This window comes from Thamnophis elegans, chromosome 4, assembly GCF_009769535.1.
Source record: "Thamnophis elegans isolate rThaEle1 chromosome 4, rThaEle1.pri, whole genome shotgun sequence".
NCBI lineage: Eukaryota > Metazoa > Chordata > Lepidosauria > Squamata > Colubridae > Thamnophis > Thamnophis elegans.
This window is the reverse complement of record NC_045544.1, coordinates 118234947-118292954: the sequence shown is the minus strand read 5'-3', so window position 1 is coordinate 118292954 and position 58008 is coordinate 118234947. Positions and strand designations below refer to the sequence as shown.

At 42.5% G+C, this 58008-nt stretch overlaps 2 protein-coding genes across 5 annotated transcripts; both read right to left on the bottom strand.

Annotated features, from left to right (window-relative positions):
- Positions 1-18310: 18310 nt before the first annotated feature.
- On the bottom strand, positions 18311-41238 carry ABHD11 (abhydrolase domain containing 11). Of its 4 annotated transcripts, none has more exons than XM_032216451.1 (8): positions 41031-41238; positions 31669-31792; positions 27184-31481; positions 24949-25084; positions 23380-23553; positions 21557-21727; positions 21068-21249; positions 18311-19351 (listed from the first exon to the last, which is right to left on the bottom strand). In XM_032216451.1, the coding sequence occupies exons 3-8, from the start codon at positions 27303-27305 to the stop codon at positions 19207-19209; spliced, it is 930 nt and encodes a 309-aa protein (XP_032072342.1). In that variant the 5' UTR covers positions 27306-31481; positions 31669-31792; positions 41031-41238; the 3' UTR covers positions 18311-19206. The 4 variants fall into 4 exon arrangements, with proteins under 4 accessions (XP_032072342.1, XP_032072344.1, XP_032072343.1 ...); XM_032216453.1 differs by having other exon boundaries at positions 23380-23557; positions 31378-31481; XM_032216452.1 differs by having other exon boundaries at positions 31378-31481.
- A 623-nt stretch (positions 41239-41861) lies between these two features.
- Positions 41862-43737, bottom strand: LOC116508446 (claudin-3-like). Its single transcript, XM_032217076.1, has one exon. The coding sequence runs from the start codon at positions 43659-43661 to the stop codon at positions 43017-43019; it is 645 nt and encodes a 214-aa protein (XP_032072967.1). The 5' UTR covers positions 43662-43737; the 3' UTR covers positions 41862-43016.
- Positions 43738-58008: the final 14271 nt, after the last annotated feature.

The following is a 58008-nucleotide window of genomic DNA, read 5'->3' as shown; positions in this document are numbered from 1 at the left end:
CACTTTTTTCAATGCCATTGTAACTTTGGTCACTAAATGAACTGTTTGAAAGCTAAGGCTAGCTTGCATTATAATGCCTTATGCTAGCTTACATTTTCAAGAGAGAGAAGCTAAACTCCTTGTTAGAATTGAAATAGAAATGAATAGAGTAGAGTAAAATAGAATAGAATAGTTTATTAGCCAAGTGTGATTGGACAGACAAGGAATTTGTCTTTGGTGAATATGCTCTCAGTGTACATAAAGAAAAATAAAATAGTAAGATAGTGGGATCCTTGCTGCACCAAGCTCAGAAACCAGCGATCCCACGATCTGCCCCACACCTCCTCTTTCCGAAACTTTCATCAAAAACAGTAAAAATCAATCATGCTTTTTTATTTCTATTTATTATTTTGCTATGGCCACATATGAATATATATGCACATTCCAAACAGTTTTTCTTACTAAACAGCCACCATTCTCATCCATAGGCCACTAAATGCCTCACCAACCTTTTCTGTATTCTTTCATTTCCATCCATCCATTTTATTTATTTAACATAGAGTAGATTAGGCTGTCAGTCTTAGTCATTCTTCTAACATGACAACAATTCTTACCAACAAGGACGGTATTGGCACATTTTAGCTAATGCAATCTAAATATAACCAAAGCCTATTTCACTTCAAGTATGCTAACTTTATTCTATGCAAGCTGCAATCTCTAATCTAAAGACCACTTTTCAAGCCAACATGCTGTTAACTACAATTTACTAACCAAACTGCTGATAATATTTATTCCCTTTTGAAAGGGGATCCAAATGGTTACCTCTGATCTTCTACTCCCCCCCCCCCCTAATAGAGGTCGAGTTCACCTTTTTAAAATCTTCACATAAGGAGCCTTTCTAAAATTTTGCAAGTAAATTTTGCAAGAATCTTGCCAGGAAAATATGGTCCTGTTGTTTTTTTTATGTTAGGTCTTGAGCCTCACACTTTCTTCACCAGCCCAACCACACATCTTGGAAATAACCTACTCCCAAATCTCATTCAATTATACCATTAAAATGAAGAACAAAATGGTTTAGTTTATTAAGGCTCAAATGCAGGCAGTAGTTGTGGCTGGGTGGGCTTTTGCACCGCTTCATGTTTACACCGGTTGCGCCTGTATTGGGCCTGTGAGACCCTCCTGCGCATAGTCACTCCTGCCTTGATAGCCTCTCAGTTAGATTGCTGCAATGTGCTCTGCATGAGGCTATGCTTGAAGATTATTCAGAAGCTACAGCCAGTGCAGAATGCAGCAGCGCAGAGAGTTCTGGGGGCGCCCTAGGGTGGCACATTTAAGATTGCTGTTACATTAGGTGCATATGTGCCAGTTTGCTTCTGGGTCCAATTCAAGGTATTACATTTAAGACCCTATAATGGCATACATCCAAGGTGTCTGTGGAATTATCTCATCCTAGTGGACCTAGCTTGCCCCACTAGCTCCAGTGGAAGGGGCCATTGGCAGATGCCATCTGCTAAGGAATTCTGATGGGTGGGATCAAGAAGAGCCTTTTCCACTGTGATCCAGAGGTGCAACTACTCCCACCCTTCTGGCTCCCTGCTAGAGGATGGGGTTAGAAGAATTAAAATCAGTACAATATCTGAAAACACAAGGAACAAATATGGTGGCCCTATCTACATATTACGTTGGGTAAGAATTTGACAAAATGAAATTAATTATATAGTGTCAACTCTTAACCCTATACGACAGGGCATAATTAGAGTAAGAATCCTCCCTCATACCATAATGGATTAATGCCATTAGGTAGACACTAATTAATTTTATTGTTTTAGAAAAAGAATGAGAAAATATAATATAATAATGGCTTTTTAATATTAATCACATGCAAAGCAATCAGGGGACAGAGAACTATCAAAATCACATTATCTCAAATGAATATCCAATGGGAAAAATGAAGAATGTGCCAGCAATATATAGATAGTGTAGTAATTAGGAGCTGTTTCCTTTAAGAACCTATCTCCTGGGAAATGTAGGCAGAGATTGCCTTATGGGAAATGTAGTTCCATGACATGTGATCATATCTGATGTGATCATATCTGTGTTTCTGATTGGCCACTGGGGCATTCTGCCTGTGTGCAGAATGAGCCAGTCATTTTAAATGCTATTGTGAAACAGAGAAGCAACGCATGTACTTCCTCTCAACAGGGGAGCCAATTCATCATCTTTTTACACCACACAATGGGACAAATTTAAGGTGACCAGATTTTCATATTGGTAAAGAGGGACACCTGTTCTGCCCCCCCCCTTGCACGGCTCGTTAACAAACGCAGGCAAAACTTAAAAAGGCTTTTCTTTATCAGTTTTCAGTTCAAACTGGCTTCGAGCCCAGAAAATAACATAAACACAACACTCCAATAAGAATTCCAAAACAAAAGCTCTTACAAACTCGGCAGTTCTTTCGCAGTCTTCACAGATCAGATTTACATGAAAACACCAAAGCATTTATCCAAATGTAACAGGCATAATCACGAATAACAAGCAATATTGTACCAGACATGGAACACACAAAGAAACGAAGGAACATATGTTGACTCCAGCAACTGGGGCATGGCAGCCTCTCTCCTTTTATCTCCAAACTTGCTTCTAACCACTCCCAGCTGCCTAATAAATTTTGATCCGAAAGAACTTGCAGCAAAACTGCTGAGTCACAACACTATCCCCCACCGCAGGGCCCTTTCCCTGGGTTCCGATGGTCGGGATGACGTGTCCCCAAGATCCCCGCAGTAAAAACACAACCCCTCTGCACGTCTTCTGTCCATCTCAGTCCGTGACACCCAAGGTCGGACAGCACCCAACTCCATGGGCTCCTCACAGTCCACTGCAGTCTCTTGCTGAACTGGCATGCTGGTGGTTTCCTGGAATACCTGGCGAGGCCTTCGCCTCTGCAGCTGGGCGTCTATCTGGAGACACAGGTGGACCAACGCGTCCAATGTCGGTGGCCTGTCCACCCTTGACAGTTCATCCTGCAAGGCCTCAGACAATCCATCCTGGAACGTGTCCATTAAAGCAGGTTCATTCCATGTGGAATTTTGGCTACGTAGCCTGAATTCAGACACAAATTCTTGCAATGACCCAGTATCCTGCTGCAAGGATTTCAAACTTCTAGCAGCTGTTTCCCCTTTGATCGGATCTTAACACTGAATCCGATGCGGCTTCAGAGAAAGAAGGCATGCGAGAAAGCCCCCCCCCCCCATCCCTGCTGCCTGAACGTTTGAATGAAGGAGGCTGCAGGTTCCTTTGTCCTTGGCTATGCAATTTTCTTTCTTTCTCTGCTGCCCGAACGAGTGAATGAGGCAGAGGGAGAATGAAAGGAGATTGTGTCCCTTCTGTCTCCCCGTTGCTCAGAAAAGCAACTCTGGGAAGGTCCTTTGGTGATGGCAGGCGTCCTAGAACCTGCCTGCTAGCAAAGGATCTTCCCAGAGTTGCTTTTCTGAGCAGCAAGGAGACAGAAGGGACAAAATACCAGCTGGCTGGGACGGGTATACAGGGCTGGGGGCGGGGCAGGCTTACTTCCAGGTCCGGTCACAAAAATCGGGACTTTTTAAGAACACCCCGAGACATGGGACAAATTGTGTGAAAGGGTGACTGTCCCGTGAAAATCGGGATGTCTGGTCACCTTAGACAAATTATGGAAAGTCAGAAGTATCTTAACACTGAACACTGAATAACAAAGTTTTGTTATTAAGTGCACAATTCCAAAGTCATCACAGGACCTGACCTCACCAACAGTCTGCTCAGCACGCTCATCTGCTTCAGAAAGGAAGCCATAACCATCATAGGCATCATCCAGCAATGTTCTACTCATTCGTTGTCAAGGAAGATCATTGCAACTACCTACGCTTCTTGTGGTTCAGCAATGAACAGCACAACCAACAGATAACGGAATACAGAATGCAAGTGCATGTCTTTGGAAACGGCTCTTTCCCATCCATTGGCAACTATGGCCTGCAACACACTGCTCATGTGGGCGAAGCAAAATACAGTGCAGATGCCAAACAATTTGTAAAATGGGACTTCTATGTTGACGATGGCATAAAATCCATGCCCACCCCAGCAGTAGTCCACAGACCTATTAAAAAGGACATGCCAGATGCTAGGGACAGCCAAACATAAGATGCATAAAATCACATCTAACAGTGAGGAAATGCAAGCAACGGTCAATCCTGAAGACCACGCTAAGGAATTACAGGAACTTGACTTTGGCATGGACATCGCTTTCATCCAACATGGTCTCTGTTGGGACTTGAAGAAGGACATCTTCACCGTCAGAGCCCCAGCCCAGAAGACCACTTTCACAAGAAGAGGAGTCCTGTCTATGGTGAACAGCTTGTTCGACCCACCTAGGTTTTGCCATACCTGCAGGGGAGGCTCATTCTGCGCATCTCTCCGAAACACAAAAGTTTGGGACAAGCTGCTTCCGCCAGAGCAGAAACAAGAATGGGAGACATGGCGAGCCTCCCTGAGTCATCTCCAAAGTGTTCATGTGCAGCACATGTACATTCCCATCTCACCCACCGACGCACTGAAGAAAGAACTGCATGACTTCTCAGATGCGTCAACAAAGGCAATAGCAGCCATAGGACACATCAGGGTCTACAGTGGGGAGAACGACATTCACGTTGGTTTCATCATGAGAAACACGAAACTAGCACCACAACAAGGTCATACCGTGCCACGTTTGGAACTCTGTGGCTCCATATTGGCCATGGAGCTCGCAGACCTGAAAACAAAGATGATAGACCTTGGGGGTGGGACCAGCTGTCAGACCGAGTGGGTGTGTGAATGGGCAGCTCCGCAGCACACAGCCAATTTCCGGCGGTCTGGTGGGCTTTCGTAGCCGAAAGCAGGTTTTGGAGGGACAACTGAAAAGTGGATGTTCTGCTGATTGTGTACGGACGGCAGAAAGTGGAGACTCGGAGCTTGAAGCAAGAGAAAACTCCTAGAGATCAGTCAGGGAGAAGATGACCAGTAATGACCAACATGAGGGGCTGACAACTGGACAAAGTAAGTGAGAAATAAGCAGAACAACGGTGGACTGTTTCTGACCTTAATTAGTTCCAATCATTGAAGTTAAAAGAGGTCCTTTGGTGGAGTTTCCCTAATGGAAAAAATAATCATAACTGAGAGGAGGGGTGGAGGCAACTTCACTTGCTCAAGGATAGAATAGCAAGAGATGGTGGTGTAAAGATAAGAGAACAAGGGAGGATAAAATGGATTGGCTTGAACAACAAGAACACTCTGGGGGGATTTCTCTTCTTTTTCTTCTTCATTTTACCAATTTGATTAGGCAAATGGATATTATCTGATTTAATGTAAGATTAGAGAAGAAGATTGGAGCAACACCAACAGGAGAGCTCAACAATGTGAAAGTTTGGTGATTAATGGCTTCTTTCTGAAACTGTGAGAGTGCTTCTTTCAGAACAGAAACAGGAAATATAGGAAAGGAGAAGATGGAAGAAGGGACTACTTTTGAGTTTTGAAGTACTATTGACTATTAATTGATAAAAAATTGAACATCTAAGCCACGCAGAGAGACTTACTCACCGTAACAGACTTTAGCTGAACCTGTTGGCAATAACATTGTGAGAAATTGGAATGATTACTGAATGATTCTATGTACATAATATGTTTACTAAGTACCAAGTATTAAGTTATAATTATTAATATTAGCAGTAAATATCATAACTATTAAGAATATTAAGATTATCAATGATAATATGGTGGTAGTAATTAGTGAAATAGAAAGAGCATGATTGACACAAGTTTTATGGTTGTTTCCAATATTGACTTAAAATTGTGATACTTAACCCTGATATATCCCAATATACCCACCATAGTCTCATATAAGAGATAATTGTTTATGTTTTATAATTGCCTATATAGGATAACAAAATAGAATATTAAGAGCTTACAATAGCTGGAGAGGTGGAGGCTTATATTGGTGGGAAGAAAAAGTGGGAGAACTTAATAAAAGCTGATTTTGTGACGTTGTTAAAAATGATGAGTGTTACAAATTTAAAGAAGATAGGGAGAGGGAGAAAACAAGGTACTCAACTAAGAGGGGTAGCCCTGAGCCCTTCCAGCCAATGATCTATGGAGGAAATAGTTCAGAGGGAGAGGTCAAATTCATTTAAAGATCTACAGGTCATCTACAGTCGATGAAAAGAAATCATGAGGAACTGCGAAAAGAGATTGGAGAAGTAAGAAATGATACAGGAGAACTAAAGGAGAAAATGTAGACAATGGATGAGACATTTGAATCCTTTCAACAACAAATCATGAAAAATGAGCAAAAATTACAAGAAATGTATGTGAGGATGAAGAAAGAAGAAAAAAGAATAGATGTAATTAGCAAAAAATTAATACCGGTCAACAGGGAGCTCAAAAATACAGTCATTTCTCAGAATTCAAAAAAATTGGTGCATTATCTATGCTTCCAAAATGTAAGAGAGGAAAGAGGAGAAGACCTCATGGTCCTCTCCTGCTCCCTGGCTGCCAAAGTGGGGTTGGAACCAGCAGGCTCTGGGGCTTCGACCTCCCCTCCAGGGGCTGTGCTAGTGCGAATGCGTAGCCACCCCTCCCTCCAGTTAATGCGAGGGTTCCATTTAAGAAGCCAGGGGAGTCCTAAAATAAGGGGCCAGTCCATCTCAGGTGCCACAATAAAAGAGATTAACTCCTGATGGGTTCCCATCTCCATTTCCAATGGTTCAGTAGAAAAATGGGCAGGGCCCCCACTCGCAATGGAACCATCAATTTGGCAAAAAACAATAGGGGTCTTCAAAGTCCTCAACTTCAACCCCAGTTTTTCCACCATCGCTGGACTAATCATACATCGAGAACAGCTGGAGTCCAGCAGAGCTGAAAGCTTTTCAGTCTCGCCAGCAGATGGCACCCTTAATTCAGTAGGGATCAACATGGGACCTTTGTTTGAACTCACCCAATGATGCGAGGGGTCATCATCTGATTCATCAGATGAGCTGGCAGTAACGTCCCCCTCCTCCTCCTCTGGCTGGAAATGCTGGGGGACATTTTCAGAAGCGCACGCAGCCTCTCTCTTCTTCCCCGGGGCCTTGCCTGCCCTCCCCTCCCTTCTGGGAGGGGGTGGAGCAGTCGGAGCCAGTTTAACACGGCAATTCATGGCACGATGGCCCTCCTTCCTGCAACGGAAACACGTGAAAGGCTTGGTCTTCCCGGCGGAGCTTCCCTTCCCGTCACTTCTGATGCGAGCCGGGGCTTTTGGGGCTGATGGGGGGGGGCAATCTGTCTGCTTCTCCCTCCTTCCCGCGTTGAAGTCTGGCCAAATCTAACTCAACATCTGCTGCATTTTCATACCAAGCAGCAACTCGGCGGGGCAGGTGTCTGTTAACACACTGTTGGTAAATATCTTCCTTCAATCCCAAGGAGAACTGATCTAATAAGGCGTCCTCTGACCATCCCTCATATAGGCTGACAGTTGTTGAAAATCCTGAATATATCCAGCCACCGGTCTATTTTCCTGCTTTAGGGCCATAAATTTCACCTTCCCGCGTTTCTCAATCAGCGGGTCATCAAACCTCCTTTTCATTGCAGCCATAAAGTCATTAAAATTCCTCAGGAGAGGGGAATTGCATTGGTGTAAGCTCACTATCCAGTCGGCCGCTTTGTCTTCCAATGAGAGTAAGACCATTCTTACTTTCATCTCATCCGTTTCTAAATCCGGACCATAAATTTCCATATAATTCCAAATCTGTATGACAAACAACCCTAACCTTTTAGAATCGCCATTATATTGCACTGTTAAGGGAGGGACTTTTGCCATTCGGCGTCGCCTGCCCCCCCCTACTCTTGCAGCAGCCCTGGCTGGGGGCGGGAGGCTGGTTCTGGGTTTCCTTGCTCCCAACCTCCCTCGGCCTCTTCAACCTCCCTTAATCTATGCATGGAGTACCTTTGTTCAAATTCTTCCACTTGCTCTCTTTCCATTAGTCTCCCACGAGTCTTGCGCTCAGACATAGCTTTCTCAAGGAGCCGCTTTGCCTGGGACAATTTGTAATCTTCGTCCCCAGCATCACCCCATTCGGCTGATTTCTTTCTCGTGACTCCTGCATCCAACTCCTCAAATTTCTCTTTTTGCCCGACACCCAAAATCCATCGGGGGCGAACAGTAGGCTCTTCCGCTCTTAGGCCAGCCAGCCTTTCAGTTAAAGATGGTTCTACTGCTGCTGCCCCTTCAATCTCCTCTTCATCACTCACATGCAAAGGCATTCTTTTTCTTCTTGTGAGAACACCCCCCTCGGTAGTTTTTAACTCCTGGTGGGGTGGAGGTTGAGACTTCGCTTAATTGTCAGCACTCCTTCATTCGATAATCAGGAAAGAAGACCACAGGACTCCATTGATAGAAATCAAGTGTACTTTTATTAATTATAAATGAACAGAAGCGAAACAAAGCGAAGTCTGATTATTTAGGCATGAAAGCGAATAATATATTGTATAATTCATTCCCCTCCCCTTGGCATCCCATGCACAGTCCAATCATAATTCTCCCAAGTGTCAGGTGTGAGATAACTTCGAAAGGCATCACCAGGATGGAATGCTGGTGCCGTTGGCCTTGGCGGGAACCCCCCTCCTCATGTGCAGTAAGGTGGACAGTTCAAACTCCAGAATCTTCCTCCAGCTCAACAGTCAGTCCCCTCCCAAATACCATGCCCCCCTCCCCATTTCAATGGCAGCCGAAGCAGCAGCAAAGCGGAGGCTGACATCTTTAACAAATTAAAGAAGTTAAATTTGGACATAATAGCAATACAAGAAGTCCATATAAAACAAAAACAACTGTTAGAATATCCCAAACTACGGATTGTATGCACTTCATTAGCACAACAACAAAAAGTGGAGTAGTCCTATATATTAAAGAGGCAATTTCAGTCAAACACATTTACAAGGATGATGAAGGAAGGAATTTGATGGTTGAGATAGAAATAAACCAGAAGAAAATGTTATTAGTAGATATTTATGCTCCGAATGAAGGACAAGAACAATTTTACAGGAAATTACACATTATTTGTGATATATCGCATGATAACATTTGTATCCTGGGAGATTACAATGTAATAATTGATAAAAAGATTATAAAAGCGACAAAAAGAAAAAAGGGAAAAGAAGAACATTACCCAAAACCTTTTTCAAAATGGTGGAGGAATTGAAAATAAAAGATATTTGGAGAGAGAGAAACCAGGCCAATATACACATTACTCAAACAGACATCAATCATGGTCCAGAATCGATATGGTTTGGACTTCAACAGAATTGCAATCAGAGGTGAAGGAAGTTGAAATTGACACGAATCTCTGGTCGGATTACAACCCCATGAAAATAAGTTTCATAGGGAAAAAGAGGATGACAAGATGGACACTGAAAAGATCGATTTTAAAGGACAAGGAATTTAAATTAATAATTGCACATCTTCTTTAAAGAAAACAAAAAAAGATACATCTCTACAAAATTTATGGGATACGGCAAAGGCATACATGAGGGGAGTTGCTATGTCTTATATGGCAAAAGAAAATAAATTAAAAAAAAAACAAAAAGAGAACTCTTTGGAAAAAGAATACAAAAGATTGGAAGAGAAACTTCAAGATAAGCCGCAAGAAAGAAATATAAAACAACAAATGGACTTAATTAGACCTAAATTGAATATACTTGAAAAGAAGGACCTGGCACAACACATAAAAAAGATTACCCAAAATATTTTTGAGAACACTAACAAGCCAGGGAGATGGCTAGCATACCAATTGAAAAAAGAAACAGAGATGGATTAACAAATTACAAGATGAGGAGGGGAATATATGTTACCAAAATAAGGAGAAGAAAAAGATAGCCCAGAGGTTTTATGAGAAATTATATAAAGAAACCGATTGCCAGGTAGAAGGAGAAATAATACAATGTCTTGAGAAAGCGGAATTGCCAAAATTCCCAGAAGAAATCAAGAATATGCTAAATGAATTGGATGGTTTGTCAGTTGAAATCTATAAAACCTTTTTGGAAATCTTAGGACAAGAGTTGATAATAATATTTAATGCTGTCTTGACGGATTCTATCGCACCAAAATCGTGGGCTGAGGCCTATATAACCCTTTTGCCTAAAGCTGGAGCTGATCGTACCCAAATCAAAAACTATAGGCCCATTTCACTTTTGAATGTGGATTACAAAATCTTTGCAGCTATACTGGCAGATAGACTTAAATTCTTCCTTAGCAAATTTATACATCCTGATCAGAACGGCTTCCTGCCGTTGAGGCATTTGAAAGAATTATTTTGGATGCCTTCGAATATTATGAAGCCCAGCTGGACAAACAAGTGGCCTTTATGTTTCTCGACGCACAAAAGGCTTTTGATCAGGTAAATTGGAAGTTTATGTTGTCACAATTAGAAAATATGAAGTTTGGAGAAAACTTCTTAAACGCAGTTCGGGCAATTTATATTTATTTATTTATTTATTTATTATTAGTTTTGTATGCCGCCCAATCTCGGAAGACTCACAGCGGCTTACAATAAAAAGGGAGGGGGGATATAAAAAAGAAATAAAACAACAATTTAAAATTACAGCAACATTCATAACTTAAAGTGGGGCTGGATAATTCAACAGCCCCAGGCCTTCCGGAACAGCCAGGTCTTAGTTGCTTTACGGAAGGCCGGAAGGGTAGTAAGGGTCCGGATCTCAATGGGGAGATCGTTCCAGAGGGCCGGAGCTGCAACAGAGAAGGCCCTCCCTCGGGGAGTCGCCAGCTGACATTGGCTGGCAGATGGAATCCAGAGGAGGCCTAGTCTGTGCGATCTAATAGGTCTTTGGGAGGTAATTGGCAGGACAAATTGCAACATTATTGGTAAATGGAGAAGAGGCGGGTGATATTGAGATTGGTAAAAGCACAAGACAAGGATGCCCGTTATCCCCCCTACTGTTTATCCTTACATTAGAACCCCTTCTTAGAATAGTGAGGAGTGATATACAAATTAAAGGGTTCCGAGCTAAAGCTCAGGAATTTAAGGTCCAGGCTTTTGCCGACGACCTTGTTTTTATTTTGGTGGATCCTATGGCTTCTGGGATACAGCTTTTACGTCAAATAAAGGAGTATGGTATGATAGCGGGGTTACGTATAAATAAAGAGAAGACAAAACTGTTAATTAAGAATATGACTTTGAACCAGAAAAGGGAAGTACAAAGCCTGTTAGGGATTAACATGGCCCAGAAAGTATAATACTTGGGAATTTGGCTTACGGAGAGATGTTCCTCTATCAAGGTAGATAATTATATGAAATTATTACAACAGGTATCTAAGGATGTGACTAACTGGAGTGGTAAAGAACTGTCTTTGATGGACAGGATAGTGACAGTTAAGACACATGTACTACCGAAATTTTTGTTTTTGTTTCAAACAGCACCGACTAAATTGGACAATTTTTTTAAAAATCCTTGGAGACAATAGTGGCTTGATTTATATGGCAAGGCAAGAAAGCATGAATTAAAGCCCAAACGTTGCAAAAACGTAAAGAACTGGGAGGCTTCGGAGTATCCAACTGGGAAGCATATTCTAATGCAGCAATTATGACATGGGTGAAGGATTGGGTGATGTTGAGTAGAAGGCGCCTATTGGCTATAGAGGGACATGACCTCCCTCAGGGATGGCATACCTCCCTCTGGCAAGAAAGAGTCACCCCCCATAGGTACTTCATGGGACATTATATTCGGAAGATTTTGATGGGGGTCTGGGAAAAAATGAGGAAAAAATACTATCTTAGGGTTCCGTGCTGGTTGGCACCGTTAGAGGCCTTAACACATCCCAGTGTATTTAATTGAACAAGAAACATAACATATAAAGACATCATGACAGAAGATGGCAACATGAAAACAAAGATGGAATTAGAGCAGCAGGGCAGGAATCTGGAATGGTTATTTACAGGTTAGAAACAGGTTTAAAAGCGATAAGGTACGGTTTGGGATCTACCCAAACCCTCAGGGGCTAGATAAGATTTTGTTTGGCGGAGACAAGAAAATGTTATCGAAGATTTATCAATTTTTGACCTGCCAAGATGCTAATGAAGAGATGGACAAAAGCCTTCTAATAGCATGGGAGAGAAACTTTGGCTATGAGATTGAAATGGGCAAATGGTGGGATCTATGAAGTAAGACCATTAAACTTACAATATCTACAGCATTCAAAGAAAACATATACAAGATGGTTTATAGGTGGCACTTCCCCCCAACGAGGTTAGCCAAAATGTTTCCTGGGTTATCTCCATTGTGTTGGAAATGTGGAAGAAAGGATGGCACATTCTACCATATTTTGTGGTCCTGTACTGAGGCCATGAAATACTGGAAAAGGATTAAAAAATGGCTAAAAGAGGTTACCGGGGCAAGCATGGAATGGAGACCCGAGAACCTTCTACTAAGCATTAAACCAGAAAACATGAGCAATTCAATATGGCATTTGAGCCTACATATAATTGTGGCCGCAAGAATAACTTATGCACAATTTTGGAAATCTACTACCATACCATCGGAAGATGCTATAATTAAAAAGATCTATGAATGTGCAGAAATGGACAGAATGACGGGTTGGCTGAGGGACAAAGGAGAAACGGAACATTACCTTAGCTGGAACTTATGGTATATGTGGGCGACAAGGAGAACAGCAGGGACTTAAAATGGGGAAAGTTAAAAGTGAACATGGGTATTTTTTTTAAAAAAATATAGTTTTTATTAAACATTATTACTTTTAAAAACAGAAAAAAAATACAACAACATAAGAAAAGACAAAACATACATAACAATACAAAGTAAATATACAGCCTTTTGTATCGGCATTCATTAGTTATACATTTTTTTTAAGCGTAGAACATACAGATACAAATACAATTTTAAACATACAACCCCCCCTTCCCTCCCCCGCCCGCGGTGACAGTCATTCACAGCCCAACTTTTTTCTTTCCTTCCTCATTGTTAGGTCTCTAAGCCACATCTTCTCATTACAAAGTTCAGGGATCTATTACAATACCCATGTTCACTTTTAACTTTCCCCATTTTAAGTCCCTGCTGTTCTCCTTGTCGCCCACATATACCATAAGTGAACATGGGTATTGTTTAAAATTGTATTTGTATTTGTATGTTTTACTCTTGAAAAAATGTATAACTAATAAAGATTACTTTAAAAAAAACCAGACACACGCACACAGAGAAGTTGGATTGGACTATCTCTCCTACGCCCTTCCCTCACTCACTCTCTCTTAAACAAACACAAACACAGAAGTTGGATTGAATGTATTTTCCAATGGCTTGAAAGCAGATCCTCTGCCATACCCCCCCCCCCGCATTCCCCTGCTGCCTTCCCCAAACACAGAAGAGGCAGAGAAGCCGGAGGGGAGCCGAGCCGAACCTTTGATTGCAAGCGGAGCCACATTGCCTTTTCAAACTTGTAATCAGTGAAGTTGGGCTTATATAGTTTTATCCGTATGTGTGTGTTTGAAAAGGCAACGTGGCTCTGCCTGCAATCAAACTACACTCGGGGAGGTATCTACACTGAGGATGAAGTTTGAATTCCTCCCCCTCCCTCCAATCCACATGTACCTTTTCCAGCTGTTTCAGAGAGGATTTCAACTCTGCTCTTGCCTGTCATCATGAAAAGAAAAAAAATGTAAAAGGAAAAAGGCAAGAGCCGAGGTCAGGCTGAGCTAGTTGCTGCTAGAGTCACCGTGGATGACTCTGCTTAACTGTTTAAAAAAGCCTATAAAAAGTGCCCTCTACAGGAAGAGGCAGGAGAACGACGTGCCTCACCTACGTCAGGAATTTTTAGGCTTTTAATCCTTGCTTAACTCTGCTCGAGTGATCATAAAATGCCTAAAGTCAGACTAGATGAGGCACATCATTATCCTGCCTCCTCCTGTAGAGGGCACTTTTTTAGAGGCTTTTAAAACAGTTAAGCACTAAGCAGAGTCATCCACAGTGACTCTGGCAGCAACTAGCTCAGCCTGACCTCAGCTCTTGCTTTTTTTCCTTTTACATCTTTTTTTGTTTTCATGATGACAGTGGTGAGGCTCTGCCTCCCCGACTGCACGTCCTTGCAGCCTAGAGAGTTGCCCCTGCATGGCCCCATGGGTGTCTGACAACCAATCAGAATACAAGCTCAAGATCAAAGGCCAGAGTGGGCATAAAACCAGGGACTCAGCATCTCAGTCCTTCCTTCTCTTTTCTCCACCAACATTGAAGCATGTGATCACCTTTTCTGTTCAGGACTCAAGCCATGTGCTCCTGTCCACCTATAAACCATCTTTCCAAGCAGCCTCCATGTCTCCAGTGTCTTTTTCCCCACTTGGAGCCGAACTCAGAAGGACATTTCTTTCATCAGTGGTGAACAAATTTTCTTTTTTAAACAATGAATAAAACTACACATCACAGAGAAAACAGTTAGGATATTAACAGTTGATTATTTAATTGGTTGCTCAACAAATACTGTACTCTGTTACAAAATGATAAAAGGTTTGTTGCAGTGGGGCCAGATGGCCTTTGGGAACATTTTATTCCACAACTGCTACATCAAGATGAAAAATATTCTTCCCTGTACCACACTCCTCCTCCTCTTCTTCAGTGGAGTAACATAGGATTCTGATCCCAAACTCTTTAGGCTTTTTAAAATAGTTAAAAATGCAATGACTTTTCAAATATATGAGTCATATTCAGAACAAGGTAATGTAAAGTTTGGCAATACGCTTAAGTCAACAATGAGCCAAAAGAAGAATTTAAGCAAAGGCTTGAGAAATAATCAGTGTTTATTTTGATGACAGCAAAAGGCTGGGTAGACCATTCCATGAACACAGAGAAAAGGTGCATGTAAGGAAGGCCACACCTTGGGTGAGTATGGCGTCCTTTTATACCTTCAGAGACATCAGCTTAGTACCCAATTCTGCCCCCCGCCCTCGCCCTCCTTGTAGCCCTGCCTTCGCTGTGCAGCAAGGAACAGGGGGGCTGGGTGCTTAGGAACATAGGTATTTGTCCGATGTAACTCTGCCAAGTTGTGACATACCCTGCTTCTTGTTTCAGATATGTTATCAGGCTCCAAGTTATACAAAAAAACAAGATGGCAGGAGTTAGATCACTGGTAGAAGCAAATGGCAGAGGCAATTCTAATTCTTACAGGAGCAAAGCAATTCTTACAGAGGCGAAATAGCAAGTTATTATTATGTCCCAGTAATTCTACCTATTCTACTATTATTATGTCCCTTCAGTAGCAATCAGGAAAAATTCTATTTCTAGTATTTTGATATGTTCTGGGGGACTGAACTCATACAAGTACTTCTTAAAGAGAGTGATACTGCCTAAACAAGATGTTTATTTGTTTATACTCTTCCCTCAAATGGAATAGGACTTTGCTTTCTTCTTGCTGAGGTCTAAAGGGATCACTGTTTGCAAAGAATGGTGGGATTCACTTCACTGGACAGAGATTTTGCACTATGCCAGTTTGGTATATTGAAGGTGCTGGGCTAGAACCCAGAACACTGTGGGTCCTAAGCCTCTCTTGGGCATGAAAAGCACCTGGGTGACTTTGGGTTGGTCACGCTCGTCAGCCCAGCCACCTCACAGGGTTCTTGGGGAAAATAGGTGGCAGGAATATTGTATAGGTAGTCCTCTGTTTATGACCATAATTGAACCCATAACTTCAGTTGTAAGGTTTGGCTGAATCCAATTTTATGATCTTTTTTGAGGCAGCCATTAAGTTAATGTGGGAGTCGTTAAGCAAATCCATTGTTCACTATACATGTTTTGTTTGGAAAGTTGATGTATTGCAGGCTTGTGGGGAAAACATCATAAAGTGCAGTCATGCAACCATGGAAAGCTGCCAAAAGTTGTAAATGGGGGCCAACTGCTCAGTGTTCAAAATATGGTCTTGTGACTGCAGGGGGCATGTCAGAATTTCCAAACCAGGTTTTCAGGATCTCTTGTAATTTTGAATGGTCACTAATCTAAGGCCATAAACTGTGGAGCACCTGTATTATCTACATTTGCCACATTGAGTTATATGTAAAAATACAGGAAAAAGATTTAGTGATAACAACATTAGTAATAATTCCGCAAAATGCATGAAGCCATTTAAACACAATCCTGCTGGTTGCCAAGACTGAGATGGGAAACATTTTTTAACCTTACATTGGTTTAAATTCTACTAAAAAAGCTGGGCAATCTGCAAATTGCTGGAAAAGACTACAGGAGATGGGTACAATTGAGCACAGGAGACGGCAGGAGTCATGCTGTAACAGAATAACAATTCACGAATATCACAAATACTGTCACACGTTATCAAATATTGTATCACAAATACTGAGCATGCCAAATGCTCACAACCTCCTTGCCATGGATTAATTTAGATATCTCCTTTTAAAACTGGCATTCAATTACAACTAGCACAAAAATAGGCATTAAGTAAATAACTCATTTAAATACTAAATAATCCAAATGATAGCAATATATATATATATAGCTGAAACTGATCCGTTTTCTTTCCTTCACCTTCAAGGACCATCAGCAACTTAAAGAGTTGATAACGACTGGGTAGTTAGTACTTTGGATCCATCACTTTTTAAAGTACTTTGGATCCATCACTTTTTAAAGTACAAGACAACCTCTGATCCCACTGGGGGTCATCCTTTCAGAGATATTTTCATTGCAAATTCATTGCGTCTTCAACAATGACGAAGCTTCTAATATTCTGTCTTCCCTGGAAAGGTTGGGATACTTTCAGAGATGTATCTGCCTTTGGAATAGTCCACGTTGAACTCTATAGTATGGTCAAACCGCAGCACAGGAGATGTTTAATGACATGTTGCATTACAGGTAGTCCTTGAAATACGTCCACAATTGAGCCTAAAATTTATGTTGCTAAGCAAGACAGTTGAGCTTTGCTCCATTTTACAATCTTTCCGGCCTCAGTTGTTAAATGAACCACTGCTGTTGTTAAGTTAGTAATACACTTGTAAAGTAAATCTGGCTTCCCCATTGGCTTTACTTGTCAGAAAGTCGCAAAAAGTAATCACATGACCCCGGGACACTGCAACTGTCATAAATATGAGTCAGTTGCCAAGCGTCCAAATTTTGATTATGTGGCCATGGGAATGCTGCAACAGTTCTAATTGTGAAAATTGTTTTTTTATTTATTTTTTATTTTTTATTAACAAACATGTAAAATACACACACACAAAACTTAGACGTACACCATATTTATACAATACGAACAGGAGCTTCCTGTTCTTTCTAATAACAATCATCAATTGATACCGCTCACCTTATATTATTTCCCCTTCTATTGTATTTCATTTGGATTTCACCATTTTTAACCCTCTTATTTTACTCATAACTATTATTTTTTTGAGTTTTGTTATATTCCTTCATTGATTCTTGTTTCTTTCCTCCATCCACCTATACCATTTATCCCATATCTGATAGAATGCTGATTCTTCTTTTCCCTGGATTTCTTTAGTTAGTTTATCCATTTCAGCATAATCCATAACCTTTCTTATTATTTCATCATTGCTTGGAATTAATTTGTTTTTCCATTTCTGGGCAAAGGCAATCCTTGCCACCGTAATTATATGTAGTATTAAATACTGGATTTCTTTTTTGTCATTTTTAAGTTTGTTCCCCCAAAATGTTCCCATTTGTGAAAATGGTTATAAGCCATTTTTTCAGCAATATTGTAATTTTGAACCGTCACTAAATGATTTTAAGTAAAGGACTACCTATATCAGTGATGGCGAACCTATGGCACGCGTGCCACAAGTGGCACGCGGAACCATTAGTCAGGGCATGCCTGCGCGTGCTGGCCAGCTGAGTTCACCCTTTTTGAAACCCATTTTTCACCCTCCCCAGGCTCCAGAGGCTTTATAGGAGCCTGGGGAGGGCAAAAACAGCCTCCATGCTCCCCCCCGGAGGCCCTCCGGAGACTTCAGGAGCTTCCCTGAAGCCTCTGAAGCGCAAAAAACCCGGTCCTACGGACAAACTGGAAGTTCAGGAACTGACTTCCGGTTTGCTCAGAGAGTCATTTTGACTGCTCAGGAGGCTTCAGGGAAGCCTCCTTAAGGTCCCTGAAGCCTCCAGAGGGCTTCCGGCGGGGCGGGGGGAGGCTGTTTTCGCCCTTCCCAGGCTCCCTAAAGCCTCTGGAGCCTAGGGAGGGCAAAAAAAGCATGCAAAATGGGGGGGGGGAGTGCCTGTAGTGCGCGCATGCGCACTGGGGGATCACACATTGCATTATGGGTGCGGCACGCCTGCACACAACCCCCCCTGCGCTCCCCCCACTTATGGCACGTAAGCCAAAAAAGGTTTCCCATTGCTGACCTATATAATTTTAATCATAATTTGTTTTATAAAATTTACCATGTTTCAATTCCATGGGAGTCATAGATCCTGGATTTTGCATTAAGTCTGCAAGTTAGCCCCATTTGGGTTTCTTGGTTCAAAAACAGCTGCTCATTTTTTACTATGTAAATTGTCTAAGGAAGCATTGTGTCCTGGATTATAGGTCTGGTGTCATCAAGAATTATAGATTGGGGGCTGGCTGAACAATTAAGAAACACTGGAGGTGAAATCTATTTCTCATCTCAACAATGAATTGTCAACATGATGCTTACCAATATATTTTTTTGTAAGGTTATTAAATAAATAAACATATATATATACATAGACCAGAGTTCCCTGTTAACCACAAGTAAATTATCTTATTTATCGTATGCTATCTAGTTGAATAAATGGGTAAGATTCCGAGTGTCTGAATATCTATCTGCTCATTGAGGTCAGAAGTGGGAAACCTGAGAGCATATTCCATTAGGGCTACGTTCTTGGAGTCTGCATTGAATGACTGGCATAACTGGAGCAAACGTTCTGGTTGAGCCGGAGATGAAAGTGAATAAGACTCCTCAGTTTTGCTTTCTGACGCTCCTTTTTTCTAACATCTCTCTTCTCTCTCATTCTCTAACTCCCACTTCTAACTCTTCCAAGCAGCAGATCACCAGGGAAGGGACTGACAATTTGACCAAAACTCTGAATGGATCACTTGCATGGAGCTTTTGAAATCAGTCCACGAGCCACATAACAACACTAAGTCCAACGAGAAAACTTCCAACCTTGATAGGGTAGTTTGTGTGGATCTGTTCAGAAATCCTAGAGTGGATGGAGTTCAATGAAGTCACAAATGGCAGTGATGAATTCTTGGGGTTGATCTGCATGAACCCAGTGCCCTGCATCAGGAATATGTTGGACTTCAGCATCAGGAAACAGCCGTTTGATCTCAGGGTAATTATTGGAACTGCAGAAAAGGGAAGGAAATAGGAAAAATTGCAGTAAGAACTTTATGGAGTATATAAATTATGTCAATCAATATAATATAATAATAAAATGACTTGTTTGTACTATATAAAATAAAGGTAACTAGTTGTTTATGAAGGAGAGAAACTAAAAAGCAGTAAAAAAAAACCTCAGTGAAAAAGTTTTAGTTTAGTTTAGTTTAGTTTAGTTTTAGTTTTATTGGTTTTGTATGCCGCCCACTCCCGAAGGACTCCGGGTGGCTTACAATAAAACAGGGAGAGGGGATAAATAAGACAGTACAAGACAATACAACAATTTAAAAATACAGCAACATTCACAATTGAAGTGGGGCCGGATACGTCAACAGCCCCCAGCCTGCCGGAACAGCCAGGACTTAGTAGCTTTACGGAAGGCCGGGAGGGTAGTAAGGGTCCGGATCTCCACAGGGAGCTCGTTCCAGAGGGTTGGAGCAGCAACAGAGAAGGCCCTCCCCCAGGGGGGTCGCCAGCCAACATTGGCTGGCAGATGGAATCTGGAGAAGGCCAAGCCTGTGCGATCGAATCGGTCTTTGGGAGGTAATTGGCAGGAGGTGGTCTCTCAGGTACCCAGGTCCGATGCAATGCAGGGCTTTATAAGTAACGACTAGCACCTTGAAGCGTGTCTGGAGACCAATGGGCAGCCAGTGCAGCTCGCGGAGGATAGGTGTAACGTGTGTGTACCTAGGTGCACCGACAATCGCTCGCGTGGCTGTATTCTGGACTAGCTGAAGTCTTTGAACACTCTTCAAGGGCAGCCCCATGTAGAGTGCATTACAATAATCCAGTCTTGAGGTGACGAGGGCGCGAGTGACTATCTGAAGTGCCTCCCGGTCCAGGTAGGGTCGCAATTGGTACACCAGGCGAACCTGGGCAAAGACCCCCCTGGTCACAGCCAACAAATGATGTTCTAGCGTCAGCTGTGGATCCAGGAGGACTCCCAAATTGTGGGCCCTCTCTGAGGGGCGTATAATTTCACCCCCCAGCCTGAGAGATGGAATAGTTAGCCAATCTTTGGGAGGGAGCATCAATAGCCACTCAGTCTTGTCGGGATTGAGCGCAAGCTTGTTCGTTCCCATCCAGACCCTGACAGCCTCCAGGCACTGGCACATCACTTCTACCGCTTCACTGAGTTGGCACAGGGCGGACAGATACAATTGTGTATCGTCCACATATTGATGGTATTTAATCCCGTGCTGGCGTATGATCTCACCCAGCGGCTTCATGTAGATGTTAAATAGGAGGGGGGACAGGACCGAGCCCTGCGGCACCCCATAATTGAGGGGCCTAGGGGTCGACCTCTGCCCTCCAACCAACACCGACTGCGACCTGTCCGAGAGGTAGGAGGAGAACCACCGAAGGATTTCAGTTAGCTCTAAAAAGCAAGGAGAAATGGTAGACCATTCTGAAAGCCAAAGCTAAATAGCAAGACTACGGTAGAAACATCTACCAGATCTAAACTTCCAAATATATTTGGTCTAGCTGTACAAAATACAATTCAGAATAAATCATGCCTATGGTCAAAAGCATCCCCTGCAGACACTCACCAAGAGAAATTTACCATTTGGGAGATGTAGATTACAGCCTACTGTTTACTGGAAATTGTTTGATATGCAATATAAAAAGACTTCAGGCTGCCACTCTGCAGATATTATTTTTAAATGATGCTCCAAGTCTCTTACCTAATATAACCAGATTTGGAACCCCCAAGAAAGAGAGCAGGCCCTAGATAAGATGTCTGGGAGTCAGGAAAACTCATGAGGTCATTCAGATGCTGTGAAATGGCCTCCAGATTCACACGCCATACAAATTGGTCCTCAGCATTCACTAGGTTGGTAAGTAGAAAATAGAGGATGGTTGGCTCCTGCGCAGAAAAAAAAATAAAGTAAAAGTACTGGGATGATGGCTTAAATGTGAAAATAATCTTTGGGCATGTAATTTTGTGTGAGCACATCCACATAAAGCTGAATCTGGTAAACCAATTTACGTTTTTTCCTTTTAATATGATCAGACTGCAATACATGTCCAGCTCTGAAGAATGATATATTCTATTTTTTTTAAAAAAATACCACACTGTTTCTTGTCCCACACTTTTGCACGCCTCACTTAGAGAGTTGAAGTAGTTTGGATCTGAAATACGTAACTTGTGCTCTTTGATAGAAACGCTTTACCTGAATAGTCGGGCGCAGTTGTTCTTCGGCCATACGGCGTGCAGTGGAACGGGGAATACCTTTAGGGATATCCACTGCTTTCATAGCAGCAATGAAATTCTGAAAGCCACTGATATCTTTTGTTTGGCTAGGACTGATGTCAACACACACTAAGCGCTCCACCAGTTCTGGCTGCAAAGGAACAGATTGGGGATGGGGTGAGTGGGAAGAAAGTCACAGGAATCAATGGCTGAAAGAGCTGTCACACTAATCCTTAGCCTAGACTCTAAAAAGGATTCTAAGCCAGGGACAGATTCAGTGTTTCAGACAAGAATTGTTATTCTCTTTCAGTTTCCATCACAGACATTGTAAGAAGACGACAATTGTGTTTCCGGGGAAAAAAAAGAGATTTAAAACCTTATCTGTGACTACAATTTATGTCCTCTATCCCCTCTTCCACAGGAGAATGGGTCCTATTTTGTATCGTGCTCTTCAAACTAAGTGTAGGGACTAAAAAAGTAAATGTGAAAAACTACTTAAAAATTGTAAAACTGGCTACAAGTCTGTTATGAATTCACAGTTGTTTCAAATTTTATAATACTGTTACCTTCACCATCCCAGAAAATTAGATGTTGGCTGTCCTTGTTAATTTGAAATACAGTATGTACATTTTGAGGTACTTCAGTTCTTGTCGGTTTGTGTGTCCTGAACTTGTACAACTGTTTAAGCCTGGGATTTTGTAGCTAATTAAAAAAAAAAAAAGAATAGAGGAAATGTTTTTTAAAGCTCCTTTTGTGTGCTGTGTCTTGAGACAAAATAGACACAGAGAGAGAACTGTAAAACCATAAATTATGCAAAATGAGATAATATATCATTTGTCTCCAAACTGGCCCTTCAGGTTTTCCAATGGTTTCCAATGTCATCATCTTCCTTTTCTTCTCACCTTTCTCAGTATTATAGACTTGTCTAGAGCGCTAGTTCTTCAGAGTGTTGGGAATATGATAATCTGAATCTGCAGATTTGTGTTTTAAGTGGCAACTCCAGATCAATTTGTTCTATCAATTTGTTTTTATATTAGCTAGCCATAGAAATTATAAACTGTTATATTTCTGTTCACAATACTGTATGACAGGATTCCCTAAAGCGCCATCCATCCATCCACTCACCACTCCTCCATCTATCATCTATCAATGTTATTGTCAGCCTCTGCTTTGCTGCTTGCTTTCGGCTGCCATTGAAACGGAGAGGGGAGGGCATGGTATTTGGGTGGGGAAGTATTCATTGCAGGAGTGACTGTTAAAAGGGAGTTGTTCTCACCATCTACTGCGCATGCTGCAGATAGAGGATTTGCCGCCAAGGCCAACTGTCCGGCACACCAACCTGATGATGCTTTTTGAAGATGCCTCCCACATGACACCTGTGGGATGTGCGGATTGGACTATGGGATGGGGTTACCAGGGGGAGGGGGTTGGGTCACATATTGATATCTATGATTACGTGCGCTTTTGCCTTAGATCTTGCTTTGCCTAGCTGCTATCTATTCATGACCAGTAAAAGTACTCTTAATTCTGCAAAATGGGGTTGAGTGGTTTCTTTCTTGGTTACTGAGGGAGGCCGCCTTGACAGTTATCTATTATGTACAAATCTTTTAATTGCAATGGATGCAAACTTTATGTTCCCCCTTCATTCCCATACACAAATTTCTAGTAATAAAGTATTTCTACGTCCTATGCATCTACTTTTCCTGCTCTCTCAATAATCAACTCCCCTTTTGTCTAAAAGGCTATAGCACTCCAATGTCAGCAGTAAAATACCAGAAGAAAAAACTAGTCAGAGGTGCTCACCCATTGTAGTGCGAATACCATAGCTGTCTTGCCGCCCATGCTGTGGCCAATTAACACACACCTACTGAGATGCAGCTGGTTCAGAAAGAGATGGATGTCAGCACTCATTGCTTCATAGGTCATGATGGGGCTGTGGGAACTATCCCCATGGTTGCGGGCATCTACTGTTAGAGCCTATCTGGGCAAGAGAAGAGGGAAGCCAGCAGGTTGGCAAAGATAAGACCTTACTTAATGACCAGAACTATATTTCAAACAGACACGATGAAATTATGATGATCTACCAAGGAACAGTCTAGCTGTTGAATTTTCCAGTAACCTGGAGATTCTTCAAAGGTAGCCTCATTTAGTGCACAGTTGTGCAATCTAGTAGTTTAAACACAATGTCACAATTGCATAGATGATTATTACCAGGTCTGACCAGCTCAGAAATTGTTGCAATACATACATTTGACTAAGATGCAGAAAAGCTTAATTATTATTTCCATCCCATAGAGATTCAGGAAAAGCTCTGGATCAAAGAAGTTCTTCAAATCTGCAAACCAGGCCTTGTAGGGGGAATTTAGCTCCTTTTAATAGGTTGATTTTCTAATAGGTTTAATAGGTTTGCTTTTCTTCTCTATTTCTCTTGCATAGTTTATATATACAATTATATTATATAATTAATATATTTATATTAAAACTATGCAAGACACAGAGAGAGACAAAAACCAACCAAGATTTAAAAAAAGCAATTAATTTAGAGCTTTGGGCTTTAATTCCAGCCCAATCTGAATTCATTTTGAATCATGGGAAAAGATATATCTTAGCTAAATTTGCAGACTTCAGGAAAAAAAAAGCATTGCATAAGATTTGTATTAAGGGCACCAAATTAAACAAATCAGCAGAATAACCTGCAGATTCAGTGTTGTAAAAAGCAGAACAAATTGAAAATTTTTAAAAAGTTGCATTTCTTCTGTTTTATTCATTTTTATTTCTTTATTAAATTTATACGCCACTCATTTTGCTAGCCAGAAAGATTCAGTTTTGATGCATTATACACTATTGTAATCTTTCTGATATTATCCACAAAACTCACATTTTTGTACCCACTGTCTCAGAGCATGAAATCTAATGAGAGAAATCTAGAGGACTCTTAGTTCAGATAAGACCAATTCTACTTTCTCATTTAGCTAATGACTTGTGGTTCAACACCTTGTTTTTGATTAACGTCCTCCTTCTCTTATATACATGTACTCCCCTTGTTCTTCTTTGCAACACTATCTTAATCCTGTCTGAATGTTTTGAGGTTGTTTATGAGACAGTAGAGATGATGAAGCTGCAGCAAGAGATAGTAGAAAGAACAAAGACTCTCTGTTGTATTGAGTGTAGAGCTGCATAAAAAACATAAAAATCTATGGCTCACCTGAGACAGACTGAAAAATATTTCAGAACATTCTGTTCAGTTATACAAAATCCTGCAAAAGAACTTCTGACTACAGTATTCAACATAAAAACGGCTCATTTTTGGCAGCAACTGACTTGCAAATCAGTAGCAACTCCTTTCTGGCTGACCATACACCTTTTACCCACCTTTCGACCAGTTTGGAGCACTAGCTTTTTTGCAAGGGATGAAAAATTGGATTTGCTTCCAAACAGCCCGTGCAGGAAAACAAGTGGAGGTTCTGATGAGGGTCCATCAAAAATGGCATAGGATAGAGGCACTGGCCTATAAATGAAACAAAATTCATGATCAAGTTGATGGTTAGGCTAGCAGGCCCGGACTGCAAAAATGTGGATGACCACAAAGTGGCAGATAGTAACAGAGATATGTAGAAACCCTCCTTGTTGCAATCCCATGGACATAATTTTTTCATGGTAGCAAGATTTGCAAGGTTTTGTAGGAAGTTATCACCCAGCCCTCTCCCAGAAAAATGAAATATCCTAGGAAATATTGAAAAGGCAGAATATTTCTCTGGATGTGAAAAGAAAGAAACATGTTTTAAAAGACAGAATAGCTGCCTGTAGCTTCCTGCCCATCCCCACCTTGTCAATGGGCCATTAAGAAGGCCAAGCTAGTCCCTTTACATAATAAAGACCTCCACTTCAGCTCCAGGGGGAAGGGATTAAGGCAGGATAATATTGGCCCTTTACCCAACTCCCCACATGGCATCTGAGAACTCAACCAAACCTGGATTCAAAACACAGCCTAGAGAGTTGCCCCTGCATGGCCCCATGGGAGTCTGACAACCAATCAGAATACAAGCTCAAGATCAAACCAGGGATTCAGCATCTCAGTCCTTCCTTCTCTTTTCTTCACCAACATTGAAGCATGTGATCACCTTTTCTGTTCAGGACTCAAGCCATGTGGTCCTGTCCACCAATAAACCATCTTTCCAAGCAGCCTCCATGTCTCTAGTGTCTTTTTCCCCACTTGGAGCCGAACCCAGAAGGACATTTCTTTCATCAGTTTATAAACACAAATTAATGTAAGGACAGATTTATGAATGACTATTAGCTAAAAAGAATCTCCAGGAAGGTTCTTCACCTTCTTCATCTTCACCTTCTCCACCTTCTCTTGTTAAAAAAAAAAAGTCATTTTACTTGTTCCCTGCTTGTGGGTTTCTTTGCAAAATTAAAAGTTTCTATAAGGACCAGTAAGATAGAATAAGTAAACCATAAACAAGATTTTGGTTACTGATGCTCTCAGGAGTCTCTGAGGCAGCTTACTATCAACATAAATCCATTTCAAAGGAATCAATAAATAGCATTTTAAAAACAGAATCTTCTGAAAATATTCTGCATCTGTATGCTGCCATCTACCGGTAGTGATTTTATAGGTTTTTACAACCAAATTGATAACCATTATACAGGTATTTCAGACAGGAAACAGCGGGGCATTGCACAAATTCCAGGTAAAAGGGCACCAAATTTCATTTTAAGGAACAATCTCTAAAAGCCTCCCTAAAAGTATAAGGAGACTCTAGGATCAAACAAAAGCAGTTATAAAAGATGCATCGCTTTCTCCTGTTGACACAGATCAGACATCATCATATTGAACTGTCAAACTATTATATGTAAGAACAATAGAAGAAAATAACTATAACTAAACACCAATGTTTGTAATAACAGCAATATGGCATTGTTAGTAAATCTTAAAAATGTTGTTTATACTAATTGTATTCATATATCCACTTCCATGTCTAACTTTTCCTTGAGATGCCATTTGAAGCTGACCTGCTTTAAATATTAGGTTGATACGAAACACTGTTTTACAACTGGAAACGAAAATATGCTGACTTGTTAACTGTGGCGTAGGATTAGTTTACAGGACTCCAACAAGCCACCTTTATCCAAAACCAGCATCCCCCTTTGCTCCGATGCGGGGACCAGGATATGAGGGGGCTTATGGCAATAATATGGGGTGCTCTTTTCTCCTTTGCCTAGGTCAGGCTTGGCCTGACTTTCAAGGAGACCATTTCTGCTGCCCCATCACAGCTGACAGCCGAAAAAGGGAAGACTATTGGGATGCCATCATTTTAATGTATAATTACAGCAGTATTTCTCAACCTTGGCAACTTGAAGATGTCTGGACTTCAATTCCCAGAATTCCCCAGCCAGCATTCTGGGGGTTGAAATCCGGACATCTTCAAGTTGCCAAGGTTGGAAAACACTGGTCTACAGCCTGTCTTTTCTACCTCTATGATGACTACATCCGGTCCATGATCCTGACATAACCGGAAACAGAAAAGCTTCATGCACCTGCCAGGCTTTTCCAGGAGGTTCGCTCTCCCCTTTGCAAGTTCCCTTCCCTTCCCGAGCTCTTACATGGTGGCGCGGCTGGCGAAACCCCTTCTTTCCCGGGCTGTGATACTGAGGCGACATCGGAGTGTTTGGGCTCGCGGCCAGCGAAAAGGAGAAGGCGGAAAGCCAAGAGCGCGAAGCATCATTGGCCGGGCGTAGCGGTCACCAAGGTGACAAAGAGACTAAAATTAGTGAAGGGACATAGCCACAGATCTACTTCCGGGTCGGTTGCTAAGGTACCGATGCCATAGAACGGGTGAGTTCCATGCTGGCTCAGGAATTCTGGGAGTTGAAGTCCACAAGTCGTAAAAGGGCCCTACCGTTCCTCACCTCCGCCATAGAAGAAAGTAATACTTTTCCCTTCCGGCTTTGTGGGACACGCCCACTGCCGTTTATCTGTCAGCAGAGGGAGCCACGAATATCCCTTTTCGTGTTTAGTTGCTAATACTGTAAAGCCAAGTTTCGGAATTGCACAAAACATTTTTTTCAAATAAAACTTGTAAGATACATATAAAATATCCCAGAAAACGTTATGATGGATAGCAAAAATGATTCCCCACAAGTCAGATGAAGCCTATAGGAAACATCCCTGCCTATTGATTGCAGGCAAATATATCCGCGGTCCTGACGTGCGATGCCATTGCTCTGTTCCGCAAGATACTCAATTTCCCAATCTCATGTTTATCCCCAGTAGTTCTCAAAAGTCTCTTATGAAAATACAAATGACCAAATAATTCAGGCAAAAACAACAAACAAACAAACAAACATCTATGGGGGAGGGGTTATCAAACCTTTTTATGGGGTATAAAATGTGCCAGAAAGCAACAAATCAAATAGTAAGATATTTATTAAACCTCAGAATTAAACAATAAAAAACTGTGATCCTATAAAATATTCCTCAAATAGCAAATTAATAGGTTTTGTCACCCTCTTCCAGTCCAATTAGTATGTTTCTTAATATAGTTACATGTATACACAGTTAAGTCTCACTTAATGTTTGATGAGTGCATGTCAGACGGGTCAGTTTTATGACTGTTTGTGGCATGGTCATGTGAACACAATTTGTGGTGGTTTTTTTGTCAGTTTCCTGCAAAATATGCCCATTTAGATGAAACCAGCATGTTTGTTTACCAATTGCAATGTTTACTTAATGTCCAACATGTTCCTCATGTACCCATGAGCGTTTGGGCACTCAGTGCCTAAAAGAATCGCCATCCCTGCTCTAGATCCTGGTTACAGGAAAATTACTTCCAGTCATGATGACTTACAACTATAGTGACTTAATCTTATTCCTTACAGTTGTAAGTTGAGAAGTGGCTGTATTCAAAGATCTCCAAATTATGCTCCCTATTGTTTAGTTGCTGAAAAAGAAATAACTTCAGTTAAAAGGAAAACATGTTTTCCTGAACTTCAAAAAGGAATTTGGATGCCATGCTAAAATGCTAATATCATCTTTATTAAAAGGCGAATAATGAAGTCTAAAATTCCATTTAATGCTAACACTAAGACCAAAATGTTTGAGAACCACTGTTCTAGGAAAATACCCCCCCCCAAAAATCAAATGTGATTGTTCAAAGCTCTTCCCTTAGCCCTTTCATTCACCATTATCTCTAGAAGATGTTCTAGTAAAGGAAATCATTTGAGTATTGACTGTTTTGTTCAGCATTGCAAGACCAATCCATATTCATAAAAATGAATGCAGGCTTTAAGATGTCTGTGATGCTATTTACTGTGTATTTAATATACATAAAATATAAAAATGTTTTTACTAACTCTTAGTTCACCCAGAGGATTTTAATTATTGACTGGATTAGTAGTATAATAAATATTAATAGCTTTCAGGCAAGCCAGAGGCCACTTTATTTTAATCATTAGTCATTTCCTGCATGAGGGAAAAACCAGAAAATTCTTCCTGCTTCTGCCTTTCTATACACAAAGCGGTTGACAATAATATATGGAATTAAACTGACTTTCTTTCTCAAAGAAAGAAATAGCTAATAGATAGTAGCTAATGCCACTTATTTCACAAATAAAACATATTGTCAAAGTAGCAGGATTCTCTGTGTTACCATTTTCATGTAGCACTTACAATATAAATCAGAGGTACAATTTTATACTCTTTAAGGGTGTGGTAATCCTAATTTTCATTTCTATTTCCCTCTTTTTAATTCAGGAGGGAGTTATAAACAGGATACTAAGAGCTTTTCTCAGCAGGTGGCAGCACACATCCAATTATTGCCTGAGCTAAGCAAGATGGGATTTGATTAGTATAAGAATTTGAGACCACCAGAAAATCTTAAAAGTGTAGACTAGACTGGGAAATCAATCTTAGAACAAGAAAAGTGGAAAACTGCTTCAAAAACTGTAAAAACATAGGGATTTGTCCATCAGTACCTTACTTGGAATGGAACTACTTGTGCAGTGAGAATGCACAGTATTTGGAATGGTCATTATTATTTGCAAGTTTATTGGAAGGATTTGGCTGACTTATAAACATTGTAAGGACTGCATTAAAATGGTTAGATCTCTGTCTAATCCAGGTATGGAGTTACCTCCCTCAGTAGTCTGAAACTCATACATTACATGTAGGCACCTTGCTTTTTTTGGCTTTATGACCTCCCATGATTGCAGCAATCAACCATCAGAATTCAATGGTACAGATTGAACTAAGCTTCTATTGAGTTTAATACCTCCTTTTATTTATATGTATAATGGAATGCCTTCTGCAGTCTTTGGAGTCTGAAAATATGAGAAAGAATAAACACACATTTCTTCTCCTGTCCTATAGAATTATTATTTGCTCATTTTCATAAATCAGCTGTTTTGCTGTACATTATATTTTCACACATTTTACTGGCCCAATTTATATTGTGGTGCTGTGGAAGCTGATTGATAAGAGTGTGTAATATTTTTTTAGTCTCTCTGTAACTTATCAGCTCCTTCCACAGCAAAGCTTTAAAATTTCCTCCCTAAATCATTTTTCTGTGGAAAGCTTACAGAACCTGCCTGGTTCATACAACCTGCTAAAGTAGGTTAAAATTAAATTAGATAATTTACAGGTCAGTGTTTTGTGGACATTCAGCCACTGCCTTAGCATGTTATGTTAGCCAAGCAATCCTGTTGAACCTTAAGTGGTTTGCCTCATGTGCCATGTGAATGCAGCACTTACAGTTTGTTAATCTGATTTTTGTGTGTGGTGTGAACTTAATTAGATAATAGTGATAATAGAGTTGCCTCTGAACATGTGAATGTGACTTCTGAAACCACATCTATTCTGTGCAACCAAGAGATTCCATAATAGCATACATGTTTTCCCCAATTCATATACCCATTTTATTTTTTACCACAGGACTGTGACATTAACAAATAATAAGTAATAATAAATATCTGGAACTCCAACAACTACTATACATGACTGCAGAACTACTGATCATTAATCTTCAGACTCATTCTGTTCTTGTTTAGTTGCTATCTGATTCACAGGTCAAAAAAGAAAAGCCACCCACAACCTGGAAAATAGCTCTTTGCTCTTTGGTATGATGAAGATCCTGTCACAAACTTCAACAGAAGATAGTGACGAAAACATGGAAGACCTTCCTCATCCAAGAGATCCAGAGACCTGTGTTCCTTCCCAGTCCTCACACACCATTGTTCCTTATTAGAACTGCTGCCTTTGAAGACTGGTGAAGAGTTAAACTACAGCCAGGCGGCAAGTTGGCTTGAGGCCAAGTATCTTCCATCTGTCCTGGTATCGGTCATGTGCTCCAACCGAGTGTGGCAATCACAAACGTATTCTTTGTGCTGAAGTGAGCTGTATAGAACAGTCAGTTGTCCTGGTGAGGACAGACTCCACCACTTCTAACTGGTTGCCACCTATCCTTTCTTAAGTGCAATTAGCAACTGAACAGAGTTACGTGCCCCAGAACAGGTTCCTCCTGGCTCAACTGATAGCTGATCCTCCCATTTATTGGCTCTTGATAACCAGCATTTTTCACCCCCCTAAAAAGCAATAAATTGGGCAAGAGTGTACAGTACTAGGAATTTTGTAGGTTGTAATCTGAATGTATCTGGAAAGCATTAGGTTGGGGGGAAAAACTTGAAAGTCTTAGAGCACGTTCTATGTGCTACATCTAAGCAGAAAGTGAACTCCCAAAATTAGCCATCTAGTTTGTGGTGCTTTTGAAACCACACTATCAAAAACATTTCATGGAAAATTACCTTGTGAGAAAATTCAACTGTTAATGCATACATTATTATGAAAGAAGGACATCCAAGGTAAAGTTATCCTTGAGTTGAACTGCGCTTCTGATCATGTCATAGACCTGTCAAATAAAATATCATATTTTTTTTTATTATGGTCCTTAACCAGTCATTACAAAAAAAGAACATAGTAAAAATGAGAAAGAGTTTAACACAGCAATTTGTCATTGGGAAAGGGTCATGGACATGTCCACACAGGATTTGGAGATTCAGAGGGAGAGGGTAAAATCCAGAATGGTTTATTTGTACCTTTTGAGAAATTAGTAAACTTGTAGTTGGAAGCCCGTTGCTGTTCTTCTTTAATCCTAGATATATTGGGGCAGCTCCACATTACCACCTGAAATCACTTCAGTGATTCTATTCCGTAGATAGTCTGCAGACAGGGACAGGAAGAGGCTATTTCACAGAATACTCTCCAGGAAGTATTGAAAATAGTATTTTTAGGGAAATTCTCAGAAAATAATTTTCAGAGAGAGGTCATCTCATTGGTATCCTAATCCCAGAGTTAAGTATAACCACAATAAATTTGCATGCCTCATTAAGTGGAACGTAAGTTGCCAGTAATCATAGAAGCTCTCTGCTCAACCTTGCTGTTTCTTTGACATCATTCTCTCTTTTTCTGCTGCCTCCTCCTATCCCACCCCGCCATCCCCTTTTGTTCCAGAAGACGTGGGAGCCATCATTGTACTCTGTCCATCTACGCCAGGAGTGTCAAACCGGCCCAAGGGGTATTTAGATCTGGCCTAGAGGGCCACCCTGGAAACAGTGAAGGACTGGCTCGCAGTACCTCTGCTAGTGAAAACGGAGTTCAGGAGAGCCCTCCCGAGCTCCGGCTTCGCTGGCAGAGGGTTGCAGGAGGCTGTTGCAGCTGAAAACTGAGCTTGGGTTTTCTCTGACAGAGCTCTCAGGCCACCACAGGCATCCCCAACACAAGTGACATTAAGCTGGCCACGCCCTCTCTAGCCACGCCCACTCCGCCCCTCAAGGTCAAACACAGTCTTGATGCGGCCCTCAATGAAATCAAGTTTGACACCACTGATCTAAGCTTGTTTCTGCACATGGAAAGGTTTGAAGTTTCTGTTTTTGCTTTGTTTTGGATCTTTAAGAAAACTCTTCGGTTGGAACCGCAATTGATGCCTTTTTTAATTGGCTTTAGTTGCTGATGTTAACTGTAGATAAAACATTTTATGACAAAGGTGGGGCCTTTTAGAACAATGTTTGATATGAGAGCAAATAAAACGTTTTATAGTAAGCAGAAGAATTTCCCTAACATTTCTCTTCCCCTTTCTGCAATTCCTGTGACCTGCCAAAGTGTTTGAAACTTGGGAAGGATGCAGATTTGGGAATCCCTTACAAACAAGGAACAAATACATCAGTATTAAATCAACTTTGGTTTTGATTCTTCTGTAAAGATATTAAAAATGTAAGCAGGATCTAGAGCAGGGATGGCGAATCTTTAGGCACTGAGTGCCCAAACGCTCATGGGTACATGCCCAAACTAAAAGGTTTGTGCGCATGCGCGAACATGCATGTACGTGGATATGTGCAAATGTGCGCATCCACGGACATGCGCAACAGAGAACACCTGAAGACCAGCTGGCCGGCAGGAGGCGGGGCATCTCAACCCCGACAGTGCAGCAAGAGGTAAGATCTTTTTCTTTCGTGAGTTTCTGTTTCGTTGTTTGCAGAAAAACAAGCTCATGAAAGCAACACCACTGACCTGGGGTGATGGTGTGTGTGCCAGGAGAGAGGGCTCTGCCAGGGGTGGGTTCCTGCCAGTTCTAACCTCTTCTATAGAAGAGGTTTCACAAATCTACAGTGGCGTTTAGAACCGGTTCCAGCTCCCTCCCCCCGCCCGTCCGCACATCATCAAGGTGAAGAGCGAGAGGAGGAATTTTGGGAGTTGAAGTCCACAAGCCTTAAAGCTGTCAAGTTTGAACATCCCTGGTTTTTTTTCTAAAGGGTTAGGGGTGCAAGGGTCTTGTAACTTGACAGCTTTAAGACTTGCACACTTCAATGCCAGAGTTTCTGAGCCAACATTTGGGTTGCTAAGCGCCAAGCCACTCCCACTCGGTCACATGGCTGGCAAGCCACTCCCACCCAGTCACATGGCTGACAAGCCACTCCCACAGGGCAGGCCACACCTATAGAAGAGGTTCTAAAAAATATTGAAAACCACTGGGCTCTGCATGCCTCAGGTTCACCATCATGCCTCATCAAGTATCTTTATAAGAATCTTTAATAATCCATCAACTACAATAACGCTACTAACACACAATATGTGGGTGAACAGGCTGAATGATAGACTTGCCCAAGTCTCATCCAAGAAAATTTCTTAAGCATAACTCCATCCTTTATATTGGTAATCCCAAAATACAATTTAAAAACTCAAGATGATGATTGCAACAATGTGAACAAATATCTACATTTTTTTTAATGCCCTAGTGATGTCCTAAAAAACTGCTGGAGCTTCAATCTCATTAGCAATAGCAGCAGCAGTTAGACTTATATACCGCTTCATAGGGCTTTCAGCCTTCTCTAAGCGGTTTTACAGAGTCAGCATATCGCCCCCAACAACAATCCGGGTCCTCATTTTACCCACCTCGGAAGGATGGAAGGCTGAGTCAACCCTGAGCCGGTGAGATTTGAACTGCAGAACTGCAATCAGCTGAAGTAGCCTGCAGTGCTGCATTTAACCACTGCACCACCTCGGCTCTGCAGCCCCCATCTTGTTACCCTGCTGGCAAGGAGGTTGCAATTTGAAAGAATGCAGATTATTTTGCATAGGGTGGGAAGCTTCTTTAAAAACAAAATCTATCGTTATGACGCTACCTCTTTGATGGATGGATTATTTATGTTTAATGTTACTGTATATACTCGAGTATAAGCCTAGTTTTTCAGCCCACTTTTTGGGCTGAAAAAAGCCGCCTCGGCTTATACTCGAGTCAGTGAAAAATTTGCCCGAAATGGAGGAGAAAAAGGGGCGGGGCCATGCCGCTGGGTGACACTCGTGAATGGCCCAGTGCCCCTGTGAGTTTCCCCTCCCTCTGTGTCAGTTTGCCGCGCAGCGCGCACCGCACCATCCCCCCTCCTCACGTTCTAATGTATGCAGGGCTGTCTTAACGATTCCCCTTCCTCCCCCTCCTGCCGCTCTGCAACGATGTCCCACCTCCTCCTTGTTATGGCAAGCAGCCACATAGCGATGTCCCACCTCCTCTGGTACAGTGATCCAATGATAGGAATCACTGTGCCGTGTGTCATAGGAGGCGGGACATCGCTCCCGCGGCTGCATGGACATCATCATCACAGCGGGACATCAGCATCATGAGGTGAGTGAAGTATTTCATTGAATACACCGCTAGTTTACTGTTTTCTTTGAAATAAATATTCAAAACATTATTGGTATCTATTTTTATTTTTGAAATTTACCGGTAGCTGCTGCATTTCCCACCCTAGGCTTATACTCGAGTCAATAACTTTTCCAGTTTTTTGTGGTAAAATTAGGTGCCTCGGCTTATATTCGGGTCGCCTATACTCGAGTATATACGGTAATTTATTTATTATTTATGTCCTTTCTTCCCCTTTTTGCACACATTTTTTTTCTTTTTTGTTGTTAGGGTTGGATGTATGGTCTTTTGTTGTTGTTCTGCATTTTATTCTTGTTGATAAAACAAACAAATATATATTATAATAAATGATTTAATGTTTTTTTTAAACCTTTAATAAATTGGCTTCCAGATATTGCAAACAGAATACCCATCAGAAGTGTAAGGGGCTACAGAAAAAAGGCAAATGAATGTATGATTTCCATATCCCAGAAAGCAATATTTTAGCTTCTTTTGATATTAAACAGTTTCTCCTATTGCCACCTTCAAATAATTTGTTAATTTTGGGCAGGATACTCTAAGAAGGATTAAGAGGCTGGCAGCAACGATGGCCAGGCACTAAAAGCTAAAGCTTACTGCAAGAAATTGAAGAAGCTTTCTTGTAACAATAAGGAAAGACTGAGGTTGGATATATTGCTCTACAAATAATTGGAAATAATTGTACAAATAAGTACAAATAAAACGAATGCCACATAGAAGAAAGTCAAGACCTGTTCTCTGTTATTCCAGAATGTAGGGTGCATAATAATGGATTCACAGTAAAGGTAGTCCTCAACTTACAACAGACTCCCCAAAAGATACTCATGACCCATATTCAAAATTCCAATGGCTGGGGCCTGCATTTGTGTCTGTTTGCAGCATCCCACCATCATATGAGCCGAGATGGCACAGTGGTTAGAGTGCAGTACTGCAGGCCACTTCAGCTGACTGTTAGCTGCAGTTCGGCGGTTCAAATCTTACCGGCTCAGGGTTGACTCAGCCTTCCATCCTTCCGAGGTGGGTGAAATGAGGACCCAGACTGTGGGGGCGATATGCTCACTCTGTAAACCGCTTAGAGAGGGCTGAAAGCCCTATGAAGCGGTATATAAGTCGAACTGCTATTGCTATTGCTATTGCTATATAACTGTGATTTAGAATTTATTTGCTGATAAGTAGCATTTACTTCTGTTTCTGGTGAAGAATGCTCATTGCAAACACTAGGTTCACTTTATGACTGCAGTGTACACTTTATAATCATGACTTTTGCTTAATGACTTCTGCAAAAAAAAGGTTGTACATTTGGGTGTGGTATGGCATGACTTACAACTGTAATTCTGTAGTAGTAAGTCAAGAACTACCTGTAGTAAGTCAAGGACTACCTGTAGTAAGGCAAGGACTACCTGGAAAGTACAAAAAGGCAGGTTCCAATTTTAGAACAAAATGGAAGACATCAAATTAGGGTATCCTATTATTCTTGCTTGATTTGGATGAGGGGATAGATGGGGAACTCATCAAATTTGCAGGCGACAGCAAGCTAGCAGAAATAGTCCACACTCCAAAGGATCCAGAAAGGTCTTGGCAGACTTGAACATTGGGCACTATTTAACAAAATGAAATTCAATGGTGAAAAAGTAAGATTCTACATTTAGGCAAGAAAAAAATCAAATAGACAGGTAGAGTATAGGTGATACCTGGCTCAATAGTAATAACTGTGAGAGGGACCTTGGAATCCTAGTGGACAATCACTTAAATATGAACCAGCAATGTGCTGCAGCTACCAAAAAAACCCCCCAAGGACTGATTAACAGAAGGATAGAATCAAGATCATGTGAAGTGTTAATACCACTTTATAATGCCTTAGTAAGGCCAACTTGGAATACTGCGCCCAGCTTTGGTTGCCACGATGTAGAAAAGATGTGGAGATTTTAGAAAGAGTGCAGAGAAGAGCAACAAAGATTATTAGGCGACTGGAGGCTAAAACATACAAAGAACGGTTGCTGAAATTGGTCTTGTTTAATGAAAAGAAGGGCCGGGGTGACCTGATACCAGGGTTCCAATGCCTTACTGAAGGCAGGACAAGAAGCAATGGATGGAAACTAATTAAGGAGAGAAGTAACCTAGAACTATGGAGAAATTTCCTGACAGAACAATTAATCAGTGGAACAACTTGCCTTCAGAAGTTGTGAATGCTCCAACACTGGAAGTTTTAAAGAAGAGATTGGTCAACTATTTGTCTCAAACGGTATAGGGTTTCCTGCCTAGGCAGCGGGTTGGACTAGAAGACCTCCAAGGTCCTTGAGATTGGGACAGAGATCCCTTCCAATTCTCATATTCTGTATTGCTTAACACGTTCATACAGAATACACATATCAAAGAGCCAGTGCTGGTGAGATAGACTATAATCCTGTGCACAGCAGAGGATAAAAGAACCAGTCCGGTCTTCATTTCTAAAAATGAAGTGGGAATGTTGAGATGCAAATGAGCTGAATATATGCCAAGATCTTGCTTCAAAAATAACATGAAATCAATTCTTTATGTAGTGCTAAGCATTTATTTATCGTGTTTGCTTGTTGCTATCCACGAAATGGTAGATAATAAAAGTGATTAAAGTTTGGCTTAGTACCAAAGGAAAGATTGGAAGCATTTAATTAAGAGGGGATGGTGGTGGAAGACACTGCTAAAATGGTAACTGGGAATCTCAGTGCCAATATGTCTGGACTGGAGCAACCAGATTTGGGAATGCTATTCCAAGATAATGGGGGCAAAACAATTCCACCAAGTGTATTGGGATAAGAAAGACGTTTTCTTCTGCTGCCTTTCCTGTGGTAATCTTGCCCTCTGAAACGTCTCTATTTCTTCCCCAGCCTCTGCAGTTTGCAGTGTTTGTTTCATTCTTCATCTACAGCCGGTAAACCCAGCCAAGCAGAAGGGTGTGGATTGTGTGTTACTCTCTCTAAAACCAGGAACAGGAGAAAATAAACAGAAGCTTGCTCAATCCAATCCTGCCTGAGAACAAGCAAGTGAGAAGCCGCTGGAGATCTAAACTTTTCTCATGAGGGAATGAAAGAAAACAGGTTTGAGCCACTCTCTGCAGGTTAAGAAGAAACCAAAACCCCGTTCACGCCTGAGTTGAAAACACTGGTCACTTGCTCTTGGGAGCGTTCTCAGCAGAGCAAATGGCCCTTGTAAAGTAACTATACATTGAAGAACGCTTCTGAGCATGCCAAGGTTATCGAGAACCATGCCTCTCCTACAGGTAGTTCTCGACTTACAGCAATTCGGCTTGAAGTTACCCCTGCACTAAAAATGGTGACCTATGACCATTTTTCACACTTATGACCTCGGCGGTATCCCCATGGTCACGTGATCAGAATTGAAACGCTTGGCAATTGACTCATATTTATGATATGAGCACCCCAGCGTCACGGGACCACCTTTTGCAACTTTCCTGACCAGCAGAGTCAATGGGGAAACCAGATTCCCTTAACAACCGTGTTACTAACTTAACAACTGCAGTGATTCACTTAACGAACGTGGCAAGGAAAGTCGTAAAAAGGGGCAAAAGTCACTTAACAAATTTCTCACTTAGCAACATAAATTCCAGGCTCAATTGTGGTCATACGTTGAGGATTATCTGTATTACATCCACCCGGTTTGCTAGGATGGGAAGGCAATATACGTTACGGGTCCCATTGATTAGGAATGTACTGTATATCTAGTGGGACATATACGAAAAACAGCCTTCTTAGTGGTGACTCTTTCTCTGTGGCACATCATCCCTCCCTCGAAGGCATGGTTAATCTCCACCCTGTTGCTTTGCCAAAAGCCCCCTAAAACATGGATTTGTTAGGAAGCTTGGGGACACAAATGGAGAAGGAGCTGATCAAGGACTGAGTTGATCATGTACTTGCTGCTAGGTGAGGTGAGGTGAGATTTTTTAAAATCAGTTTTTATTATGTGGTGGATTTTTTAAATATTGTCAATCGCCCAGTGTGAAATGGGCAGTGATATAAATTTATTTCATAAATAAATAAACAACGCAAGCAGCTTATAAATTGCGAGATGGGAGATAGGTTTCCAATCCAAACATAAGAACAATTCTTATGCCTTGGAACCTTTTCTTAATAAGCAATAAAGTTCTGGATTAAATTTCATAAGGTACTGTAGTTTGGATTTGTTTGCTTGTTTGTTTTTTAAATATAGTATAAGAAAGTCCTGGAATGAATATGATGTAAATCAGTGGTTCTTAAACTGGGGAATAATTATCCTGGAGAGGTGGGAGCAATTCAAGCATATCCTGAGGGTAATGGAGCACTTTACAATTGCTTATTTGTGAGTTGAGAATCCAGTTTGTGATTGCTGATACAGAGATACTTGTATAAATTAAAACAATGTTGGGTGTTTTTATTGAGGGGGGGGGTAATGATGTTGTTTGAGTACAAAAAAAAATGGGTAATTGGATCAAACAGTTGAAGAGCCACTGCCTTAGAAAGGAGAGGACTACGTATGTGTTTCTACCCCACATAGGTAGAACAGAAGTTCTCATTCAGAGATGAAATCCAAACCATCAGCTCAGTGATTGTGTGTGTGTGTGTTTGTGTGTGTGTGTGTGTGTGTGTGTGTGTCTGTCTGTCTGTTATATTTGTCTCCCATTTTGCTTTCCTGCCTAATGTAGCCAGTTTTCCTGCTCGCTTCTGATCATACTTCAGTAACAAGTGATATGGTTTGACCTGGGGTGAGGGATTCTTCTGACTCAGGTCACCCCACTGGGTGCAAAGGCCAAAGGGAGGGGAGATGTTTCTTTGGAACTCAGATGCTTGTGTGAAGGTCAAAGAGCTTATACACATTGTAAGAGAATAACCTGAGCTGAAGCTTGTGATAAATCCAAGTGCCTTCTCCATATACGGGCATTTTAGTCTACATCAGGGGTGTCCAACCTTAGCAACTTTAAGACTTGTGGACTTCACCTCCCAGAATTTCCCACCCAACCATGACTGGACACCCCTCATCTACATTCAGGCATCGTCAACCAAGACAACTTTAAGATAGGTGGACATCAATCCCCAGAATCCCAGCTATGTTGGCTGGGGAATTCTGGGAGTTGCAGGCGACATATCTTAAAGTTACTAAGATTAAGAAATGCTGGTCTAATTGAATATATTATTTCTGAATCTCATTAAATAACTGCTTTTAGAAGAATATATTTGGCCTGATTAGACAAAACTGGCCTCATTTAATTAAATGTATTTAAGCACCAGAGGGCAGGACAAGAAACAATGGTTGGGAACTAATCAAAGAGAGAAGCAACCTGAAATTAAGGAGAAACTTCCTAACAGTGAGGACAATTAATCAATGGAACAGCTTCAGAAATCATGAGTACTCCATCACTGGAGGTTTTTAAGAAGAGTCAAGACAGTCACCTATCTAAAATGATATAGGTTCTCCTGCTTGAGCCGGGGACTGGACTAGAAGACCTCCAAGGTCCCTTCTAGCTCATTCTATTCTAAATGCACTTGTGAGCTGGGCCATGATGGCTTTTTTTAACTGGTGTCTGCTTCCACTATTTTAGATAGCCAGTTTGCTCTGTGCCTGGATTTAACTTTCATGGACAATGCTCGCTTTTCATTCTCCATGCTTTATCAAGCCTTTGTTAAAGTCATTTTGCTGGCCATCTCTGGATCTTGTGGCAGTGGGTCAGGTTTGGGTTGCTGCCGACATTACTGGCAGTTCAGTGCATGCAAAAAAATTGTGTGCCTACGCACGCTTCACTCACACACATGTTAGACGTGAGCTGCGCAGGCACATTTGCACATAAATAGGTCTGTGCATGCGCACAATGTTTAAAAATGAAAAAAAATTACATTTCTGCAATGAAAATTGTTATGCGCATGTACAGGACTGAAAGTTAAGATGGCGGCACTGTAGGAGAACCGATTCAGGGGCATAGCAGGCCTGATTCACTGCCGGTTCCAGCGACCCAAGCCGCCAAACCACTACCGGTTCGGCTGAACCGGTAGGAACCCGCCACTGCAGTGGGTTCTGCAGATTAATTTACATTTTTGGTGTGAAACGGACTTTCCTTGTCACTTACCAACTGAACTAACTAACTGGCATATTAATATAATCTTCTATCCAATGTTTCCATTGTATTTCCACACAATTTTTAGAGCGACTTGAAATAAGAGAAGCAAATCCCCTACGGCTATTCTATTCCATTATCTTTACTACTTAATCTCCCCGTTTTACCTTATTCATCAGTCTCTTGTGGAGTACTTTCAGTCTGGTACAGACTAATGTTACGAAAATCAATTTCTAGCAGTTTGTGCAGACCGTACACTGATTTTTCTCCCCATTCCAGAATGTTCACGACCGTTGCTGTTGGCCACGTTCAGAGTTGAGCTCATATTTTTAAACAAAAACTTGGCTTCCGTCAAGCCCCCAATGGTCTCTTGACTCTTGGCAGGGTTGTGCTCATAAAACAAGCAAAGCATTGTTTATGTTGCCGGGGCGAGGGGGGAGGAGAGAACATTGGAGGAAAGATAATAATGACAAAACTAACTTGTGGAGCAAAGGGAACAAAATGTTCACCAGCAGAGAAAGATGGATCTCTATGGGACTCGATAGTACAGCTCACTGTTCCCAGGAGAATGGAATTTGCCAACTCCCAAATAATTAAGTATGCAAGATTTGGTTGGTTTTTCAAACAGTTTTATTGGGGGGAACAAAGAAGGAAACACACTGTAACTTACTATATATACAAAATAAAAGAGGAAATCATGCTTACCCTCAGCTATGTACAATAAAATCCCACCCACCCATAGCCCGTTGCCAGCAAGTGCCATCTTGCTGTATCATCTTGGAAAGGAAGATGGGGAAATGATGTTTAAGGACAATGGTGTCTGGAGATGAAATTTTTATAGCAATAGCAATAGCAGTAGACTTATATACCGCTTCATAGGCCTTTCAGGCCTCTCTAAGCGGTTTACAGAGAGTCAGCATATTGCCCCCAACAATCTGGGTCCTCATTTTACCCACCTCGGAAGGATGGAAGGCTGAGTCAACCCTGAGCCGGTGAGATTTGAACCGCTGACCTGCTGATCTAGCAGTAGCCTGCAGTGCTGCATTTAACCACTGCGCCACCTTGGCTCAATTTGGCTGGAGGGGCCACTGGCAGTTCTTTACCTCTCTCCCTTCCACCAGTTGCTGTCAACGTGCAGTTCAAGGAGGAGTACCTTCATGGCTGGCTGTTCTTTAGGATGGGAAGAGGGGGCCTTGCCCTCATTCTAAAAGGCTCAGAATGAGAAGAAGAAAGGCATAAGCCTTCTTGATTCCTCATCCACACAAATTCCCGTGGTCGGATGCTCAAAGGTGGCTGACAAATTTCCTCAGACAGCTGTTTCCCCCCCCCCATCTCAAATACACGACTTGTTGTTCAATGTGGAAAAGGCTCACTGGTCATGTCCTCCCAACACATTTCACTTGGGTACTGAATCAAACCAGGCTCAAATAGGCATTGAATCATAAATTAAGCAATTGGGTTGGGTTGGTGCAACACAATAGCCTCCAAAACTAACCGTGATTCAAGCTAAGCACTCTTAGTATGCTGTATAAAACGTTAGGGAAAGAACAGTCTCTGCCACTTGCCACCCATGTCCCAGGAATATTCAACAATTGTCCAGCTGCCCCAAGTGCTGATGTTGTTCTCGTCCCCATGTCAAGCAAATGATCATACTCTTCCCCCATTGCTTGAAGGCTTCCCTTTCAGAAACCACATATGGTTAGAAAACACAGGTGTCCAAAGTTGGGAGCCAAGCGGCAGGGGGGTAAGGGGTGGGGGAATCCAACAGCACAGAAACCATCATTCAAAGAAACAATCCACTTGATCCTTCCAGGTTTATACTAACCGTCTGCAGTCACTTTGACTCCTGAAGGGAGGCCTGAAGGCCAAGCTTCAGCAATTGGGATGGGGTCTCACCAGTTAAGTGTTCGATGAAAGTCTGAGAATGTTTTATATCAGAGGCAAACAAAGAAAAATGGGGCCAGGCAAGTTCCTTTCCGTTCTTAGGAAATCAATGAGAAGGGAGCCATACAGACGATCGCTGTACAAATTCTCACTGAACATGAGAAAAAATCTTGGTGGAAGTTTTTTCTTCTTCTTGAACAAGCAAAGGTGAATTTAACCCATCCTTGTAGGCATGTAACACTTACAACCATGAGGGTGTTCCCGCCACTTCATACGTAATTCTTCTTGTCGTAGCTCATCGCAGTAGACCTGGGTGCAGAGTAGGCCATGGTTGTGGGTCTGTACTTCTCCTCCTTGGGGGGGCAGGAACAGCAGAGCAAGCTTCCTCCGAAAAGGAAAAGGGCTGCTGCTGCCCAACCAATGTAGAGTGAAGGTCCTATTTCACGTTTCAGGTAATCTGGGACTGCTACATTGTAGAAATCGCGGATAATTTGATTGGCAGACCAGCAGACGGGGATGAGAGTCAGGAGGCCTGCCAGCAGGAAGATGACCCCAGAAGTGATGGTGACCTTGGCCTTTGTAGATTCATCTTCAATGCAGCGAGTGCACTGTGCTCCCATCAGGAAAATGAGGATCCCCATCACCCCAAGGACAATGGCAATGACGATTAAGGCCCGAGCAGCCTGTAGGTCTGGTGCCAATGCCAGCATGGAATCATAGACCTTGCATTGCATCTGGCCGGTACTCTGAGCCACACAGTTCATCCATAGCCCTTCCCCGGTGAACTGCGCAGTGACGATGTTGTAGCCGATGAAAGCAGTCACTTTCCACATAGGCAACCCGCAACACAAGATGGTGCCTATCACGCCTATGACAGACAGGGATACGCCGCCAATCTCCAAACCCATCGACATCTTGGCGCCGACAAATCAGCCACTGCCTTCCCAACTGCAATGCAAATCTGCTGCTTTCTAGTCGCGAGGTTCTGAGCAAAGCAGGTGAAGCACCCAAAGCTCTGAGCTGATTTATAAACTGTCCTGTCACCTGGGCGGGCTCTATAGCTCAAGCATGGGTGGGGCGTCACCAACGGACTCTCAACCTGCCCTACCCTTGTACCATCCTCTCTTTCTCTCTCTCTTTTTCTTTGTTTGAGATGGCATTTATGAGAAATGGAAATTTTCTGCAGAGGGCAAACGGGAAATTACCCTTGAACTGAATTCCAGCTGGTTGCTTGGCGTGACACTCAGTTTCAGAGCAAACTGGCAGACAAAGATTGGTAGCAAAAAGCAAAAAATGCCTTGTAAGGAGGCTCTTGATTCACCGGGCTTCCTTTGTTGCATTTCAACGTTGGGCTGGGTCTCTCAAGTCCAAATCAAGCATGACTGCTGATAGTCAACAAACTGCCTTTAAATCATAAACCTCAGATATACATCGGAATTTCTTGATAATTCATCATTTTTTACTGATTTATTGAAGACAGGCATAGTTTCGGCTAACATCCTATAATAAGCATGGGGTGCACTTAATTAGCTAAGCTCTCCACTTCTGGGTGTTTTTTAACAAGCTCATGATGAACCTTTTACCTCCAAACCGTTTCGTGACATTCTTTCGCACAGTTTAAACAAAGCTATCAGAGGGATCGTCCCTTGCCGGTCACATCTACCTGACCCACTAGAGTGGGGAGGCAAGGAATGATCTGGCACAGGGATGGGATTCTGCCGGTTCGCACAGGTTCAGGTGAACTGGATGTTAATTTTACATCTGGTTAGCCGAACTGGTAGCTGGAAGCACTGGCTGGCCCTGCCCATCCCTCCCAGGAGTCTCCACGCGGCCCATTCATCGTGCCAGGTAAGTGCAGAGCCTGTGCGGAGGCCCTGGGAGGGCAAAAAATGGGCCTACTGGAAGTAGGCCTACCAGAAGTACTGTACAGGGGTGGTGGAAAAGAAACCTTAGCTTTAATCGAACACAAAATAGAAGCAAATATTGTAACATGGATATATCAGGCTCTGAAGAGAAGAGCAGCAAGGGTAGAAACAGTTTCTACCTATATATATTCCTGTATATAGAATACTAAATAACAGAGTTGAAAGGGGCCTTGGAGGTTTTCTAGTCCAGCCCCTTACTCGAACAGAAGACCCTAAACCAGCCAATGCCCAACCTAACCCAACCAATGTTCAACCTTGGCAGCTTCAAGATTTGTGGACTTCAGCTCCCAGAATTCTCCAACCAGTCATGTTAGCTGGGGGAATTCTGGGAGTTGAAGTCCACAAGTCTTAAAGTGGCCAAGGTTGGACACCCCTGCCCTATACCATTCTAGACAAATAGCTGTTCAATCTCTTCTATAAAAGCTCCAGTGATAGAGCGTTCACAACTTCTGGAGACAAGCCCTTCCACTGATTAATTGTTCTCACTGATAGGAAATGTCTCAATTCTTGGTTGGATTTCACTTTAGTAAGTTTCCATTCATTATGTCTTGTCTTGCCCTCAGGTGCTTTGGAAAATAGGTTGTCCCCCTCTTCTTTGTGTCAGCCATTCAAATATTGGATGAGTGCTATCATGTTACCTTTAGTCCTCCTCTTCATTAGACTGAACATACCCAGTTCCTGAAAGCATGAAAGAATTCACTATATGCTTTAGTCTTTTATAGTAGGGGTAATAGGCCCAAGACAGACCCAATATCCCCTGAAATCCCTAGGACCCGCTACCAGCAAAATACTTGGTTCGATGGGTACAACTCGGGGTAGAGCCACATTTCCAGTTCACTTCAGCATCTCCTGAGAGGAGAACATTGGATGATGTCATTCAGAAACCATCTCCAGCCAGCAACTAACAACACTTTGCCTGTATTTTCTGACTCTGCATCACAAATAGCTCTGACTCAAGCCATGGTGAAAAACTGGGCTTTTTTTTTTCCTTTTAAAGTTCAGTGATAGAATAAGTGAAACAATGTTTTTCAGATTTTAACTAAGTACAAAGGAATCCTCCAGGGCTGATCTGTCTTTGGTTTGACTGGGTGAAATTGACAGGAATTCTGCGACTTTCCCTTTTAGCCCCAGTGAAAGGAAAAATAGTAAAATATTATTTTTTTTCTTTTTCCACTCATAAAGGGATTTCTCAGGCCACCTTCCTTTGTAGTTGGTTTGCACACAGCAAACAAGCAGCCAATAATACAGTTTAGTAAAGGTATTAATCGACAAAGTAGTTTTGTACTAAAGTTGTCTGACAATATTGGAGGCAGCAAGTTGAACCAGATGACGTTTAGCTGAATCCTTTGAGCAGTCCTCGACAAACCTCTCTTTTCTGCTTTCTGTTCTGGAGTTTATTTAAGGCTTCGTGACCTTTGAGCCAAGCTTGTTGGAGTAAGATAAACTATCTTAAAGTCAGTTTGTTTGAACTTGTATTTATCCCACCCTTGAATACACACTCCCAAATAGCTCCTGATCCACAATCTAATTTGCACACAATGCTTCCCAATTTGTTTATCTCTAAATATGACAAACTGCCCAGAATGGCAGATTAGCGGCCAGGTTGAAAATGTACCTTATTCCCTGTCACAGCACAAATAGCAAACCAAGAAACAATCTAGCCATCTCCTGAAGAAGAAATGATGGCCAAGAATTACGCACATTAGTGCCAAATTAGTGCCAAAAAAAATCTGTTACTGTATCCATAGAACTAATGGGATCAGAGCTTTCCTGATGAGGTAAGAGATCCTGAATGAACAGTAAACAGTTCAATTAAGGTGTCAACACTGTGTACAACCATTGTAAAAAAAAAGACCAACAGCTTGATAGGGATAATAAGAAATGGAGTTGAAAATAAAAAAGTCAGTTTCACAATCTCTTATATAAATCAATGGTATGACCACACCTGGAATATTGTGTGCAATTCTGCGCTTAAAAAGGCAGCTCAGACAATCAAGGGGGCTGGAGCTGCTTCTCTAGGAGAAAAGTGAATGTTGTCTAGAAGAGTGAATGTTGAGTTTTACTGTCTAATTTACTTTGTGCACATCTCTTTTTGGTATTGTCCTACACTCCCCTTCCCTTTTTTGATTGTAAGCTGCCCTGAGTCCCCTCAGGGAAAAGGGCGGCCTATAAATAAACAAATCAAATCAAAAGATTGTGACATTTGGGCCTTTTTTCATCTACAAAGCATGCAAATGAGAAAGGACATTTGTATTTGTATTTTATTATTTGTATGCCGCCCTTCTCCGGGAGGACTCAAGGCAGCGAACAATTCAAAGGGGATAAGGGGGAACATAAAAGACAAAATACAAATAATAAAAGTCGACAACAATCACACAACCATACATGTCGAGAGGGGAGGGAACTCATCACCCCCAGGCCTACCGGCAAAGCCAGGTTTTGACGGCTTTTCGGAAGGCCTGGAGAGAGGTGAGGGTCCGAATCCCTACAGGGAGTTAATTCCAGAGGGCCGGAGCTGCCACAGAGAAGGCCCTCCCCCTGGTAATAGCCAGGTGGCATTGGCTGGTAGATGGCACCCGGAGGAGGCCAACCCTATGAGATCTAATGGGTCTGTGGGAGGTAATTGGCAGCAGGCGGTCTCTCAAGTACCCAGATCCAATACCATGAAGGGCTTTATAAGTTACGACTAGCACCTTGAAGCGTATCCGGAGACTGATCGGTAACCAGTGCAGCTCGCGGAGGATAGGTGTAACGTGGGTGTACCGAGGTGCACCCACGATCGCTTGCGCATGAGGAAGATGTACAAAATGTTGCATTGTTGTTGTTAGTTGTGAAGTCGTGTCCGACCCATCGTGACCCCATGGACAAAGTTCCTCCAGGCCTTCCTTTCTTCTACCATCCTCTGGAGTCCATTTAAGCTCACACCTACTGCTTCGGTGACTCCATCCAGCTCCCTCATTCTCTGTCGTCCTGTTCTTCTTTTGCCTTCAATCTCTCCCAGCATCAGGCTCTTCTCCAGTGAATGTTGCATAGTGTGGACAAAAAGAAGCTCTTTTCCCTTTCCCAAAATATTAGAACCAGAGGTCACTTAGTGAAATTGAATCAAGGAAGAATCATGGAAGAATCATGAATTGAATAATGGAAGACAGAAGGAAATAACTTTGTACACAACATATAATTCAACTTTGGAATTCGCTACCCAGAGAAGTGGCCTCAAAAAAAGGGTTGGATCAATTCATGAAAGTCATGGAGATCAATGGCTATTAGCCTTGGTGGTAGTGGAGCTGCCTTTGAAAGCCAGTTGCTGGGAAATTAGGGAAATTTCTTTTGAGATTGGCCACTGTGAAAACAGACAGTTGACTACATGGGCCAGGAGTCTGACCCACGGGGGTGGGGGCATAACTTATGTTCTTATGCTTATGTTCTTATATTAAATTTATGGAATGCCAACTGGAGCATGATGAAAAACACCCATATATACCTTACAAAAAAAATCTTTCCAGCTTCCCAGCACCAGTAGAACCAAGAGATCCGGACTACCATTACATGACAGTAGTGTGATACAGAAAATTAAGCCTTTGTCTGGAGTTTTTCAGCCTGGACTTGGTAGTCTAATCATTGGTCCCAAACATCTTTGTTGCCTGACAGTCTAGTAAAGATCCCTTTCCTTACATGGCCAAAAGCTAATCATGTTGTTTTGGCCTATTGGCCACTGGCCTCTCCAGCAGACGAATCAGAGGAGGAGGAGGCGTGGGAGTCAGGATCAGCATCAAGGCAACCTGAGAGAGGGGAAAGAGGGAATGGAGCTGTCAGAGAGAGAGAGAGAGACAGAAGCAGCACCTGGGATGTCTTACAGCCCTCAGATGGAGAGTCAACAGCCCCCAATCTGGAGGTGGCTAATGAGGAAGAGGAGGAACAGCTGGGTCCAGTGCCTGGCGCGCGGATACACAGAAAGCAGAGGAGAGGAGAGCAGTGGAAATCCGTGGGCCGATCCTCAGGATGGAAGAGCCACTGCTGCTAGCGAAGCTCCACCCTAGCTTTGGGGATAAAAGGCAGGGGGTGGAGATGGTTTGGTTTATGGTTTATTAAACTTCTATGCCGCCCTATTCCCCGGGGGGACTCAGGGCGGCTAACAAACTCATAGGGGAGGGGGTAATACAAAAAACAAACAAGACAAAACAGAATAGGTTTGGCAGACAATTATTCATTCTCCTGCTGGACAGACTTGCTAGCCCACTGTAAGAGAGAGACTTTTTGCCGGGGCTGCTGGCATTCCTAATAAAGGAAGCGTTGATTGATTACAGAGGGTTTGTCATGTTTGGGGAGCTGGGTCAGAACACATGTTATCAGCAGAATCTAATTTTAACAGTAGTGGAGGAACAGACTGAGACAATTTAAAAGGAGCAGGACTCTCATCCCAATGGCTTACCACCAGCCCTTTCCCTACATCAGTGTTTTTCAACCACTGTGTCGCAGCACACTAGTGTGCCGTGACATAGTGTAAGGTGTGCCGTGGGAAAAACACTTTATATATAGTCAATATAGGAAGAGTTAAATTTTTTAAACATTTTCTAATGGTGGTGTGCCTCGTGATTTTTTTCATGAAAAAAAGTGTGCCTTTGCACAAAAAAGGTTGAAAAACACTGCCCTACATTATGCCCAAAGACAGGATGACCCCTTTGTGTGAATTCTTCTTTCTTTGAAGATTCGGCTTTCATTTAGAACAGGAGTGGACAAATGCTTTGGCAGTTAGGGTTGTATTTTTCCCTTTCCCTTTTCTTTTTCTTTTCTTTTCCCCAGGAGTCAAGAGCTGTATTGGATTGGATGGTGACATAATGATGACACTATAGAGATGGGATTTATGATTCCCCAAATTTCTGTTTTTGTTTTGAATGCTTTTCTTTGCATGTAAACTGTATCTGATGCTTATTACTCATTGAAAATTAGTGAGCAGCTGTGCTGGTATTTAGTGACACAATTTGGCTAAGGCAGTACTGTTCCCAGGGGGATGGCCAAAACAGGTGACACGCGGTTAATAGGCAAACTTTTCCTTTTTGTAGGTGCATGGTATGGATGTACCAAAGAGGAAGTTGCACCGTGATGCCACACCTGCCATCTTGCTGCTTTGACCGCATCCCCTCTGGTTCTGGCAGAATCCAGGTGCCTCCTGAGAGGAACTGGAATCATGAACTTCCTGAATTAACCCACAGTCTGGATTTGCACAATAAATTGAATCATCAACTCATCAAATGAGCTGGGTTTAACAACAGACACAAAAACATCATCCAGGATTAGTATGTTTGCGAATGCATCTGCTTTCCTGGCTTTGCGTGCTGTATGAACCCTGCCAGTATATTACTTTATTACTTTATTTTCTTTCTTTTATGGTATTCTAAACTGGGCTTGGACCAAGATGGCTGGGCTGTTGGAGTCTGGCCACATCTGATATCTCACTCTGCCCTGTTGATATATGGTTTCACTTTGTTGTTTTTCAGTCTGAGTTATTGAGAAATCTCTATCTCTCTTTTTGTTTATGTCTCTCCTGTTTCCTCATATTTGAGACGTGACTTCAGAAATGTATGATTCTTGCTTTCTGGGTTTCAGGTTTCCTCAGAACTTCGTGGGGATTTACAAATGTAAATGCTGTGTTTGCTATGTTTTCATTAAGATGCTAATTTCTTGGAACTGAGGCTTGGAACTATGATGAAGCTGTGGCAGAAACTCTCTCTCTCCCCCCCCCTCTCGCTCCCGCGCTCTCTCCCTCTCTCTCTCCCTCTCTCTCTCTCTCTCGCCCACACTCTCTCTCTCTCTCTCTCTGTGTGTGTGTGACAGAAAGAGAGAGAGAGAGAGAAAGACAGACAAACAGAGAGAATGGTACAGTGATATATGTTATAAACTTTAGGACAGGCAATTTAATACTATTTCTTAACACCCAAACCTTTTTATTCTTTCTCTCAAACTCTCTGAAGTGTATGTATTAGACGGGGCAGTAATTAATATAGTTTCCCACCAAATCGAGCCCACAAAAACTATATTGTAAGCCTTAAAATAGGCTTATTTTTTTATAAAACCAGAAAATCGCATCCCTGCTTGCAATGTGCTTCCATCCATTCGATTCCTGCCCTGTTCATTGTAGCTCAGCCGCTCCTCACAGTAAGAGCACCAAAGAATTGCCCACCTACTGTACAATGCAAACCTAGCTGCTTTGGGTAGGGTTAGGGTTAGAAATATGATCTGTAAGATCAAGGTTATCCTCAGGGAGCCTTTAAAAAAAAATCAAGCAAAGACTTGATTGCCCTATCATGACTGCCATCTCAACATTTTTGACCATAGTCAAAATGTGCACTTTTGTATATGATCTATTCTAGGCAAACAAGCACGTGATCTTGGCTGTAGAGAAACCACGCGTCACAAATGGGCTGTATCAAGGTATGTCTGGAAGGCAGTGGATCAGTGGTGGGTTCCAGATCCCATCGCAACCAGTACGCTGCGAGGGGGCCGAGAGTCCACCATGTGCATGCCCGCTGTGCACACATGTGCACCACCGTCCTGCGACGCTCCAGTTACTTGGCAGGGAGTCGTGCAGGCGCCATATACTGCATGCGCATGCGCAAATGGCCCGGTTGGGTCAAACATAGGTAAGGAGGGCGGGTGGGCCCTCCGAAGCATCGTACCAGAATGGTGCCGTTTAACTAATGATACTTTCTCCCTTTAATACAGTGTCTCTCAACCAAGGGTGGGCTGCTACAGGTTCACCTGGGTTCGGGAGAACCCGTCGCTAACATTATGGCCAGTTCAGAGAACTTCCAAATCCCACTTCTAGCTGGCCCCGCCCACCCCGCCCCACTCTGCTCTGCCCCTTCTGGGAGTCGCCACGCAGTCCGTTTTGGATGCAAGTGCAGAACCCACACGGAGGCTTGTGGAGGGGGGGAAATGGGCCTCCTGGAAGTTGTGGTGGATGTTTTCTGCCTCCGGAGGACCTCTGGAGCCTGGGGAAGGCAAAAACGCCCCCGCCATGGTGCAGGAGACTGACCAGGCCACGGCCACCATAGCCACAGCCACTGAGCAAAGGGGCAGAGAACCCGTTGCTGAAATTTTTGAAGCCCACCCCTGCTTGACCACCTGAAGATGTATGGACTTCAGTTGCTAGAATTCACCAGCATGGTGGCCAAGTTTGAGAAATACACACTGATTTATGTACGTAGATTCCTGTTACTTAGAACCATTGCAGGAGAAAGAGGGCAAGCATTTCTCTCAGGTGCAAAGATGTCAGGTGAGGCATAAGTTTTGACTGCCTTCTCAGGGCTACTCTGTATCAGGTGGCAGAACCATTAAATATGAGAGTGCTCAACACTCAGTGCCATTCTAGACCAGGCGTGTCAAACTCGCGTTGTCATGGCACCATCACTTGACATAGCACAACTTTCCCCCCCCCCCTTCGCATGACGCATCTGGCCTGTGGGCCGTGAGTTGGACTAGACCTTTCCCCACTGCTGAATTGTTCGGACACAGCCAGCCAGCCACATTCAGATGCTTCTCTCCAAGCTCTAGCCCAGCATCAACTATGCTGACATGCTGGACGCCTGTAGTTATCACTGAATAACAAGTCCAGCAATCAGGGCTGTCCTTGCCCTTTTCACCAGGGACAAGGAAAGGAAAGGGATGGGTATTTCCCTGCCTCCGTTTTTCCTCCTACTGAGTGAAAGCAATACAATCACTCTCCCTAATCAATGAGAGTACATACGTGGTGGGTTTGAATGGCAGGTTTAGCCAGCTGTCGACTGACTAAGAGGCCACAGGTGAGTGCCAAATACATATTGATAAGTCGACCTGGCAGAAAAATCTGCAGCATCATCTACTCTAAACAAAACCAGCCTGGCCCGATTGATCTGATTCAACACTGAAACAATTTCCTGATTGAGATCAGGCTGCTGATATTCAGGGTTGGCATTGAATTTCGTGATACTGATATTGATATTCGGCCTTTCCCTGATTTTAATCAACTTCTGTTTTTATTGTTTGCCTTTTTATGCTTGGAGGTTGATTGTTTCTATTATTTGTTAGGTGTTTTATATCATGTTCAATTGGTTTTATTTGATTTGATTTGATTTGATTTTAACTTTATTTGTATGCCGCCCTTTTCCCTGGGGGGACTCAGGGCGGCTCACAATTCAAGGGGAGGGGAAGTACAAAACAAGTTATACACATAAAGACAATACATCGTTAAAAAACACAACAGTCGTATTATTCGGGTGGGGTTGAAGTCTTTAGCCCCAGGCCTGTCGGGACAGCCAGGTTTTAAGGGCTACGCGGAAGGTCTGAAGGGTGGTGTGGGTACGAATCTCCACGGGGAGTTTGTTCCATAGGGTCGGAGCAGCCACCGAGAAGGCTCTCCTCCGGGTAGTTGCCAGTCGACATTGACCGGATGATGGAATTCGGAGGAGGCCTAATCTATGGGATCTTATTGGCCTAGTGGAGGTAATTGGCAGTAGGCGGTCTCTCAAGTACCCAGATCATATTCTGTGTGAGCCTCTGAGACTCTTTTCAATCCATCCATCCATCCATCCATCCATCCATCCATCGGAATAGAGCTGGAAGGGACCTTCAAGGTCTTCGAGTCCAACCCCCTGCTCAAGCAGGAGTCTCTATACCATTTTAGGCAAATAGCTATCCAGTCTCTTCTTAAAAACCTCCAGCGATGAAGCACCCACAACTTCTGAAGGCAACTTCTGTTCCACTGGTGAACCGTCCTCACTGTTAGGAAGTTTCCCCTTAATTCCAGGTTGCTTCTCTCCCTGATCAGTTTCCATCCATTGCATGTTGCCTTCTGATGCTTTGGAAAATAAGTTGACCCCCTTCTTCTTTGTGGCACTGCAAATTTTGATTGCAGTGGGGTAGAAATGGGCAAAAATGAATTGCAGATGCAGAGGAAGTGCAGAGGAATGGGGTGAACTGGGAGAGAACTTCCCTGTCAGCATATTGGGAGAGTTCCCCCCTACTTCATCCCCTGGCCCTTCTCTGGTTCTGGGACCTCTCAGCCAGGCTAACGGAAGGGCGTGGGGCAATGAAGTGGGAAGGAAGAATCAATAATGAGCAAGCACTGTTTTCCACTGTTTGTCCAAGGGCTGGTTGGGAGAGTTTTGTGGCCAATGGCTCCTGGAATGGGTGGTTCCACCACAAAACCGCGGTAGACAAAAGCACGCTCGACGAAAGTGCGTACGTGACGTCATCACAGTGCAACGAAAACATCGCGCTGTGAGCGGTAAATTTAGAATTAAAGCGAAAACCTTACCCTAACCCCCCCAAACCTAACCCTAAACCTAACCCTAAACCTAACCCTAAACCTAACCCTTAACCTAACCCTAACCCTAACCCTAACCCTAACCCTTAACCTAACGCTAAACCTAACGCTAACCCTTAACCTAACGCTAAACCTAACCCTAACGCTTAACGTAACCCTAACCCTAACCCTTAACCTAACCCTAACCCTAACCCTAACCCTAAACCTAACCCTTACCTTTATGTGAATCGGCTTGCTTTAATTTTATTTTAATTTCAATTTAATTTATTTTTAATTTTTTTCGTCGCGCTGCTGATGACGTCAGGTACGCGCTTTCGTCGAGTGCGGTTTTGTCTACCGCGGTTTTGACGGGTCACGGGAATGGGTAAAACAGCATCTCCACAAATAATAAAAACAGAAAACAAAGACACCCCCCCACACACACACACCCCTTTTCCAACAGAAACATAATGTACCACATCAAATTAGTAACACACAGAGGTGACTCTTTTTCAGGAATGTCTGTGGGAAGTGAGGGTCAAAAAAGTCTAAAGGGCAGCTAAAACCATGCAATCAAAACCTTCTCCTTTTTTTTTACATGTGTGGACAAGCAAGCCTATGTCGTTTAATAAAAATCCCTTGGGCTGCCAGATTCTTTCTGACTATTTGCTTCCGCGGACCAGTGTTTTTCAAACTTTTCAAATTTGATACGTGTGAACTTCAACCCCCAGAATCCCCTGCTTTTATGACCGTAATTGAGCCTAGAATTATGGTCCTGAGTCAAGCCAGTCATTAAGAAGATCACCATGTTGCCACGGCTGATTTTGCAACTTTTTAAGGCAGTCGTTAAGCAAACACTGTGGTCGTTAAGTAAACCCATTGTACCCAATGGCTATTTTGCTTTTTTGGGCTGGAAACCAAAGTAAATACCAGTTTCAGAAAAAAACACACACAACAAATTGCAGTTGTGTGATCACGGGGCAGTTCAAATAGCCATAAATCCATTTGCAAAGTAGCCCAAATGTGATCATGGGACTGTGGTGGTGGTGGTGGTGGTGGGGGCATTGGAACTTTGAAATTGGGTTGTAAGTGGCTATGGGGAGGTTTGTCATAACTTCAAACGGTCATTAAGTGACTAACTGTAATTCGAGGACTGCAACAGGCTCCTTCTTTATAATGCTTGCTGATTAGAACTGGTGTCCTGTGTGCAGTGGAGGGCTGTTCTTTCACAAACAGGGGTAAACTTTTTTCAATCAAGTCACCCATCTAGGACAAGGAGAAGCACCTCAAAACAATCTTGCAGAAGTTCAGTGTCCAGTTTTTCTTATGGCTTAAAGATCAAAGCCCAGTAAACAATAACCAGGATGAGCCATGGGTTTCCAGTAGCCCAAAGTGACCCATAGGAGCTGAACAAACCCCAGATCATGTTATCACTCACACTGTGGATGAAATGCAATAATTTAATTTCAGGTATTAGATGTATATGGCTGCTCACTTCATAAGACTGTATGAAAATATCTCAGGAGAACTCACGGTGCTCCCTGAGCTTGGTTGTTTGCTTGCAGACATTTGTTTAGCCAACTATGTATCATCATCAGTGTGACAGTGTTGCGCTGATGATGTTACCCAGTCAGGTAATGGAATGTCTGCAAGCAGCAACCTGTTCTAGGCTTCACAAAATCACGAAGCAGACTCCTTGTCCTGACAAAATCCCTTTTTATTAAGCTAATGCGAATTCCTCTCATTCACATCCAGCAAAGTCCCAGCAAACAGTCTTTCAAGGGTGAATTTACAACCACAGACATTATCAGACTTGGAGAGCTGCCAGGCCAATATCTTCCAAATACAATGCTGTACAAGAAAATACTTGGCAAGGAATGTCTGAGAGTCACAAACAGATCTTCACACTAATTAAGCGAACTAATTGTCTCCTGCATACTCCGCTCTCCTTTCGCTCCTCTTTACTCCCCATGGGAGGGGCCATTCACCATCCACCTGTGCCTTTACTCCTGAGTCAGCCCTTGTTCCTTAATTGTTCCCTTCTCCTGGCAGCTCTGCGCATGCACACATTGGGAACGGGTTCCAGCTGTTTTTCTGGCCCACTGATATCTGATTACGAAGGCTGCAGATAATTGTCAGACGGCCCTGGCCCCATCTCTGCCTCCAATGCAGAGCCCACATCAGAGCCTTTCCCAGACTCCAGGACTGGCCCATGTTGCTCCCCAACCTCCTCACTGTCTGAGTCTGCCCCCAGCTCTGCTGGCTGCTGGCAGGTCACAACATTACCAACCTGAGAGAGCATCAAGAATGTCACAGATCCTTCCTGAGCTACAGATATTTTCTTCTATTGGACATCACAAGGGACCCACTGATACATCGATAAACCCATTAATTGCAAACCTGGGAGCAAAGCCAGGGATTAAGAGCTTTCTGAATTTCCAGAAATATGAGTGCCCTCCATATCTCGGGGGTGGGAGGGGGAAATGCTGTTCCAGAGAGCAGGGATCTTAGCAGAGAGGGAATTTTATTTGATTCCACAAGACGCCAGTATATAATTGAAAGGACCTGGAGTTCACTCTGACTGCTTAAATGTACTGGGCAAACAGAAACAATTGGAGAATAGTATCAGAAGAACAGGTAATTACTACTTTAAAAATAGACTTATAAAGTTGAAGGTCTAATCTGGATCAGTCACCAAGACCAGATTTGATCTTACATTATCCTGGGACACGTATATTTGCCTTCATTTGTAATAAAGTTGGCTTTAAACTGCCTTAGCCGTGGGTTGCTGTAAGACACAATAAGGGTGAGTTATCAACACTTATTATATTATCTGAAATTGAGAATTAATTCAATAGAAAATTGAACCAGAGTGAAATTTGCTGTCCTCATTGCTGGTCTCAATCCTGCCTGTATTACCCCTGCCTGTTCCAAATCACTGCATTCCTCCAAGGTTATGAGTGACAGAGCCTAACTGATTTTACAACAGATTTGTGCTCAGAAGAGAGGAAACATGATAGCAGATGAACGTAACAACATGAGAAGGGATGTGATGTAAAAAACAGGTTGCTGGATTAAGCTTGTGTCATGATTAGGTGCAAGTGGTAAATCCTGTTTAGTTTTGGAATCAGGCAAAATGGGCTAGGCGCTGCCATTACCCAGGGTAATTTATCTGATAAGAGAGAATCAAAGAAAAGATTATATCATTGGTTATTAACCTTTCTGTATAGGGCCAGTCTATTTCTGATTAGAGTGAAAGGCTGGAGAGAAAATTATAGAGGTCAGTAATTACTTTCTGATCCAGTTGCGGGGGTTGCAAACCTGATGATAAAACCTGCATTCCACTTTCAATGAATCTTGGTTTTTAATGCAGATTAGCAAGAAAAACAACAAGAGGAGCTGTAATTTATACAGAATTCAGCTTTGCTTGCTAGCAAAGGAAAGGTATCTCAGGATTGCTGCCAGTTTCAAAGTACTTGGAGATCAGTGTTGTGATGGCAGAATTGTCTACGTATGCCAGAATGGGCATATCACAAGATTAACCATTGGCGTGCTGAACAGGAGGAGAATCAAAGGAGGAGATTATTTTTAATTGTCCATGTACCTGAACGCACAAGCATTACCTCTTACAGATTTGGTGGTCCTACCATATCTAACTAGACCCCCAAAGCCCCTTCTAACATCCTTTTTGTTTTCATGTCTGTCTTATACACCTGGCCTTGATCTCTGCAGCTTTCTACAATGTCTTCCCCGCCTCCTCTGGCCACCTGCCTGGTCCAGCCTTCCCTCTCAAGGAACTTGTCTTGTGACTTTATTTGATGCACAGGGACCCCTGACAACTCCCCCATTCCTTCTTCCTTCGCTCTGCCATCTCCTTGGATGGCTCAATTGCTCGCTGGCAGGCGCACAGTTTCCGCAGGTGAGTGAGTCTCCCCTTTCTTTGCCCCCAGCTCCCCAGCTAAGCAGAGGCCGGCTCAACATTCCAGATATTCCCCAGATAAAGTCCCCTCTTTGGGCCCAATTAAGCTGCTCCAAATTGCAGCAGTAGGGGCATAT

Bases quoted from the DNA above. Each gene is read 5' to 3' on its own strand.
- ABHD11 (XM_032216451.1), bottom strand. From the start codon at position 27,305: ATGATGCTTCGCGCTCTTGGCTTTCCGCCTTCTCCTTTTCGCTGGCCG. The intron at 23,554-24,948 runs GTGGGTAAAAGG...TTGCCCAGATAG, and splicing joins TGCTCCAAACTGGTCGAAAG to GCTCTAACAGTAGATGCCCG. The intron at 19,352-21,067 runs GTAAGAGACTTG...CCTTTTCTGCAG, and splicing joins TCCAAATCTGGTTATATTAG to TTCCAATAATTACCCTGAGA.
- LOC116508446 (XM_032217076.1), bottom strand. From the start codon at position 43,661: ATGTCGATGGGTTTGGAGATTGGCGGCGTATCCCTGTCTGTCATAGGC.